At 43.0% G+C, this 72,089-nt stretch overlaps 1 protein-coding gene and 1 pseudogene across 1 annotated transcript; one reads left to right on the top strand and one right to left on the bottom strand.

The window, feature by feature from the left end:
- Window positions 1–32,780: 32,780 nt before the first annotated feature.
- Mal2 (mal, T cell differentiation protein 2) lies at window positions 32,781–58,431 on the bottom strand. Its single transcript, XM_004850210.3, has 4 exons — window positions 58,217–58,431; window positions 46,784–46,954; window positions 38,091–38,246; window positions 32,781–35,091 (listed from the first exon to the last, which is right to left on the bottom strand). The coding sequence occupies exons 1-4, from the start codon at window positions 58,343–58,345 to the stop codon at window positions 35,020–35,022; spliced, it is 528 nt and encodes a 175-aa protein (XP_004850267.1). The 5' UTR covers window positions 58,346–58,431; the 3' UTR covers window positions 32,781–35,019.
- Window positions 40,183–44,999, top strand: LOC106009842 (zinc finger CCCH domain-containing protein 8 pseudogene; annotated as a pseudogene).
- Window positions 58,432–72,089: the final 13,658 nt, after the last annotated feature.

The raw sequence follows: 72,089 nt of genomic DNA, 5'->3' as shown, positions 1-72,089 counted from the left end.
TAGCTTTGGTAAGCCCATAAGCTAAACCTAGCCAGAATAAGTAAAAAAACAAATGTCACTGGAGAGCTTCTTCAAAAAGAGGCAAGATCCAATGATCCAATGATGAGACAGCAGAAGACTGTAAGACTTCAAAGAAAAGCATTTAAAAGAAAATACCAAGTCTTACTTAAATTATGGGTTCACTGCAAGTGGTGATTTGTACTCTTTGAGTCTCTTTTGTGTAATATGTGGCAACTGGCTGTGCAAAGAAACCAGAAAACCTTTAAAGTCACTTTTGCACATGGAGACCAGCACCCTGCATTAAAAGAAACACCTTCACAAAAGAAAAAAATGTAAACACAAAGAGTAGAAGCAAGTATTTAGGGCCACACTTTCATTAAATGTGTCTGCACTGAAAGCATCATCAAATTTGAGAAGTTTTCCAAACTTGGAAAGTTGTTAGTTCTTTTTTTCTAATCTATTTCTATATTTCTCTTGAGACCCTTGTGTGTGTGTTTGCTTGATGATATTCTATAATTCCTGTAGGCTTTATTCAATCTTTGCCATACATATATTTCTGTTCCTTTAATTGGGTAATTACCAAATAATTAGTCTTCAAGATCACTGGTTTTTTTTTCTTCTACTTGACTGAGTCTGTTGTTGATGCTGTCCATGGGATTCTTCAGTTCAGTCCTGGTGTCTTTTCACTCCAGAATTTCTGTTGGGTCTTTTTAATGCTATTTATTTCACTGTAGTACTTCTAATTTTATTGTGTACTATTTTCATGATTTCATTTAGGTGTCTATATGTATGTTCATGTAGACAACTTAGCTTCTTTCAGGTATTGTAAAATCTTTGTTAGGTAGCTCATATATTTTCATTTCTTGAGAGTCAGATACTAGTGTTTTACTTCTTTTGGTAGTTGGAACTCAGTGGAGTATTGGTTAACATTGTGGATTTGGCAGTCACCAGAAAGGAGATGGCATTTTAAACTATCATCCTAGGTGGTATAACTGAAAGATATATATAGGAAAGAGATTAGCAATTACTGAGCCTTAAGTCATTTTCTTGAGGAATCTTTTCTCTAAGAAGCCTAAAAATATTCCTATGAGGATCTTGGCAGGAGACAGAAATCCTAAGATATTTGAACAGAGAAAATGTAATATAAATAATTATTAACTAGTAAAGATACTCAGCTACTAAAAGTAGTGAACATAAATTTTAAATGTGCAGAAGAAGCATGTGCAAATTTCAACCTCTAGACTAAAGGGAAGAATTCAGCAATAGAAGAAGGTTCTTCCTCCAGTGCTGATGTTTAAGTTGCTCCCAAGAGACTGTGGCTGCTATACAAAAATGCAGCCTGGAATAGAAGTAGAAAAATATGGGTATGGGAGGATACTGTAGTGGGTACTATAGGGGATACTAGGATACTATAGGGGAGGAGGTTAATGGCTCACGCAGCTATAGTGAAGCTCTGGTGGGAAGTGGGTAGCCTAAGAGCATAGCCAGAGCTACCAAAGCTGCCAGCTTCAGTTACTCTGAAATGTTTGCCACTGGGAAAATGTGGTTTGAAAGCACAGGTATAAAGAAATAAAGAAGTAGATGGTGGGGAAAGGAGAGTAGGCACAGAGAGTACTCTGGTGGGAGACGAGAGTGAAAGAGCCTCTTTCTTATGACGTCACCTCCTGTTAGTCTTGTTCCTGCTTCTCTAACACCCATTTCAGTCACAGTTGCTGCCCATCTTCCCTTTCCTGTTATTTGCACATGGAGCTCCTGCAGGTCTCTGTCACTGGCCTCTTTTACTCTCAACCTACACTCACATGATAGGCAGCCCCACCTCTCCTGTTTTTTGAAAGAGTATTTGTGCACTTCTAACACCTACACTCACATCTTCAGAATCAGTTTTTCCTGAACTGCAGATATAAAATCCAATTCCCCATTTGACAATTACACTTGCTTCATCCCAAATTAATTATCTCCAAACTAAAGTCATGAGCTTCCCTTGCAAAGGTCTTCCTCTTCCACTTCCTCTAGTGAATGCTTCCATGTGTGCTCAGTTGTCCAAACCAGAGCTTTGGAAATGACCCTTTACAAATCTGTCTTTCTCAACTTCCACCTCTAGTTGATTACCAGGCCTGGGTTCATCCTATCATCTACATCTCCTGAACCACTCCATTTCTCTACATTTCTACTATCATTAGCCCCAAATCTAAAATATTTTCATTTCTTGCTAGTTTTGTCACAGCAGTCTTCTATATTTATTTCCTCTACTGCCCTAGCTGTAATCCAATCTGCAAGTGGATGGCCAATGATTTGTAATTTAAAAATTTTAAATATGAATTCATTACACCTCTGTTAAAAGCCCTGCAGTAACTTTGTTGCTCCTCTGATCAATAGTAGCATCTCTAACATGTCCCAAACGTGTCTGTTAAGATCTCCTCTGCTACTCTTTCTGGCCTGCCAGGCCCTAATTCCGTGCACTCCTTATCTGTCTCTACATATTAACATCCTTCCAGATATTTCAGCTTTTTCTTTCTTGATATATCCTTCTAGGTTGGGCCAGCAACCCAATCCAGACTAGTTGTTCCTTTTATTCATTTACAGTGAATACTTATGAACCTGGCACCATTTAGTGAGCAGCACTATCGTTTGCCCTGTCTGCCACACAGAAATCCCCACCAAGGCCAAAAGCCTGCCCGTTTGAGCCCTCCCTTATCTAGAGCTTAGTGTAGCACCGAGCACTGAACATGGAGGAAAAGACTAATGGATGAATCATTAAACAAACAAGGACCCCAAAATAGTAATGATTTAAATTTCATCATCAAGTTGCTATTTCAGAATGTGAGGCCTATGTCCACTCAAGTAAATAAAAACTCCATTTATCTCCACAGTGGACATGGAGAATTCTATTTATACTAAGTAATGGGAGAGCTGGAAAACATTCTCTCTGTGAAAAGAACACATTCACTGGTGGGAAGCTTCCTTCTGTGGGGCTGGGGAAAAAAAGCTTTAATTCAAAAGTATAAGTTTTTTGTCTTATAAAGTTATTTCATTAATATTTCCCAAAATAATTTATCCATGTGTATACAAAATAAATAGATTAAGAAATAAAAAATATAGAGACAGACTTTGTGGTGGGGAGGAAAGAATATCTTTATCATTCCACAAAAAGTGTTCCCAACTCCTTCCTGGCTTCGTTCTCATCATGGGTGTGGACTCTGTCCAATCGCAGCCCACGAGCTCATGTTTGCTCTCATGTCCGACATTCACACAAAGGAACAGGGAAATTAGCATTTATTGATTTGTATGTGCCAGGCATGTACTGGCTCTTGCCATTCATAATCTCATTTTAATCCTCACGATGAGAATGATAATGAATGATAAGGAAGATTATCACAACTATTTCTTTTTTTTAGTTGTTGACGCTTCTTTGTGTTGTCAGGAAGGGAAAGCAAATTTCAGTTTCCCATTGGATTTGGATGACCAGGGGTGCAAACAGTGAAGAGTGTGCTGGCCCATTGTCTTAGTTACTTTTCCCCCATTGCTGAGCAAAAAACATCCAACACCCATAGTTAAAGTTAAAGCTAAAGTTATTTAGCTCCCAGTGTGCAGAGGTTTCAGTCCATGGGCGGCTGGCTCCAGTGTAGACTAGCATGGCAGATGGGCATCTGCAGAGGAGAAACAGTTCACGGCACCCACATGGTAATGAAAGCAACAAGGGACCTTAACAGGGTCTTCCTGCCCCTTCCATCTTATTTGGACTACTTAACTATCTTATTCAGCACTCACACTTAACTCTAGTGCCTTTGAGCCTGGCATTGTACCATGAATCAATTCCAGCATCACACTCTAGATCCAGCCACCTCTGGAAAAGCCCTTGACCATGTGAGGCTTTGCGATGACATCTAGACACAAACCATAACACCCATTGTATGGTTTGGGTTAAAGCAGAAGCAAAGAAAATGTCCTCGGGATAAGGCCTAGGTTGGTGTCAAAAGACAGCCCAAGAAGAAGGGAAGGACAGCTTGAATTTCAAGTGACTATGATATGTATTAATATTACTAAATCACATTTGAAGATAAACAGAGCCCTGAGCATTTTCATTCAGAAATGAGAACTAGGACTTCTTACATTTTACCCAAGGTTGGCAGAGAGATCTTAAAGGCGCTAAATCTATTGAGGCAGAATTTAAATAATTTGCTCAAAGCCATGCAACTAGTGAAGGATGAACCTAGAATTTGAACCCAGGTCTCTTGCATCAAAACTCATTCAATGCTGCAAGTCTGAGTGTCATTTATAGTCGCTGAGTGGAGCCATTTGAAGGTGTTCCATCTTCCTGGTGCTTATTTCAAAATAGTGGAACCTTAAGCCCTTAATGGTTTCCTTATTGTGTTTGCATTATCGTTCATGTTTTACAAACATCCTCCTTGTGGTGACACTGAGAAGAAACCTAACAGGGCAAAGTACTGGAGCCAGATCAGACTGCCAACCACCTGACCAAGGATCCAGAGGCTGGATAACACAGGAGAAGAGAAGATCTTTACTGCATAACGGAGACGCAGGATGGTCAGGGCTCTTACCAGGTGAAGGTGCTGTCTCCTGGAGCTCGCCACTGTTTATTGAACACACAGCTTCTTGAAAGGGTAAAGGACAGTATACAGGGAGCAGTGGCGAGGACAGCACTGACCCGAGCAGGGTCCTCGCCCCAAGGGAACGAGACGTCCTAGCAGGAGCAGATCACTGATTAATGGGAAATCTATCTTTCCCATAGATTAAATTTTGCTTTTATAGAGGTTTTATCTATAGCTGTAATATTGTCTTGCCATTCAAGCCTCACAGCGTCAGGGATCACAGAGGCCTCCACTGTGACCAGCGGTATGGGGAGTTGTTCCTTTCCCATATGGACTGCTGGTCTTCAGGCCCCATGTGGACTAAAAGGCAGACTCAGACTTTTAATATGAAAAGCCAGTTTGTGAGTTTGCAGCTCGCTCAGGGTGGGCTCCATCAGCAAAGCATAACAGCAAGGAGACCAGTCTATGGGCTAGGAGGTGGTACAAGTTAGAGTGGTGTTGCCAAGGTTAGAAAAGGTGGGAAGGAGGAGCCTCACTCAAAAGGGGTTCTGAAGGGAGTGCAGTGGGTTCAGCATTGTCCGTAAGAGCAAGAAAGAGCCAGATACAACTCCAGGGACTTTGGCTTGCACGACTAGAAAGACGGAATTACTGTGCATTGCTGCACCTTCCTCTGGAAAGGCTTCCCACAGCTGTCATGGGGCTTTTCATTCTGAATTGTAATTTTTAGTTTCTTTGTCTATCACACCACTCGGTTTTTTTTTGTTTGTTTTGTTTTTTATTAAATTCTTTTATTGGTACATTGTAGGTATACAACACAATTACATTTCTCATTGGGAATTGTGCCTTTACATAATGCATCTGGGTTCTTATTTTTTCCCCCATTCCTAGCCCTCTCTTCACACCCTCCACCCTTCCCTATTTACAAAGACTTCTATTTCCATTTTTTCCATTTCTCAGCATTTTTCCTTTCCTTTCTCTCCTTTCCCCTGCCCTCCCACTTCCCCTACCCCCTTGCACATTTTCTTCCTATTTTGCATTATCGATTATTCATTCTAATCATTGGTACATTTTAGGTGTACAATATAATGACATTCATCACTGGAAATTTGCACCTTTACATAGTCTCTCTTGGTTCTTATTTTTCACCCTTGCCCAGCCCTCCCTTCAACCCCTCCATTCCTCCCTATTTACAAAGATTTTGTTCCTATTTTTCCATTTTCTCATATTAATCCCATTCCCTTCTATCCTTTCCCCTAGCCCTCCCACTTCCTTCCCCTTTGCCCCTTTTCTTCCTATTTCACATTACCTATTATACATTTAGTTCTTATTTACACTTTCAGTTTCTCACACCAGAGAAATTATTCGGTATTTACACATGTGTGTCCTATTTATTTCACTTAAGAGTATCGCCTCAATATGCATCCACTTAGCTATAAATGTCTCTAATTTCTCATTTTTTATAGCTGAGTAGTACTCCATTTTATTAAAAAACCATATTTTCTTTATCCAGTCTCCAGTTGATGGGCATTTGGGCTGTTTCCAAGTTTTAGCTATCACAAACTGTGCTGCTATGAACATGGGCGCACATATATCACTGTGGTATGATTCTTTTAATTCTTTGGGGAAGATCCCCAGTAGTGGAAGAGCCGGGTCAAATGGGACTTCCAGTCCTAGTTCTTTGAGGTATCTCCATACTGATTTCCACAGTGGTTGCACCAGTCTACACTCCCACCAGCAACCACTGGGTTTAATGTATGTGAAGGCAGCCCTTGGTCCTATTTACCTCTATATTTCTAACATCTGACATGTCTTGCAAAAGTATATTGCAAAAATAGAGTAAAATAAATGGTTTAATTGGATTAAAAATCCATAGAATAAATAAATATCTAAATCTTATGTAAACAATTTAATAAAGAAATGGTTGAAAGGAGCTATTTTCCAATGTATAATACCAATTAATTAGTGCAGAAAAATAAAAAATATGAAAGTTACCATAAGGCTAAAATGATAACTTTGCAAGCAAGGACCATGGTTAAAGCTAAAATTAGTGAGCAAGATGATGTATAAGAAAGGAGAACTTGCGCCGGGGATTTAGCTCAGTGATTCTGCCTCCTGCCTTGCACGTGCAAGGTCCCAAGTTCCATCCCTGGTACGAAAAAAGAAAAAGAAAAAGGAGAACTTGCTCCACTCATTTTGCAACTGTTCCATAAGTCTAAAATTATTTTAAAACAAAACAGTAAAACTTATTTGCCCAGTAATTCTTTTTTTGGCATTGGGGATTGAACCCAGGGCCTCTGCACTGAGCTACATTTCTAGGCCTTTTGTTTTATTTTTAATTTTAAGACCGGGTCTCACAAAATCACTAGGTTGTCCAGGCTGGACTTAAACTTGTGATCCTCCTGCCTGAACCTCCCAGAGTGCTGGGATCGCAGGTGTCTATTTTAACTGGAGTGACAAGATTTTTTTAAATTTTTGCCTGACATTTTTGAATACCCACAATCTCTTTCAGATTATTAACATTGGAGTTTTCCCTTTTTCTGGTCTAGATTTTCCACTTAACTACACCCATCTTCTTTTTATTTTTACTTTTCAGTCACGCTCCTTCCAACTCCGATGTAAAGTTGCTCATTTTTCACTGCCTTCTAATGTATCCACGACAGACAGGCCCTCCTGACGTATCTGCAACCAGTTTCTGGCTACATGGTGACATAAAGCCGAATATTAGTCTTATCTGTGGTGCACCCAAGTGCCTATAGGTTAAACCATGAGAGCCTTCAGTACTTATCTGTCTTTAGCTTTGTATAAGAGGTTTTAAAATAATAAAGCTAACATTTTAAATGCTACAGTTAAGCTCCCAAGAACAAATATGTCTAGGCTGGTTTCCTGACCTTTTCGATGGCAACTTTCACCAAGGAATGCAGAACATTTTATGGTGATGAATTGTGGTAATTAGGCTTGGCACTGGGGCAAATACTGTCTGGCTTATTTTTATGAAGGGATAAAATACTGAGGCCTGCACTTGGGTATTTCATCTGACACTTACAGTAAATTGGCATCAAGAGAGGAGGTGGAGTTTGTCTTCTGACTTCTATTTTCCTGCTTTCATGAAGAGTCCAAGCCACTCTTTTTATTGAGATTTAAAAAAATCTGCAGTTTGATTGTCCAGCGGTGAATGAATCTGAGAAGACAGCAGAGAGAGGTGTTAGCCCTGTCTAGCCTTCCAGGTAGAGCTGAATGGGAGGCACAGGTAGGTCAGGAATTTGTTGGTCATTCACGATGAGCAGCTCAGTTCTTTTACCCAGACAGTGGCTTACAATTCAAGTTTGCAGTCCTTTCTTCTTCTTGTCCAGGAGACAGGCTATTTTTCTTTTCTGTCCTTTGGTGAAGTGCTTTATATTGGAGGCACCACTTCAAAGGGAAGAGTTGGATCAGCCTACAGTGCAAAGTCCCCAGTAACCCGCCATAAATTAAAAACTCTTCTCTACCATCAATAGTTTTCAAATGCTAACGATAGGAAACGTGGCAATTTTTAAAAAATTCAGCAAATGAATTCCCTAAGAAAGACTCTTGCTTTCTTTCCACCCCCACCCTGGCTTATGCTAAGGAATTCTTGTCTTAAAAATGTTGACCATAGGAGTGAGCCAGTGCACGCCAGCTCCAGATAGAAGAAATGGATCCCATTTCTTGCTTACATATCTGGGTACACCTACCTTTGGCATCTTACGTCAATTGGGCATTCTGAATCTCAGAGCTTAGTGTACCAAGGGCTCTGTTTTTGTTTTGTTTTTATGGGCCTGGAGGTATTTCAACCTAATTCTTCCCAAGCAAATCCTCTCTTACTTTAGATAGAAAGTTAACCTACCTTTCCACTAGAGCAAAGTATATAGTAATAAAGGAAATCTATAAGATGATCACTACAGAGGTGAAGTTTCTTAAATCCAGTCCAAGCAGGCTGAAGCTACATAAAAATCAACTAGTAATCTGGCTAAAAATACAGATTCTGTGGCTCCAATAGCTGATATTACAAGTCAGTGATTCTGATACATAGCCCAGAAAGGAAATTGCTATCCTGAAGGATATGAAGACTGAATTGTCCTTGTGGTTTTGACCTTGAAAAATATATTTTGTTTAATCTTCCTTTCCTCTCTCTTCACTTGTCTGTTTATTCAATGTATGTGGTAACAGTGTTTAGTTTTGTAAGAAGTTGCCAAATTGTCTTTCAAGGAGGATGTAATATTTTGCATTCCCACCAGGAATAAAGGAGATTTCCTGTGGTGTTTTGTTTTGGATTTTCACCATTTTAACAGGCATGTGGTGAAATCGTATGCTTGTTTTAACTTGCATTTCCCTGATGATGTAAGATTTGGACCATTATTTCTTATGCTTATTTGCAATCTCTGTCTTCGTTGGTAAGGTGCATCCTAAGATCTTGTCTCTTTTTAAAATCTAGCTTGTTTTTCTTGTTGTTAGGTTTTAAGACTTCCTCATTCATTTGGACAGCTCTCCATTAGAGGTATCTTTTGCAAACATTGCTCCTGTTGTATGGTTTATTTCTTATTCACTTGACGTTATTGCACACAGAGAAGATGTGTTTAATTTTCATGAGGCCTCGCTCACCAATTATTTCTCTCATGGATCGTGCCTCTGGCGATGTATCTAAAGGGTCTTTGCCCAACCCAGTGTCAGCTAGGCTTTCTCCTGTGATACCTTTTTGGAGTCTTAGAGTTGTACATTTCACAGTTAGGTTAGGTCTTGCTCTGGTTGGGGAGTGGTTTGTCTCCCAGGGGTTCATGTGTTTGAGGTATGGTCCTCAGGGTGGTGGGAGAGCTCTGGGACTGTTAGAGGGAGATCATGGCACCCCCTCTTTGTTCCCTGCCATTGTAGTACCATTGGCCAACGGGTCCTCGTTATGGCTAATGCTACACCTTTTGGGCTTTCAGATACCAAAGGTGTGAGCTCAATAAATCTCTTTCCTTTATAAGAACCTAGCCTCAGGAATTTCAGTACAGTAACACAAATGAACTAATACTGGTCTGTTACCCATTTTGTGTTAATTTTTGTTTAAAGTATAAGGTCAGTGCCCAGATCGTTACTATTATTATTGTTTATTATTATTGCATGTGAATACTCAGTTGTTCCAGCACCATTTATTGAAAAGATTATCATTTCTCCATTTTGTTGCCTTTGGCCCTTTGTCAAAGATCAGTTGACTACACTTATGTGTATCTATTCCTGGGTTCTGTCTTCTCTTCTATTGATCTGCTGGTCTGCTTTTTCTACCATCCACACTTTCTTGATCACTGTCCCCTACAGCAGGTCTTGAGGTTGGTGATGGGAGTTTTCCAACTCCAATACTGAGTTAGGTGTTCTGGGCTTTGTTTCTTCTCCATATAAACTTGAATTTATTGATATTCATAAAGTACATGTCTGTGATTTTGGCTGAGATTACATTGAATTTTTAAGTCAGGTTGAGAAGAACTGACATTTTTACAACATTGAGACTCCCTACATGAACACAGACTATCTCTTCCTTTAGGTAATTCTTCTTTATTGCATCTGAGCTTTATAACTTTCGTCATATTGATATATACACGTATATCATTATATTTAGCATTTGGGGGTGCTAGCTCAAACGGTATTATGTTTATTTCCAAATCAAATTTTCATTGTTGGTGTATGGGCAAGCAGGTGACTTTTGTATATTAATCCTTGCATCTTCAACATTGGGATAAGCATTTATTAATTCTAAAAGTGTTTCTATTGATTCTTTCTGATTTTTTACATAGGTAGACATCTGTCAACAAAAGTACATTTGCATAACCTTACTTCCTGTCTTGTTTTATTTCATTATCTAAAACTTCTCAAATGATGAGGAAAGGGGTAGTGAAAAATGACACCCTTACTTTGTTCCTGACCTTAATGAAGCTTCTGGTTCATTCCCAACGTGCTGCTTTTCTCAATACAAATGATGAAAGATACACCAATGAAGTATGACCCTCTTCTACTATAGCTAGGGCAGCTGATATATAAGGACATTAACCTTCTTTTTATGTGATCTTTTGATATGAAATATGAAATATGAAATAAAATATGAAATAAAATCTTGGTAAGCATGATGGAAAAGGAGCATATTTGTGTGTCTACAAGAGGCTGGATGAAGAAGGAAAGTCTCTCAGAGTACCACATTGACAAATTCGCAGAGCCATCAGAAGAGCTTTCTAGGCAGTGAGAATGCTTTGCGTAGACTCCAAAGCAAAAACATCTTGACAAGAGCAGGGTACACAAGGGGGTCACTGTTGAGGTGTCTGAGCAACCCCTGTCCCTCTTTCCTGAATGGAAGGAAACTGCATGGTCTTTGTTTGGCCTCAACTGTGCAGGGCAAATGAGCCGACATCAGACTTTCCTCCGCTTATCTAACACAGGTCAACTCCAATTTGGAGGCCATGGGGAGGCACTTCCTGTAAGCAAATCAGGTAATTATACAACAAAAGCAATCTAATTTAGTGTCGACAAACATGTTAAATATTATCCATTGTCCTTTGGGTTTTCTTTACAGATCAAAATCTTCCCCTTTGGTTTATAAACCCATGTGGATTTGAAGGTTTTATAAACACTCTGGTTGGTTCTGATTTACTCGCATTTAACTCATTACCATCACTCTTTTACAGTGGTTTGAAGTTTAAGAAGCCTCTTGAGGCTTACTTGCTTAAGAAAACAACTATTTAACTTTAAAAGGCCTTTTTAACTTTTTCATCTGAAGGACAGGAAATTATGATTTCATAAATATAAATAAATGAAAATTCTCATTACAGTTCAATTTGCAACATAAAAATTCGTAATGCTTGTGTAAGTTTCAAATTAGCCAAATAGATTCACACATCCATAATGCAGGAAAATCGAACTTTGGCAACATGACCAGTGGTGTCATTTACGTAGTCCAGACAGCTGTGGGGGAGGAAAGTGCACTTGCTGATTTCTTCACTTTGCCTCCGTCCAGGAAGTTACTGTCAGAGACTAGAAATATCAGACCTTTACAAAAATCATCCAATCATAAGGGTACAATTGGATACACTTTACAAAGGCCACTTTAGGGGTTGAGGTACTTTGTATTGAAGTAATAGGTAATCCGTCCAGGCTGGGCTTACCCAAAGAAGAAATTGGTTTATATGACTGAAAAAGTCCGAGGCCTGAGGGCACCCAGATGAGATAGGACACAGAGACTGAAATCTAGAGTCTCGCGCAGTCATCAGAGCTCTTGTCTTTCCACCCCTAGCTTTGGCTGCCTTTCTCGCCTCATCTCATGGCCAAAAGGTTCTAAGTAAGTTGAGGCCCAGGGTCTCCAGGTCCCGCTGAAGTCCAGTGAGGGGTCAGCTTCCTCTCTCCTGAGCCTGGACCACCAGGACCGAGAATGAGAAATGACATTCCTTTTCTTTTCTGTAGATTTCCCTCACATTTTTTCTTTTTTTTTTTTGGCACCGGGGATTGAACTCTGAACCTTGAGCTTATGAGGCAGGCGGCGGAACCGCTGAGCTAAATCCCTGGCCCATCCCTCACAATTTTTATCAGTGTGCGTCGGCTATTCAGATCGGTGGGTTTCATTTTGGCAAATCTGCATATGCATCTAACATGCTTCAGTCTCTGTCCCTGCCTGTTTCACATTTTGGGGGATTTCAATGTGCATACATATGCTGACCATATTCCTATACACATGTCCTCTCTTACCCTCCCTTACACTCCCTTCCTTCCCGTACTTCCTTCTTATCTAGTAAGAGTCCCCCTTCTACTTTCTTGTCATCTTTTTTAGATAGCACATTTTGGGGAGAACATGTGACATTTGTCTTTCTGAGTCTGGTTTATTTTGCTCACCTTAGTGATCTTCAGATCCCTCCACTTTTCTGCAAGTAACAACGCTTTGTTCTTTCTTACGTCTAAATAATTCTCCATTGTGCATATATGCTACATTTTCTTTATCTGTCCATCTGCTGGTGGACACACAAGGCTGGTTCCATGTCTCGCTGCTGTACATTGTGCCACAGTGAGCATTGGTGTGTGGATGTCCTCATGGTATGCTGTCTTAACTCCTATGGGTATACACTGAGGAGTGATGCAGCTCTATTTTTAGTCTTTTGAGAGCCTCCATATTGATTTCCATAGTGGCTGTACTAATTTAAATTCTCACCAGCAGTATCAAAGATTCCTTTCTTCTTGCATCCTTGCTACCATTTATTCTTTTGTGTTCTCGGTGATAGCCATTCTGACTGAGGTAAAAGGAAATCTCGGTGTAGTTTTGATTTGCATTTCCCTAATGGCTAAAGATGTTGAACATTTTTTCATATACTCATTGGCCATTTGTACTTCCTCCTTGAGAACCGTCTACTCAGTTCTTTTGCCCATTTGTTGTAGGGCTGTTTAAGCTTTTGGTGTTAAGTTTTTTTAGATCTTTGTGTTTTCTGGCTATTCTATAGGAAAGGAGGCATTTTTCTTAGCAAACGATAGATATTGGATGGTGAAATAAAGAATGCAACAAAGCCAAATGACAATGTCCATACTTAAATGTTCATAAATAAATAAATACCCATACAGCACCATCCATGTGATGTTGAATCTTTTACTGGGAAAAATCACAGCCTGGATAGAAGTTGTAGCTTTGTCATAAATTACCTAGCTGATGTGGCCAAATCCCTCTACTTCTACACCTCAGTATCCTCGTTTCTAAAGGAAGGGATTGAACTCAGTGTTCTCTCCAAGTTTCTTTTCTAGCTCTGCAATGGTAATGATCCTGAACTTGCCAAGTGAGAATGGGAAGATTCTCCTGGCCTAGGATTTCTTCGGGAAAAAACCGAAAGCAGGCCCAGGTGCAGAACAGAAAAAGAAGCCAGCAGACCCTGAACCATAGTGCAAAGGAAGCCAAGAAAATCCTCAGGGGAGGTAGGTTGAGTCCAGGACAGGACGGCTCCCTGCAGGCTGAGCACCCTCCGGCCTCCCATCCTGCTGCGGAGTCAGCACGCTGGAGCGGGGGTGACAGTTACCATAGAGAAGGATAAACAGACTGTTGTTTGGTGCAATTACTTGGTTTCTGCAAGAAAGTTTCACACTCAAAATAAATATTATATATGGCTCCCATCAGCAGTACCTAATCCAGAAATAAAAACATATACAGCATATTTTCTGAGGTGTTAGGAGTGTTATAGTTATGCGTGTCCATAATCTCTCATCTAGAATACTTGAAGTCATATGGAGTTTGGAATTTTATTCTTTTTGGACTTTAAAAAACAGATACAAGACATATACCATATATCATATTACCTAAAGAGAGGTACAATGTAGCACACGGTAATCATATATATTTATCAATATTTCTGCACTAAAATGTATGAGTGTTTCGTTGAGACATAAAGAACAAATAGGCTCTCTTCAGCACTGATAAGGTCAGATTTCTGGATTTTGCAGTGGTGAATGATGGACCAGTTAGTACCAGAGTTAACTGAGATTATACCATCTTGGATAAGGGAGGGAAACAGAGAGAGAGAGAGAGAGGGAGAGAGAGAGAGAGAGAGAGAGGGAGAGAGAGAGAGGGAGAGAGAGAGAGAGACCTGACCATCTGGATGTCATTGAATAAGTTGAACTGGTTCCACTTATTAAAGTCATGATAAAGTTCATCTTCTTTTTGCTCTGTGTAAGTTTACAGTAGATATTTCATAACTGTTTGTGAAATGAATATATTCATTCCATTTTGGGCACAATGGCTGTGTTTTCACTCCTTGTCCCATCTTTCTAACTGAATGGCTCACATCGGCTCATGAATGGCTCTGTAGTATTTGATGGCCTGTGCACTCTCTGAATCTCCTTTTTACTGATTTTCATCAAGCCACATTGATTATAAATCTCAGGAGGACCCTTGTTGATTTCTTCTTTGGGCTACTTTCTTCCACTTGTCATTTTTGTGTTGGTATTTCTCTTCTTTTGCTCTTCTGCATATTTATCACTGGCTGGCCAGCTTATAGACCACTTACTGTGTTAGTCAGCTTTCCATCACTGTAACAAAATACCTGAGGCAATTAGCTTAAAGAGTGAAGGTTTATCTTGGCTCACAGTGTTAGAAGCTTTAGTCCGTGGTCGGTTGACTTACTGCTTTTGGGCCTGTGGCAAGACAGTGATTCATGGCAGCAGGGCTTGGCCAGAGAAGCTTCTCACATCATGGCAGTTGGGAAGCAAAGAGAGAGAGCAGGGCCAGGGCTTCCAATAACCTCTTCAAGGACATATCCCCAGGGATTTTCCACCGAGCCTCACCAGCTAAAGTTTCCATTGCCTCCTAGGGGCTGCAGGCTGGGGACCATGCCTTCTTCAACACATGGGCCTTCGAGGACACTCACAATCCAAACTGAGCACCTACCTGGGTATCACCTTCCACCTCGTACTCTGTGCTCACATCACCCCACCTGTATCTCTGGCTGATAGGATTTTCTAATCAAGGTCTATGTTTGGAAGACATTTCTCAAACCAAGTGCGATAACGAATTTCAAATCAGATATATCACCTTCCCTCCTCCTACCTCATATACACCCACCCACACACCCACCCATCCCCACCCACACACGCACACACACACACACACAGACACACGGAGCCTACTTTAGTAAAAGGAACCAGCATCCATTCAGATACCTAAGCGAGGCTCTGAGTCATTAAGTTCTATTGGTTACACCTAGCATTTATCTTCCGTATACATTTCTCCATTATTTACTTTGTCACTGTCTTACTTTGAGACTTCGTTATCCTTGGTGAGATCACACACTCCTAGCTCCCTTCCCTTTATGATTCTGTTATCCATTCTCCCCATGCTGTTAAGAAGACTTTCTTAAAAAGTCTGATCAAGTCAGGACTCAACTTTAATAAAACTATAGTTTTCCTCACCCTCGAGATTGTGACCAAACTCCTTAGATAGACACTGAACTCCAGGGTACCTGGACCCTAATTTGTAGGATAAATTTTGGTTCCTGCCCTGCCCCCCAAATCATAGGAGATTATTTATAGTACTCCCAAAATGCTCAAACCATATTTGCCTTGTTCTCTGCACCTGGAAGACTCATTTTCTAAAGTTACACATCCCTTCAAATACCTAATTAATTTATATTTATGATTCAAATTCACCTTAGCATCTGTTCCTCCAGGAAGTTTTTTTGGCCGTGCCCAGCTGGAATCAGTATCCTCTCTGCATGCCTATGGGGGTGAGTTTATAATCTTATCAGAGCATACTTTATAATGTCTACTTTCTTTTGTAGGATGCTAGCTCTCTATGAGCAGAGACCAGGAAGTTCATATTCTCATCATCCAAAATGATGCTTAACCCATAATATCTCTCAGCAAACTTTCTTTGAATGAAGGAATGAATGAACACCCTTCCCTCATCTCCCACATATTAAGGCTCCTATAAAGCATTCAGTATGTTTTTACTTTCCTAAAGTGCAGCTATTGCCCCAATAACCCTAGAAAATGCTGTTCGGATCTTTCACCATTCCTACTACTAATTGTCATTCTGGATTAGTGAGGTTATGCTACAGTAACAAAAAATCCCTGCTCTAAGAGTTCGTGTGGTCTGAACTTATTGCAGGTCTCAGGCAACAGAAGCTATCTTAGTCACTTTGTTTCCCCTGAGATATAATACCAGATGCTGGCACCCTAAAGGAAGAGAGGTTTTTCTTGGCTAAAGTTTCAGTCCATAGTTGGCTGGCTCCAAGGCAGAATGGCACAGCACAGGGCCTGGTGGAGGAAAACTGCTCATGGCATGGAGAACAGGAAGACAGAGAGAGAGAAGGGAGGACCGGAAGGGAGATAAACCTTTCCAGGCCATGCCCACAGTGACCCTTCTTCCGGCCCAACCCCACCTAATAGCAAGTCAGCTGTGAGCCCCTGTGATTCAGTCACCTTCCAAACACAGGAAGGTTTAGGGACATTTGAAATACAGACCATGACACAAGCCTACCAGGTGCTTAGTTATGGAATTTGTAGCATTTGACAACCAGTGGAATTTCTTTTTTTTTGATACCAGGGATCGAGCACAGGATTTTTTTTTGGTACCGGGGATCAAACTTGGGTCCTAGTGCTTGCGCAGCAGGTGGCAAAACCACAAGCCAAATCCCTGGCTGAGTGGAATTTTAGATGTGAAGGCTTTCAGCTTGTTTTTCTACATTTAGAGCTTCCTATTTATGAGAAAAAGCATACAGTTTAACAACACGAGTTGATTTAAAAAAGCAACTTCTAGATCAGTATCATTTATTTTAGTTTTCAACTTCTACATCAGCATCTGAAGCCTTAATTCTTTGAGCCTCTAATTTTTAAAAAAATTGTTATTACTTAGCTATATGCATTTATGGGTTGGAATATGATAATTCCATCCATGTGTACAATGTGTAAAGACCAAAGCAGGGTAGTATTTCCATCTCTTTCACCATTTTAAAAAGCTGATTAACTAATGTAATTATATGTATTTATGGGGTACAGTGCAACATTTCCACATATGTATATGATACTCACTGATCAAATTGGGAAAGTTAATGTTCCTACCTCCTTATCATTCCTTTGTGCTTGGAGATGCCAAGATATTCATAAAGTATGTGACGGCTTATCGTGCCCTAGTCACCCACTCTTTTGTAAACACCAGAACCTCTTCCTTCTGGGCTTGGTGCCTGTTATCCAACCTCCACTCTCCCTCCCTTGTCCCTTCCCAGCCTTGGAGCCTCCAAGCCTTGAACAATCTCCCCGAAAACCATCATACTCCACCATCAAAGGAATCCACCCCTCTCTCCCCTGCTTCCTTCATTCCTTCCAGTCCCTGACCACCTCTTATGTCTGGATTGTCCCGCTAGCTCCATGCTGTCTTCAGTCTCTCCTTTCATTCATCTGACACAGAGCTTCTGGAATAATCCTATGAAAATAGTCCTTTGGATTACAGTGTCTCTCCAGAGTTTACAGAGTAAAACATTAAACCTGTAGCTTCTCATCCAAGGCCTGTTACAATGTATTTCCCCCTCTAGTCTGACCTCACTTTCTCAGTGTCTTCCAGTGAAAGCCTTTGGCTGGAGCAACAGCCCCTCCTCGAGCCTCCTCTATCCCCTCTGTGCTGGCTTCGTAATGACAGCTCCCATCTCCTGGGGTTGTTTTGAAGATTAAATGAAACAATACAGGATGAGCCCTCATCACACATCCCGATCTACAGTCAGCTCTTGATGTTATTGTGGCAAATTACTGAAAATGGGTACTACACCTTTAGATACTCAGCACTTCCGTGTTAATCTCAGTGCATATGTGATAGTCAGTATCATCCTCCACTGTTCAGGACTTGCTGAGACTAAAGAGTTTACTAACACACACAGATGCCAATCATTCATCTTGAAAAATTAGATGTGTGGCTCTAATTCAGTTCTTTGCAACGAATAACTCCAGTTCGATAGTTAAGCAGTGGCTCAAAGGTGTTAGTAGCTTGAAGATGGAAAGGTTCTGCCTTTTTAGCTGCCAGCCCCTCCTCATGGGCTAACTCCGTTCCTTCTTTGACATTAGAATTTGCAGTGGTTCCCTCTGGGTGGAGCAGTGTATTATAAATCCAATGTATTTGCAATATTAAAGTGGTCAAAGGATATTACACCATTCACTGGCACGCTTGCTGCGAACAAGGGTGGTGCACTGCTCTATCCTTTATAAATTCATTTTTGTTTAAATTGTTGAAAATGGGGCTATAAAGATGATGTTATACTGCATAAAGAGTACTGGATCCAGGCGAGGTGGCACACCCCTGTAATCCCAGCACTCGGAAGGCTGAGCCAGGAGGATGGCAGTGGGTGTGGCCAGCCTGGGCTACACAGTGAGTGCAAGGCCAGCCTGAGCTACATGGCAAGACCCTGTCTAAAAAGGCCCATCAGCCTGAAAATCTAGCTTCTCTGAGATTAATTTGGAGCAAATGGTGTGATGCATGAGCTTCAGTTTCCTTCTCAGTCATATGTGAATGTTTGCCTTCTTGGGGGATTGTGGTAAATAACAAATTGTGGAAGTTCTAGTTTCAATTGACAGTTTTATCTCTGTGTATAATTTATACACACAAAATATGAGATATGCAAATGACCTAGAAAGGACTTTTATTATATTGCTGTATCTGCTGAAAATATTGTTTAAGAATCAAAGTGGGTCCCTAAGAGATAATTATTATGCGTACTCAGACTCAGCTGCAGCCAAAGTTATAAAAACATGTTCTGGTATTGTTAATTTTGGTGTTGCCATTCCTGAAGAGAAGAAGGAAGGCATATCTTTCATATAAAAAAGGAAATTTGCAGAATATGGCAATGTCAAGGGTGAACGATACTAACAATTCTTTTACCTTTAATATTGAAAGCTCGGACGAAAGGCAGAATTATCTGCTAATATGTGTACGACCAGGGCCAAGGGGAGGCTCAGCCACCCGTGGGAGGAAGGCCTGGTTAGAATCCTGGCTGGTGTGGTCAAAATAAGGAAGCAGAAAGCCCCAGGGGCACCTCTTGCTTTAATTCTCACTGCGCAGTGAGATCACAAGGTTCAGTCTTCAGATTGCAGAAGAAAACTGACCCCAAAACGAGGGACACCCTGCACCGCAGCACCTTGCCAAAGTGGGAAACCAGCCCCCCTCCCAGCCCTGTGTTCCCATCCCCGAACCACCTTCAAGTAGGAAGGCAGAGACGGAGAGAAAGGCGACTCCCAAGGGCTGGTTTTCTTTTTCTTTCCGCCTGGAATGAATGAGGGCCTCGCGGATGTATTTTTACGGACGACTCAATCGCTGTGAAGAATCCCAGTGACAGTGAAAGGGCATTGTCCAACTCCAGTAGAGGGCGAAACGAAATTTTGTAAATGGGTCCCAGTTTATATGCTCCAAAATTCTATTTTGATTAACAATGGAAAATACTGAAAGATGTTGAAAATATGACTCTTGGTTGTAGCATAGTGAGCATCTCAAGAACGTGAGAGACGCCAGTGTTTTCAGTCTTCCCCCTTCCATCACCCCCTGTGCAAATAGGCATTCTGATTACGTTTATTGTTCTCCATTGCTTTTAATGATTAATTTTTGGCTGGTGCCTTCAAAGGGGCCATAGTCCTCAGTGCATACTTAGAGCAGCATGTTGCATATAGCCTTACAATATGGGAAAGGGACTCAAGAATGCATCATATTATAATGGAAAATATTTCTGGAGTTTCCCACCCTTGAGCGGCCGCCTGTAAAATCTCTACAATGTACTCCGAGCGCCCTCTCCTGGTTAGATGTAAGAACAGCTAAAAGAACAGTTTTGGACAAAACGTGTTAGTATTGCTAATCTTTGACTAATCTGAATTTAATACAAATGGGAATTACCCAGTGATCAAAAGAGAAAAGCAATGAGGCAGATGAAGAATAATCACATGTGACTTTGCGATGAACTATAAACCCTGACTAAATGGATTCCATGAAAAAGCATCCTAGTGCTGAACTGAAGGGCCTGTGGCTATTTGATGAGCAAGTTTGATCAATTGCTGTCTATTGGGAGTCACCAGAGCTGGGTTTGGCTTGGAACACATAAATTAAGACAGAACTGGGGAGAACACACTGATGGTGTGTTTTTCATTCATTTTTACACTTTATAGCCTGGAGTCCTTTGTGGTACCCAGAGGAGGGTGAGAAGACTGGCATCAGGCTGAATGCAAGAACAGAAGGAACTGCAGATCCAGTCAAAATGTTCTTTTTCACTGTAAAAAGCTGCAGTGTCAATTGACCAAATTTATGGCTGTGATGAAGCCTCAAAATTATGGATCTGCCTCAGTTTCAGAATGAGACCTTTAAAAACACTTTGGATCCTGACCCGGAAAGAAGCTCCCCTGCCACCATTCCAAGATCATAGGGCAGATAAGCCGAGCCAGTCCCAGCACCTGGAAGGAAGCTCCCCTGCCATCCCAAGCTCCTAGGGCAGAGAAGGTGAGCCGCATGGGTGCCAGAAGCACCCCCCTCCCCGTGGAAATGAGAAGACATGTAAACAAGCCTCAAAAACAGACTTCTGGATCACCTAGAGCAACTCCAAAGGGAAATGAGATGGAAAAATCTGATGCTCAACCACCTGGACTCTGTGAACTGGCAACAAAAGAGGATCTGGGAAAAATGAAATCAGAAATAATTATTCAGATAACAGCAAAGACTTTGCTCATGGTGCAAGACATGATTAATAAATCTAGAGAGGACACAGATAAAAAATAGACGATCTGAGGAACATGATGGAATTCCAACGTAGGAAAAAATGGAATCCATAAAGCCGATGCAAACAGATTTCCAGGAGATTAAAAACTCCATCCAAAGTCTGCGCAGCAGAATGAACCAATGTGAGGATAAAATTTCACGTATAGAAGATAAGATTGCAGTTAGTGAGAAGGAAAAGAAAAATTGCTTTAAAATTGTAGGGGAACACAAGAAATCAATCCAGCAGCAGCTAGACGATGCAAAGAAGAATAACATAAGACTGACTGGAGTCAATGAAGAAAGACGAGACAGTGCAGATGACATAAAAAAACTGTTCAGAGAAGTGATGGCAGAAAACTTCCCAAGGAGGGGAAAAGAACTTGACATACAGATAAGTGAGGCATATAGGACTCTAAATAGCCTTGATGAAAAAAAATCTACACATAGGCATATAATAGTTAGGATTCCAGAAATCCAACAGAAGAACAAAATTCTACAAGCAGTGAGAGAAAAGAAACAAATCACATACAAAGGAAAGCCCATGAGAATCACAGCAGACTTCTCAATGCAAACCCTCAAGGCAAGAAGAGCTTGGAGTGATGTATCTCAAGCCCTAAAGGAAAACAGCCTCCAACCCAGATTGATGTACCCTGCAAAACTATCTTTCAAAATTGATGGAGAAATAAGATACTTTCATGATGAAGAACACCTCAGGAAGTTCATGAATATCAAACAGGCACTTCAAAAACTTTTAGACAATACCCTAGGAAAAGACAATGAGAATCACAACCCCAGGAAACCCAGCAGAATGAATCCACTGGGCGTGACAAATTAAACACAAAGGGGGAGAATCCAACAAAAAGAAAAAGTCATGACAAGGCTTTTAAAACTTTTAACTTCATCTCCCTAATGAGTGTATAATTCAATCTTATTATTGTACTGATTAGTATTTTTCTGATTCTAGAGTTGCACACCTTGCCTTGTGCTGTACTGGGTATTTATCATCTTCTTATGTCTACTTTTTAATTGGGTTGTCTATTAATGAGCTGTAAGGGTTCTTTATATATTCTGGTCATAGATTATATGCATTGTAAATATGGTCTGTTTAAGGACTACTTTTCATTTTAATGATGTCATTTAAAGTTCCAAATTTTGATGGAATCTCATTTATCAATTTTTTTCTTTTACACATCATGTCTTTTGTATACTATGTAGTTCTTGCCTACCCTAAATTCATGAACATTTTCCCTTATAATTTCTTCTTAAAGTTTTATACTTTTAGAATTTCATATTTAGGTTCATAGATCCCTTCAAGTTATTTTTATGCATGGAAATAAAGGGTTGAGGTTAATTTTTTATATATGGATACCAGGTGTTCTAGTGCCATTTGCTGAAAACACTATCTCTTCCTTGGCTCTTGAATTGAGTTTATATTCTATAAAATGCTAATGTTAAATAATCTTTCAAAACTCAGTGGACCATATATGTGTGGTTCTATTTCTAGATTCTCTGTTTTATTCCAATGATCTATATGTCTTTCCTTACACCAACACTGCCTTGATTACTGTAGCTTTAGAAGAAGTCTTAAAATTAGGTACTAAACATCTTCCAACACTGTTTTTTTTTTTTAACTTTTCTTGGTCCTTTGTACTCCTACATAACTTTTAAATTTCAATATCCAATTCTTCATTTATAGCAAGTATACACAGATCTGAATTTTTATATATACCTTGTGTTTTCTAATCCTGCTAAATTCAAATACAATTTCTAGGGCCTCCTAGAGATTTCTTAGTATTTTCTCTGTAGGTGATCGTTTCATTTCCACATAAAGATTTTGCTTCTACCTTGCCAATCCTATCCTAGTTGTGCCATTTTATTGCCAGACTATTTTGGAGGGGCCTAGCTTTCAAAGTTTAATGGACAGATGAAGAGTAAGCCTATCTGCCCTTGTTCCCCACCTTAAGAAGAAAGCATTGTATCTTCTCCATTCATATAAGGTGTTCTTGCTGGAAGTACATGGAGTACATGTCTTTAATCTCTTGAGAAGGTTCTGTTCTACTTCTAGTCTCCTGATAACTTTTACCATGAACAGCTGTAGAATTTAGTCCAATACTTTTTTTCCAACTAGTGACAGGATCATATGGCTTTTTCCTTTCCTCTGTTAAAATGATGACTTTTGGGGGCTGATCTTCCAATGCTGAACTAACACTGCCATCCCTATAACAAAACTGCTTTCTACATACTGCCAGATCTGACTTCTAATAGTTTATTTTGTTAAACAAATTTCTATCTATGTTCATACTTTTTTCTTCTATTATCTTTATCCAATTTTAGGATTAGCACAATGTTGAGTTCCTAAAATGAGGGGAGAAGTGTTCCTTCTTTTTTCTGCTTTAATTGTTTGATATAATTTATCAGTTAAAATGTTTATGAGCCTGCTGTTGTCATATAGGTAGGTTTTCAAGCTAGGAATATACTTTTTTTAAATAGGTGCTATTCAAATTTTATATTTCCTCCAGAGTTAGTTTCATTAATTTGTCTTCCAAGGTACTTCTTAGAAGTTCTCAAATTTATTTCAAAACAGATTTTTGAAATATGCTTTCTATATCCTTTTAAATTCTGTAAAATCTGTGGTAATGTCTCCTAGATCTTGATATTGTAATTTTAAAAATGTATAATTGATATTGTGTAACAGGAAGTAAAGGTCTAAAGGTGCAGGGGAAGTGAGAAGGGTAGGGGAAAGGAAAAAAGGGAAAAGAAAAAAATATGAGAAGAGGAAAAAAATGGAAACAAAGTCTTTGTAAATAGGGAGGGGTGGAGGCAGTGAAGGGAGGGAAAGGGAAGGGGAAAAAAATAAGAACCAAGATACTCATGTAATGGTAGAAGATCCCAAAGATGAATGTAACTGTATTTTATACCTCAGATGTACCATAAACTTAATGGAAAAAAACCCCACTTTGGATCCTGTGATAGTTAACTGATTGTGTTAGCTTGAGTAAGAAACACCCAACTAACCTGGATCAGCACAGTTCTGGGTGTGGCTGAAGGGATTTACTGAGGACAGAAGACCCACCCTGGGTGTGAGTGACAGAAATCAAGGGGGTTGCTGCCTGCATGGAATAAAAGGGAATGAAGAAGGAAGGCTCATTTCTGTTTCTTCAGAGGAGCTCCAAGCCAAGGAGCTCACCTTGGATGTTGGCTTCTGGCTTCCAGCTCCTGGCAGACCCTTGAGCCTCCTGAGATGACCTCACATGGGACACTACAGTGGGCTCCAGGCCTTCCACGGGGTCCTTCATGTCTCCAGGACACAGACAGTCCTTCTGCACTCATCCACACCGGGCTCTATGGGTGGCCATTGTAATCCAACCTTGAAAATTCTTACACAGTGGTACTTCACTTCATGAGCTGATTCTTTCCATGATTCTGGTTGCAGACCAAGTTGGAAGAGAACTGAAGCAAATTCAATGGCTTGGTTCAATGTTGACCTTATGGGGAAATTTGATTGGGTTCTTGTCCAGTTTGGTTTGTGACCAGAACTGTGGAGAGAATTGAGCTTGTGAAATGAGGTATCATTGTATTTTTGTGTATCTTGCGTTAAATCTGCTTCTCCAGTAAGCAGTGACTGATACAGTTCCCAAATTCCTCGCCTCTTGGACCAAACTGCTTGGGCTTGAAAGGTGACTGTGTCAGCTGCACAAGGCCCCTTCCCTTTGACTGCAGTCTCCACATCTGTAGAAAGGCCATCCCAAGACTGTGCCTTGGGTCACTGTGAAGATTAGGTAGGACTCCTGTGAAATTCTAGGCTAATGACTAACATGTAATAAATGCTCAATAAATGCTGGCTTCTAATGTTAATCTGTAATCAAAAGGGGAGGGATCAGTCATTTGTTAGAAGTTCATTCATCACAGGGACAATAAAATCATTTCATGGCATCAGTGGGTCTAATATTCAGACGGTGGAATTGTATTGATTTCAAAGGACCCTGTAGATCTTTGTTGCTGTCTCCTGAATTGCTTTATACATTCTTTCCTGACTGAGATTCATACAATACACAAATGGGGTTTTGTATTGCTGCTGTTTTGAACTATTCTTTTTAAGTTTTATTTTTAATTGTCACATGATAGTTGCATAAATTTATGTGGTACAGTGTGACATTTCCACATATGCATAAAATGTGTGATGATCAAATCAGGTAATGAGCATATCTTGTGGCCTGTGTTCTCCCGAAGCCTCATGTGGTCATAGCTGGGGCCTTTTGGAGGTGGCTGGATTGAAAGTGTCTGATGATTGGATTAAGGATGTGATACTGGAATAGATTCACAGTACAGTGCTAGGATTACGGGTGCCCCACCCTGGGTTTGAGTGCTACCCTAAGAGTGGGTTTCGTGGATGGAATACAAGGGACAGAAAGAGGGCTGCTATTGTCACTTGCTGCATCTTTGCTACTTTACTGCTTTGCTGCCTTCTGCCTGTCGTGAATTTTCTCTCTTCTGCGATTCTCCTCTGCCAGGCCACCCTGCCTTGGAGTCAGCTGACTATGGACTGAAACCTCTACAAACTGTGAGCTACAATAAACCTTTCCTCCTTTACCTTTGGGTGTTGTCTCAGCAAGAAGAAAAGTAACTGAGACAATATATATCACCTCAAATTTGTATCATATCTCTATGATAGCATGTTTAAAATCCTCTTTTCTAGTTCTTTTGAAATACATTATACATTACTTGTAACTCTAATGCTATTGTGCACTACAGCACCAGAGCTTATTCCTCCTATCTAGCTGTTACTTGTACCTATTGACCAGCCTCTCCTAAACTTCTCTTCTTACCCTCTCCTACTCTGGTAATAATCATTTTACACTCCGAAGTAAATTCTACATTTTAAAGTGTTCAGGGTAAGTGTCTGATGAATAGCTTACGTATCAGAAGTGATTTGAATTTTATAGGTCAATGGGAAATTTTATGAGAGATAGTGTATAGCTACTCATTTTAGCCTATGATGGATAGGAATAGAAAGCTTCATGATCCAGACTGAAGGAAAACATGCCCTTAAATGGCCAGGCAAGGATAGGTACCCTCAAATGCTTCCTTACTACTGAGCCCCCACGTTAGTGTCCATATTTACCTTCCCTTCATCTAGCATCCATCTGGGAGTTCTTACTACAGAAGGCTGACACATGAACACACTGTGGATCAGGGGGTCTTTTGCTAATCTCTTAGCAAGCATTAAAGGGAGAGGCACTTCTGGACATTCTTCACTTCAGAAATAAAGAAGAGATTGTTGCTAGAATCATGTTGGACTACCAGGTCTCAGAGCACCTTGGAAGTTGGCCAGAAAATTGTAAGAGTCCGCTGGTAGAAAGAGAAAGAATAGTTATCTTAAAAACAGGACCTGCTACCTCTGCATGCTTGCAAATGAACTATTCCATGCTCTACTCCCAAAGTAAGCATATAAGTTCTCAGATGCAAGTGATATAGCCAAGGTAATTGGACAGATTCTTCCAGGAAAACTGGGAAACCCGTGTTCATAGTCGCTGATTGAGCCAGAATAGTAACAATGACAAAGTCTAGAGGTGAAAAAAATTATGAGAAGACCACTAGGGGGTGCACCTTGGTTTGGAGGTGGCTTGCGTCTCTTAGAACAACACTGCGCTGTCCTCAGCAGGACACAGAGGGGTCTTCATCCTGGGCCCTGCTGACACCTGCAGCACCAGCCCTACTTCTCGTCCTCCACCACATGAGACCGCTGCGCAGAGCCGCCTTGCTTCCTGAACGCATCGCTTTTCCTTTTGAGCTCTGACCACAAGTGAGTCCTGCCTTGGATGCTGCTCTCTGTTTCTTGAGTGACTCAAATTCATTCTTCAGATTCCTGTGTCACAGCCACCAAGATCTCTGATGCTTTCCTTCCAGACCACAGGAGTTAGCAGTGCCTTCATAGCATCCTGGGACATCAACCCCTCCTATGTTACCTACATGTTTACTTTAAATCTCTCTCCTAAGGACAGTCGCTATGCTGTTTTTGCCGTTCTACTCCCATGTCTTGTGCAGTGCCTGATCTAAAGTAGATTCTCAATATATCTTTTGAGTCATTGCAAAGACTCTGGAAGTTTTTCTAGGAGTTATGCAGCACTTCCACTGGCATCTAGAGTTGTGATTTCCCCTTCCTGGTGAGGTTACCCTTTGGGCATTAAAGAAATTCCAAGACTCTGAAAGACTTCAAGTCAACATGGAACTCTACTATTCTTTCTAAAAAAATTTCTGCCAACATCTTATTTATCATTATTTGTATATATCGGCTGCCCCAAAGCAAAGCTGATATGAGTTTAAGTGTAAGGCAGTGATATACTAAAACATGAGGTATTCCAGAAATAGTTGCACCAAATACATGACTGTGGACTTCAGGGTAGTAGGCAACATGAAGAACATGAAGAGCTTTGACTGGCAGAGTTCTTCAAACTTCTTAGACAGCTTTCATATTCATTGTGCTATTAGACTTTCATAAGGGTCCCTTCCAGCAGGGATTATGTTTTCCCATCTTATAAAGAAAGAAATAATAATTTCTTTGTGGTTTTCTTAGGTTTATTCAGAAGTTAAGTAGACGCCTAATTTAACCCTAAACACTTTCAATTTGGATCTTTCACCTGAACTCAAACTTGATATCCAATACCTTTACAACATGGATGTCTAAAGAACCGCAAACTTCCATACAAACTTATGACTATTACAGTTTGAATTGTGTCCTCCAAAATGTTTTGTTAAGTGCCTACCCTCCCTCAAGCTGGTAAATGTGACCTTGTTTGGAAATAGACTCCTCGTAGATGCAATCAAGTTTAGATGAGGTCCTGAGGATGGATCCTAATGCCATTCAACTGGTGTCTTATAAGAAGAGACAGGGACACGCAGGTAGAATGCCACACAACTAGAGGCAGAGACAGGGCCATAGCACTGCAAGCCAAGGGGGAAGCAGTCTGCTGACCAACACCGGAAGCTCAGAAGAGTCACGGAAGGGTTCAAAGTCTCCACGTGGGCCTAATCCTGCTGACACCTTGACTTCAGATTTCTTTTCTCTACAACCCTGAGAGAATGGATTTGTTATTTTAAACCACCAGTGTGTGCTGTGTTCTTACAGCAGCCCTGGAAAACTGACACAGCATTGAAGATGTAACTCCTCCTTCCCTTCCAACCATCTCCTCCTGTAGAGCAGTGAATACAGGAGCAGCTTTGGGCTGCATCTTGATCTGCATTCCTCTCTTTTGTTTGCACTCCACACCCGATCCAGAAGTGTGTTCTGTTGGCTTCACCTTCACCACCTGCTTTGACTCCAACCCTTGCCACCTCCCCCAGTGGGGCCGCTGCGGGGGACCACCTGGTTTATTTCAGTAGCTTCTGTTTGAGTGTCCCTGCTTCTGCCCTGCTCTGCTCTGTGGCAGCCTGCTTCCAACCCCGTGTCCAGCATTCCCTATTAAACTGTAAGTCAGGTCACAGTCTCCACCCCAAACCCCTCCAGGGCTTCGTGGCCACCTCAGACAAAGGCCAGTCCTTCTGTTGGATGAGGAGGCTCCGTGGGAGCTGCACCCCCAGCCCTACCTCCTACCTGGTTTCAACCCATTCCTCTTCCCCAAGTCTCTCTGGATACACTGCTCTCCTGGGTCAGCCTCTGTTACAAGACAAGTGTTCTAAGGAGAATCCTTTTAAGGTTGTTCCTTCTGTCGGAAGGGCTTTTCCTACACTCTTCCATGGCCCCTTCCCTGAACTGCAGGATTCTACTCCTTACCTCTAAGTTAGGCTTTCCCTCCCCAGCTTATGAAATATTGTAACCCTTCTTCCCCTCTGCTGTGCTTTTCCCTCGGCCCTCGTGAGTTCCTAACTTTTCGTGCATGTACAGTCACCCTCTGTACCCAGGATGTTCCATGAAACCAAAACCCGTGGCTGCTCAAGCCTCTTATGAAAATGCCACAGCATCTGCATATAACCTATGCACACGATCCCGTATACTTTATGATAGATTATTTATAATGCCTAATAGAATATACATGCTATTCAAGAAGTTTTATATTGTTTATTTAGGTGATAAAGACAAGAAACAGTCTGTAAATGCTGGGCACAGATGTGATTTATTTTCCCTAATATTTCCATCTGTGGTTGGTTGAACCCCCAGATGCGGCACCCAGGGTACAGAGGGATGAGTGTTATTTGCGCTTGTTTTTTGTCTCTCTTTACACCAGAGTGGAAGACCTGTAGGACAGGAGTATAGTTTTCATTTCTGTCTGTCCCTGGAGCATCTAGAACACATAAGACGTACAAAATCAGTAAGTATTTGATGAATAAGTGGATGAAGGCAAGATCTCCTAGCTCATAGTCTTATTTTTTCCATTAGACACAAATAAGAAAATTAAAAAGAAATGATTAAACTATGCAGCTTTTAAAAAGGGAGCAAGCACACTCGATACTGTAACAACTTATTTCCACTCCTCCACATTACCTAGCTGTAAAGGTTTCAGCAATTTAAAGACCCGCGCCGCGTCCAATTTTCCTGAATGTCCAATATATTCAAAGGTAGAGAGTTTAAAAGAAGGAAGGAGTAGGACTTTTGTGATATGTCAAGATAGAATGCTCACCATTAAAGCATAAACTGACCAAATACTGTAAATATACTCAAGGCTGAATGGTCTCAAACGTCACGCTCTAGCTTGAAGAAGATCTGCTTTAACCCGAGGGAGTTCCTCCCATGACTCTTCTACTCTGTTCTAGCAAGGTGTCTTGGTTCCTTTTCTATATTTTGAAGTCAAATCTCTTTGGACTAAAAACATTGCCATGATTAGTTATTGGAACCTTACAAAATTTTACAAGGGTAGCTTTTGGGTTACTAGTAAACAAATTGATTAAGTTTTGCAATAGCCAAATGAACCAATTAAAGTTTTAAAAAGTACAAATATCTGACTGGGTAAATATGATCACTCTAACAGGAAAATGTTAATGCAGAGGTGAATACTCTGGCACATGTGATGACAGAGACTTTTGAAATACAGAGGGAACACATGAAAGGATAACCAGGCAGCAAAAGCAGTTGGGAGTTTTATCGGTGCCCTACCGAAAGACAGTGAGAAACGGGGCTGTTAATCAGCAACCCAAGCTGCCTGGTATCTATGAAGATGTTTTTTCTGTAGTCCAACAGCGACACAGCCAAAGAACACCTGGAGACCCGGCAGGTCTCCCGAGCGTCCCTGAACTTCTAAGATATCCCAACGTTCTGCCGCAGCAAACCTGTAACGCTGCATTCAGGGCCCTGCTGAGACAGGTGGGCACATTTGAATGAACACCCATCTACAAAATGCATTTGGGACTCTCTTTACCAGCCAAACTCTTTCCAGGGATTGCCAAACTATTTTCCATAGCAGGCTCCCCATTTTACACTGAATTTAGCTATTTTCCCCCAAAATGTCGTAGCCATCCATCCTACTCGGTAGGAAGTGCTATTTCACTGTGGTTTTCACGTGGATTTCCCTGATGGCTAAGGATGCTGGGCATCTGGTCATGTGCTGTGGCCATTTCTATATTTCCTTTGGAGAAATAAGCCTGTGAGTCCTTTGCCAATTTTTAGTTTTTGACCTATAAATGTTTTTATACTCCGCGTCTGGTTGCAGAGCTGTCCCCACGGCTGTGACCGCTGGTTCTGTCACACGGACCATGCAAAAGCAGCTGCCCAAGAAGAGTGTGGAGGAGCTGACAGCACTGTCTTGGCCCCAGCAGAGGGACCACTCTGGAGCCTGGCTCACCTTCTCCCCGATGCCATGCACACTGGAGCTCAGACTCTGCGGGCCAATGTTTCCTCCAAAGGAAGAATTCTCAGGGCTGGAAAGAGAGACAGAGACAGGAGCTGCTGGCATGTCCCATCTTCTCTCCCCTACTCCAGGCTCCTCTTGCTGCCTCTCCCGTGCATGGCTCTTGCAGACATCTTGTGTGTCTCACTCCACCTTGGCCTCTTCTTCCTGAAGGACCTACTCCTTGGGCTTGTGTGGTCACCATGGACACCCGAGAATACAGGCAGGTTAACTAGATGACTTCCCTCCCGTCACACAGCTGTGAGAGAAATACTTTCCCTGGCTGAAATGCTTACTTAGCATCATACTGAATATATCCAGGAAGCCATGTCTTTGGGTGTGTTACACTTTCCTAATCCATACTGAAAGTATAGGAGGTGTACACAGAAAATACAGTAGAATGTCTTAAGATTTTACTACAGGAAAGACGCATTGCCATTAATTCCCCTCAAAATACTACCTCTTGCTGCCAACACACTTATCCCATGTGCTTGCCATTTTCTGAAGCCATTCTGGAAGTCCTGTTTTGTGAGTGTCTTGAGCTGCGCTTCCCCAGCTGCCTCCATGTCCTGAATGGATCTAAAACGTTTCCTTTTCGTGGTCGTTTTGACTTGGGGAAGACCCGGAAGTCACATGGTGCCAGAGCCTGTGAATAAGATGGATGAGGACACAGGGTGATGTTTTTTTGTGACCGGAATTGCTGTAAACAGTTGATCAATGAGGTGTGATCATAAAAATACTGTGAATTTTTAAATGAAAAAAATTATTACAGTAAAAGACATTGCCATTAACCACCCCCTCGGCATACTTCACTTCGAACATACCTCATCATTGGCAATGTGTCTTTTACTGCAACATATTATTGCTTAAATACTCACCACATCTTTCAGCCTCTCTTTGCGTATACTGTACATACACTGTACATAATTATGGGTCATAAGTGCTTTGGAAGAGAATGCAGGAAGAGAGAGCAGAGACTGCAAGTGTGAGATTCAGGGTTGAACGTGGTTCACAGGTTCACTGCAGTGGTTACGGCCAAGGTGCAGGGAGGCTGAGGCAGCAGGCACTGGAGAGAAACTCATCATCTGACCATTTCCGAGGGGTGCAGCCTCACAGAAGCTTAAGCAGCCAGACTTGGAGAGCATCACCCAGTACATGTATTCTGAAGGTGCTCGCCCCTCCCCAGACTCCGCTCCTCCCTTCCACAAGCAGAGGATTACCTTGCCACACAAGCCAGGGGTTCAGAGAGGAAAGATATGAAAGCACGAGTTAAGGAGAGAAGTTTTCTGACATGACCTACAACTCTGGATTCTGGGATGTGGAGAGGTGGAAATCCATAGCCCATGCATGAGGTCTGACTGGCTCTCAGACTAGAGAGTGCTCTGACGTCAGTTCTGTGCATGCCTAGGAAGCCAGGACACTGCAGAGAAAGGCTGACAAGATGGCAGGTAGTGGAACAGTCCGAAGCCCCTGTCCATCTGGGGAGCAGCTTGGAGCTCGAGCCTCAGGGACCGTGGCAGACAAGAGGTGCCCTGCCTCTCCCTATCACGCAGGCTTGGCCCAAGTTCTTAAGAGCTAAAATCACGATCTGTGGTTAGGACAAAAACGTTCCAAAAGCTGAGCACTAAACAATCACCTTGTAAACATTCTGCTAAAAGTCTTCTTTGGGGGGAAAAAGGGCAATGTTTGGATAAAGTGTAAAATTCAGGGGAACTGAGGCAAACATAGAAACTGAGCCTGGATGCTGGAGTCCACCTGCAGGGGTTTGGGTCCCAGCCCCTCCCTGGGCAGACAGATGGCAGCCGGGCGTGTAAGGAGCGTTTTGGTCTCCTGATCTCTAAGACGAAACAGTATGTTCCTCTTTGGGTTGCTAGGATGGAAAGTGAGCTAATATGTATTTTTTAAATACTTAGAATATTTCCTGGCAGGTATGAAATACCATACAAGTGCTTGTCAAAATAAAATAGAGTATACTTCTCATTTGAACTTCCTTTAAAAAGTTACTTCCAAAAACTTACCTCATCATCTGCACCAATAGGAAAGAGATTTACTGGCAGTTTTTGAGAGTCTCTTTCCACAGACACGGTTGAAACAGAACTCTTTTATGAGTCTAGAAGCTCTGTCAATTTTATATCAAACTGCTAGCTGAATTTCAAAGTGAATGGCATAAAAAATAGATGACCAAAAGGATTATCAAATGAATACTTTATTAGAGTCATAACACTTATAAAATAAATTTCTTTTCATCATGAAGGTACCAGATTTTAAGACCAACCAATACTTTTTCATTTTTACAGTGAAGAAATGTAAATAAATTCTTAAATACCATAATTTTGTTCAAGTGCTTTGTTACTCACAAATCTAGAATGCAATTTATCGATAAACTAAGTATTCACAGTTAGGAGAGTTTTAGGTTTGGTTCTTAATCTAAAAGTAGCCCATTTACAAAAGTGCCACCAAATACATTTTTTTTTTTTGGTACTGGGGATCGAACTCAGGACCTTGATCTTGCGAGGCAGGTGCCGGAACCACTGAGCTAAATCCCCGGCCCTCCACCAGTACATTTTAATAAAATCATTTAATTTAATGCCACCAAGCATGGCCTATAACATCTTAGGAAAAAAAAATCTCACAACTAAGTTCTAGCAGCCTACCTTTAAATGATTCCAAGTAGAATGCACAACATATCTTTATGGCACATTTATGACTTTGTAATATATAATTATTAATACAGGCTTAGGTATGCAGTATGGAACTAGAAAAATCAAGGAAGTCAGCTTTATAGAAAAGATATGACATGATTATAAAGTCGTAAGACTGGTTTCCTCACACCACAGATGAAAACATGTCTCTGGTCTTTATAGTTAGTTCTATCACAAACCCAGATTCTTCATTCGAGGGCAATATGAGGCAAACGGCATAAGATCGGTGGGCACTGGCCATACTGCCATTTGTGCTCGTTCTCTGTCCCACGAAGTCCAACAGCCCCTCTGCACGGCACACTCAGGAGGCTGAACAGCCTGAAGGCAGAGGGCCAGAAGAACACCGCTCAGCAGCCCTCTCTTCCGAGGTGGCCCCTTTGTGGGGACAGGTGAGGACCTCGCGTGGAGAGTTAGGGTCACAGCTATGATCTAACACGAAGTCTGCCTTTTGAGCCTTTCTAGACCAGAGTCTCTACCGATGGGCAAAAATCATTCCCCCTTATCCAGAGACTGTTTTTATGCTATTGTTTAAAAACCGATTAGTCTATCCCCAACACAAAAAACAAGAGCGATATCTGGGTGTTTAGCATATCAAAACATGTAAGAATCTACAGCTTTATGTTATATTCCATAGTCGATTTGAATTTAACTCAGAAGATAATGTCAAATAATCAGAACTAAAAAGTTAACTCTCCAGAGAGCTCTATTTGGAAAAACGTCACATACATAAATATGTATATATTCATGCACAGGGCAAACAACTGTTTTCTAAGCATAAATAAACCAAACTAAGACGTAAGTGGAGGGACAGCAGCTCCAGTAGTGATAAATGGTCAAGGGAGATTCTGCTTCAAGAACTCTCAGAGGACAGCGCTGCTCAGCTGTTAGGAGATCATTAGTTTGATCAGACAACGTGGGTTCACTTCGTAAACTAGTTTTGCCTGTACCCAAGACTGCCGGAATTAGCTTGAGTAATTATATGCCCTCCCAAGGATATTTGACCCTTAGCAAAAGGCACTGTGATTAGTGCATGAGACTAAACTTGTGCCTTGTCTAATTGGGCTCACAAACTTTCAAGGTCATTCAATAAAATATGGAGCACGTAACTAAGGTTTTACAGTGGAGGCTAACACACCCTAACCTGCGGGCCAAATCCAGCCTGCCTCGTGTTTGTAAATAAAGCTTTCTTAGAACACTGATGTATCTGTTTATTTAGGTGTCATTCATAGCTGCGTTTGTGTTGCAGCAGCAGCAGCACTGAAGAGCTGGGGCCGAGATGGTGTGAGCCCCGAAGCCCAGATACGCACCACCTGGCACTCTAGCAGAAAAAGTGCCCCAATTCCTGTTTTACAACAAAGGCTGGAATTCCATGAAACGTGCAGCTTTCAGGGAATTCTAATTTCCTACTAAGGGTCAGGTGACTTTGTGACCACATAAAGGAACAGTACTTTTACATGAACAGTATCTGTGTATTTTATGGACTTAATGAAAGATTTTCTCAAAAAAAAAATAGATAAAACAATGAAAGGATACTTCTCTATTTAACATCATAATAAAATTAAAATTCCACTCATGAAATAAACAAAAACTGGCACTTGGATTTTTCTCTCCATACTAAACAGATTTCTTTGGGAATGTTGTTACATTCAGACAAAGTGCTATCCAGGGTGATCGGACACAGAGAGGAGACAAAGGGAACTAACACAGCCTCGTCAGTCCCGGGAGTGTTACGGCCGCCATCTCCGTAAGGCCAGACCCAAGCTGCAACCATAGCAAGCTGTCGTCATAAAGGCAAAAACCTAAGAGGAAAGAAAAAAGAACTGACATCGGATCCATAACACTGACTTTAAGAAAACGTGTTTCTAAGCGACAACTGTATGAACACTGATCACCCTAGCCCAAGATACTCTAACACTTACAGAAGTATTTTACATTGATCTCTTCTTTGATGGCTTACACACTGTTTTATCCCTTTCCACTATTATCTCTTCCTTTAAACATTCCAGACCCTAAAAGTGTTTTCATCTGTGAACAGTCTTATGTTGAACATCCACTTACATATTGGGTTCACTTATTAAGAATTTATGAAACCTCAGGCACTGTATTAAAAATTTTAGTGTGAGTTATCTTTTCAGATAGTAGTTTTAAAGCCAGCAAAGACAGTAACTATCAAAACCTGAGGATGTATCAAATCATTTCTATGACTCACAACACAGATAGTTGTCACAGTGGCTCTTTCTCGTAGGGAAGCAGTCCTCATTTGCTAATCTGCATTCTGTTTTAAATGACTCTCCTTAGGTTCAGTGAGGGTTTCTTTAGCACCAACTTCTATGTTCATCTCTGAGTTTGGTGCAGAGAAGCGCATGGTAGATAATGTCTTCACAGTTTGGGGTTTACGATTCTCATTTTCCTCTCTTTCTCTCTGTTTCCACCTCTCCGTCTCCCTTCCCCTCCCTTGCTCTCCCCCAGTGCTAGGCTCAAACCCTGAGCCTAGGCACGCTAGGCAAATGCTCTATTCTGAATTATACCCCAAGTCTTGGTGCAGGGATTCTTCATCAGGCAACTACAGCTCGGGAAAGAATCTGATTCATTTAGAGCACATTTCCACAGTTTAATTACCAGTCTATTATTCTCCGTACCCTCATGCCAGTTCTCTGATACATTTCTAATCATTTCGGATATATTTCTAATTTAGAGATTGTCCTCTGAATAAGATTGCTTTTGATTTCTATTACTAGTGAAATGGAATCCTCCTCTTTCTCAGGTATACTGAGAGAAAAAGAAAAGTGAAGGGATCAGTATAATGCCATCAATGAATGGCTGATACATTTTAGAGCTCTGAAAACTCAGAAACTAGAGCTCTGTCTAGACAAGTATGTGGGTGATTGGCACCTAATGCAGAAGGTAACGCACGGAGAGCTTTACCAGGCAGAGAGAGAAAGGGAAGGACAGGAGGGACAAGGTCACAGCAGAGGCACAGCCAGAACAGAATTGCACCAGGGAGAACTCTGAAAACCGGGCTCTTAGGGAGAGGGTGTGCTGGTGGGAAATTAAAGGCACCAGCACATCTTCACATACGCGGTCACCCGCCATTCCTGTGAAAGTCAGAACTTAGGATGGGGCTCCTCAGAGATCCAAGAGAGGTGGTAAAAATGCAGCCAGCACCATGGAAAAAGAGGGACTGAGAGAAAGAGAGGAAAGTCCAGTGGGAATCGATGACTAATAGGCAGAAAAAATCAACTCCAAGTCCCTGTTCTTTACTTTGTAAAACTGTTAAAACCAGTAGTTTTCTAATTGTGATCTTTGGATCACAAGGACTCCAAGAATTTAATTCCACTCACAGGGACGATGAGGTTCATACAGGTGGCTTTATGACAGCAGAGGAGAGGTGGCAATCAAAGCCCATCTCTGCCTTCAACCGGGGGATGCACACTTCCATCTTCTACATTTACTGGGTTTTAAGTAAGATTTCATTTTTTAATGAAAGAAACACCCTAAACTCTACATTTTCAACTCACACTAAAACAGCAGGGGTTCATTCATACCAGCTGATTCCAGCTGCTGGACTGGGTGGCCAGTGGCACAGCACAGGGCCAGAGGCCGCCATACTGTAGGATGGCGCTGGGCCAGGACAGGTCCAGACACATTTGGGTGACAACATGGGGAGCACGAGGCTATTTATGGGGTACTTGGGCAACACAGTGAGATATCAGGGTCAGCACGTTGCTATACAGTCTATTAAATATCAAGGCATTTCAGAGAGTCTTTGTGACCTGCGACAGTTCTATAAAAACACTGTGTGTGTGTGACTCTTAGGAAATTACCTAAGTCAATACAGAGTGACGGATTCATTCTGGTGCATGAATTAAAGAGGATAAACATTTTTGAAGGTTCCTCACAGAAAAAGAACGCAGTCACCTGCACACCTCCGAGGCAATGGCTGCAGATCTGCCTGTGGGCTCACCAGTACCTAACTCGGTGGTAGGACTGAGCTTATCCGCCCTATTGTAGGGTAGATTCGAAACGCCCTTCAAAAGCCTCCTGTGTGGGAGGGGATGGGGGCCTGGTGGTGCCACGGCTGACTGCTGTCAGGGTGTGGGGCCGCTCAGAGGTGGTCACTGGGGGCGTGGCCTGGAAGGGTGCATTCTGGTACCTGCTCGCTCCTCTCTCCTCTCTCCTCTCTCCCTCCCTCTCCCTCCTTCCGGGCTGCCAGGGGTTGAACACAGCTTTCCTCCACCAGGCCCTTCAGCCATGCCCTTTCCTGCCTTGGAGCCAGCTGATGATGGACCGAATCCTCTAAAACCATGAGCCCAAGAAAACCTCCCTCCTTTAAGTTGTGAGTATTGCGTATTTTGTGTCCCAGCAACTAGAAAGTGACTAAGACACACCTGAACCCCAGCCCTCAGCAAATTACCTGCCAAATGGCATGCATGGGGTAAATATTTATTCAGTTAAAAGGAATCAAAAATAGGTATAGAATATTAAAGAGCAAAGCTGGGAACAAATTTCTACTATGTCTGAACATTCATAGATGCCAACTGTACAGTTAATGTTTTCTCCAAAGTAGACTTTGTTGTACAAGGTTGAACAGCACTACGGTTGCCCTGTCATGGTGGGTGGTGTCAATCCGGTCACCCCAGCACTGGGGTGGTGACGGGGCTTTGCTCTTTGGGGTCGGCACAGATGCACAGCTGTGGCATGTTCGGTGCTAACTGCTATCAGCAAGGAGATGACAGACTGGAAGCTTCCAGGACACCGGGCAGGGAGGGATCTGGGGACGCTCTCTCCCAGTACTTACGGTGGCCGCTACGTTTATGCGGTACTGGTTGTCACTCAGGAGCGGCCGCTCCGACAGGGTGATGTTGCACTGCAGGTTATGTAGGGAGGTGGCTGCTGCTTCCAGGAGAAAGGCTCCGAAGTAGAAGACAAACACCACAAAGTGGTAGGCAAAATCCTGACAGGAGAGAGTAGACGTCTGTAGTCATATGGTAATTTTTTTTTTTTCCTGTTCCTTATTTTAAATGACCAAGTTTAGGTTCAGGATGATTGGAACATGTAACCTACAAACCTTAAGTCTATTCACTGTTTATTTTGGCTGCTTTAGCAATGTCAGGCTGTTAGAATCCAACTGAAAATCAATGAACCCATTCTATTTGATACAAGGGAAAACTTCTGATGCACTGAATTTTATAATAAAATGCATGGGTTCAGTTTTTGAATGAAGATGCATAGAGATTGATATTAGTGAATGGATAAAAAAGGAATAACATGCTGTTTTAAAAATTCAAGTAAAATAGCATTTAAATTACCACCTATTTTACAGGTATATGTATTTTCTAAATGTTTTATTTTTGAGCAATTACTTTTATCACTAGGTCATCCTATCCGATGAAAGATAAAACAGCCTTATTAAATCATAGAATTCAAAGATATATATCCCTATATCCCACTAAAAATAATATATATTTCCACAAAAAGTACAAAAACAGTGATTTATTAGGTTATTTTGAACATTGCTGGAATTAATACAAAACATAAGTATTAAAATTCACTCTGCCTTACCTGGATTACTATACCAGCCACACCCTGTATTTTTACAGCTCCTACAGACTATGTTTTTCAGGTACATTTCTGCTTATCTTTAGAACCATGATATATCACCTCCATTTCAGAATTTCCTTTCTTTTCAGTTACATATCCCCAAATCACATGAGGATTCTCTTTGGGAGGGACAGCTCAATCATATACCTACCTGGTTCCAAAGTTTATATTCTCTTCTAAAAAACTCATTGATGAATAGAGATTGCATGTGTTGTGTATTCTGAAACATGATACAGTGTGGAAGAGTCAATGTGAAGTACCTAACATATGTAGTGCCCCACATACTTACCTCGTGTGTGTGTATGTGTGTGTGGCGTTCAGCAATTTGCACAGATACACTGACAATACCTGTAGTTGCTGGGCTACAACAGATCTCTGGAACTTACATCTTGTATTATTTGACCCTCATGTTCCCAACCTCTCCTGCTCCTCCTCCACATCCCCCAGTAATGACCCTACTTTTCTCAGTTCAACCTTTTAGAGTCCCCTGTCAGTGCAATTGCCTGGTGTTGTCACTGGGTCCCTGTGTTCTTTCTTTCCTTAACATATCCTCCATACTCACCCACGTTTTTGCAAATAAAAGCATTTCTTTCATTTTAAAGGCTGTATAGCATTCCACTGTGTATACAGTGCTTATATTTGTTTCACATTTTATTTATCAATCCATCCATGGATGGAAACAGGTGGATTCCATGTCTTGGCTGTGGTCAGTCCCCCTGCAGGGAACATGAGGGTGCAGACAGCTCTTGGATATATGCTCAGTGGTGGAAATGCTGGATCATATGGTGGTTCTATTTTTAAGTTTTTGAGAAACCTTAGTGTTTTCCATAATAACTATATTAATCTACATTCCCAACAAGTGTTTGAGGGTTTCCATGAAAATCCACTCTCTTTCCTCTCCACTGTCAGACTGTCCCTATCTACCTAATACTACAAAAGAGAACACTGTGCTGTCTTTGTAAATGTCCACATAGCCAGCAACGTTGTCCATAGGACTGTTCTTATTACTCCAAGAGAAACCACTAGGCCAGACTTAACTCACCAGGGGTTAGAGTTACATGGGATAACATGAAAAATGTTTCTCTTAAACACCTCTCATTTGTAAAGTGACCCAGTGATGGCTTTGAAATATTAAAAAAAAAAACTGTCGAAGGGCCACACGTCATAAGAGGGATGCTCAAATACATGTGGTCATTCAGCTAAGTTAATCGATGAAGGTCAATATCCAGATTTAACACACTCATGGCAGGGGTGTCATTTGTGTGTCGTGCTGCAGGTGGCCCTGAACCATGGGGCACAAGCTGCTTGAGGGGACAATCAAGCACGGACCATTGGCAGGAACATGTTCAATGTCACTGCTTTCAGGGATGAAATGTAACAGAGCAGGGTATTAATTAGTAAAACCTCAGAAGGTATGTTTGCAACCCTTAGGCACTCATTTAACTCAGGATCCTCATTTCAGAGTCCTCAGAAGAGGTGTGTTGTTTTCAAAGGAGGAGTTTGGGGACAGGACTGGAACTCGTGGTGCGATTGTTTCCTCTCCTATTTCACTACCGTCTCGTGCCTCTCTGGACTTCAGCCACTCTGGCCTCAGTTTGGTTCTCCAGAAGCAAACCTGCACCCCAGGCCCCCGTGGACTTGGGGTGTGCTGCAGGCTTCAGCCAAGGCCACATCTTCCCGGGGCGGCCCCAGGTCACTGCAGGATGGGGACGGTGCGCGTGTCTGGCCCTCGTGCCCAGCACACGGTCTGGTCTTGAAGGACAGGTTGCTTTGGAGCTTCCCCCTGACTTGGCTAGGGCCTTGTCACAGTCAGACTTTCTGCCTTGTCTTCCTTCCTTCCACGTTATCTCTTACAGGTGTTGCCTCCTCCCCTCCGCCAAAAAAGGCAACGAATCCAAACAACTCCGAGATCCATTTTAGAGGCTGCTTCCACGTGGGCCCGAGAAGACTCGCACTGAGCAAGCCCGTGTGCTTTTCTCCCATCCTGCTCCTGTTAGTGAACGTGTTCACTTTGCAGCAGTTGCTTTGCAGCAGTTGCTTTACTGCCGTCGTCCACCACAGCACACTTTCCCAGAGCCACTGCCAGGCCAGGCCAGGCATTCAGGCAATATCCCGGATCGGGAGCACAGCTACACCCACACCGACGCCTGGCCACCCTGGATGCCACTCCCGTTCCTGTGCGCAACGTGGGCAAGGCCTTCGGAGCTCTCCTCGGGTCTGCTCAGCCTCCATCGCCTATGTGAAGCTGGACGCTCTGACTCTGCACAGAGCTCCTTCCAACACAGATGGCCCCACCCTGAGTGCCCTCTTAGCAGCCGGGGGAGCCTGCGGACTGCATTTCTAACACGTTTCCTGCTGCTGCTGATGCTGTGGTCAGGGACCACTGTCCCTGGCACCTGCTCACCAGGAGATGACCCAGCCCCTTTCCGAGTTGCCTTTACCCTCTTCCTGAGCTGAGATCACGCACCCCAGAGCGCTGCCCCGTCTTTTCTGCCGTTCCCATAGGCGACCTCAGCCTGTCACAGAGCTTGGACGTTCAAGCAACAAGCGACCACCTCCCACAGCCCATCCCGGGCCCTGCCTTCCTCCTGCTCTGGTCAATCTTTCACTGAGCCAGGGGACCCTGGCCACACACCAGCCGCGTGAAAAGGGATGCGGGCGCTCTGAGCCCAGTTTTCTCAGAGTGAAGACGAGAACACTGTCATCAGTAAAGAAGGGCCCAAAGGCCAAATGAGTAAATAGATGTGAGGCAGAAACTACAGCTCAGGACATCTAACTTGCTAAGCATGTCCTTAAGAGGAAAATAATCAACCTGCACCAGGCAGACTTCTGAGGAATAGAGGGAAACATGCTTAACTGGACAGGATTTTAAAAAGAGACATAGTAGGTATGCATACCAATTTCCCAAGAGGAATGTAATCATTACGTATCACAGCACACACTAATAAAATAGTACTTATTTTTCTAACATGTATCTTTCCTTAATGTATCTTCTCCGGAAAAGGGGTAATATAAATATGGAATCTCTTCTTTCAAGGAGGCAAAATGATATTATTTCCCTACACATACACACTATTTCAAGACTAAAATCTCCTTTTCCCCAGACTAGAATAGGGCAAGGTTTTAGCATTTAATATATTTTATTACATGCTGCATTTTTCTTTCACCAGCTCTACTAAAGCTAGATAGCTTGTGGAGAAATACTGAACATATATATCACTGTGTATGTAAATTTAACTGCATGACCAACAAAAATAAATACTATCATTAGTATCCTACACCAAATATTTGTAGAAGGTAAATTATTTATCCAAATGCATTCTTGCTTCCCTCGAGCATGGCACACAGGTAGCATTAATTATTATCAAAGGGGAAATCAACTAATTTTAAGCAGTTACTGTTTACTAGCTCCAGAATACAGAAATTAAAAATTGTTGCCATGTGGAGATGACTCCATGATAAGCATGGCTCACAAAACTTCCTGGATAAGAGTATACGAGAAATATCACAAAACCTAATGAAAGCTAGTCCTGAGCTCAAACACAAATGAATATGAAGGAAATCACATAATAAGAGAAGGGTGAAATGGAGCCATCCACAGAGGGACAGCATTTCATAAACTCTATAAAGGCAGGAATTGGCTCCTTAAAAGCATGCCCACAAATCCCGAGCTCTATGCTTTGACACCACACCATGTAGCATGTATTGCTCCTATAGGTAGAGCAGCCTTGATTTGGAAATCTAACATCTGAAATGCTCCAAAGTCCAAAACTCCTTGACAGTAAAGTCTATGCAAATATTCCAAAATCTGAAATACCTCTGGTCCTAAGTGTGTCCTGTACCATTTTTTTCCTAAGTGTGGACTATGCGAGCAGCAAATAACAAAACAAAAAACACAGGATAAGACAGATAGGCAGGTCTTTCCAATTTCAACTGTCACACAGTGGTGTGATTAGAACAAAAAATCTTACATTTTGTTTTCTAAACATCAGACATAATGCTATGAATGGGTGGGAAATGCAAATTTAGGAAAACTAATAAACAACTAAGGATATTAATGATTGTAATCAATATCAAAGATAAGACTCAATACAAGCAAAAGGGAAAATGTTGATATAGGAATATGTCTAATAAGACCAGGAATGATATCTGAAAGATATTTACACATTAGTAAGGCGGGTGCACCAAACCAGGTAGAAAGAATCCCAGACATTGCCGGATCCTGGATTCTGTGTGTGTGTCCAGGTCTTAGCCCTCTAGGGGTTGGGCTATCGGGCGGTCCAGGAAGGCCCAGGGGAAGGGCCAGGCTGGCTGTGGCACAACACCAGGAGAGGCTGGAAGTTGGGGCAGTGACTCCGGACAGCACCGAGGTACACGCAGGCTACAGTGGTACAAGGTGGCCCGATATCTCCGGGCCTGACACTAAAAGAACCCAGTTTCGCTCGTCAAGATTAGGGTTCAACTGAATCATTCTCATGCCTTATTGTGGAAAAGTCGAGCATTTAGAAAGAGATTAAACATCTGTGTGTAATCCAATTAGAGCCCTTCTATCTTCATCACATGACCATGTACTGTTTTCATCATTAATGAGAAATTAGGCCAAAAATGTAGCAGCCTGATATATTAGCAACCTAATAGAAATAGAAGGGCTTTCAGAGTCCCAAACTGTAAGCCTCAGTGTGTTTAAAGATCTAGAACGATTACGGTTTCCTTACTGTTTCTCAGGCACAAAGCAAAGCTAATTCATCATTCCTATTATTCCTTAATGACTTTTGGTAAGACAGGTCTTATGATTACCATTTTATAGAGGAAACAATTAAAATTTGGAGAGGTGGCAAGAGGGCAGCCCTGCGTACTACGTGGATTCCTCGGCACGCGCGGGGCCTCACCCTGAGGCTCCAGACTGGTGAGGGGAAGGCCACTTGCTTGGAGCATAGATTTTGAAAATCTTTTCTCAAAATCTCCCAACCCAGCCTTCAACAAAAGACCGGCCTGGAACCCTGACAAAAGAATCGATGATGAAGTAGATGATACAGAAGTTGAAGAGGCTCAAGAAGAAAAAATAAAATGGGAAGTTCAACTGGAGTGTGAGCAAATTCCCAAAAAAGTTAGGCACTTTGGAAATTCTACAACATTGCCAAAGAGTTTGCCACATAGAAAATCAGGAAGTAAAGACTATGAGTCATATGGTGATAATGATACCTGCAGTCAGGAACCAGAAAGTAATTCTGAGAAAGAACATATGAGCTAAAGAAATGGCAAACGGTGCCCAGCCCCTGCCATCTTCTAAAGAATCTGTGACAAAAGAGGGAGTAGAAGATACTCAACTGTCTGTAAATCAAAAAATAAAAATCTTAAACCTGGTCACAAGAATGGTAAACAAAAGAAAAAGAAACGAAAACGGCCTGGAGCTGGAAACAAAGGGCCAGACGCCTTATTGCAGAAGAGCGGTCTGCAGGAAGAGTGTTTTTGAAGGATGGTGAGCCTAAGGAGAAGCAGCAGCATGTGAGAATGAGTCAGGGATTCATCAACAAGCGAGCGTACAATGGAATGCAAGGGGAAGTAGGTTTGCATATACTTTCTTGAAAAGAAATGCATTAAGGGAGAGCAGTTTGATCATGATGCAGAGATGGAGAAGAAAAAGGAAATGTGTAAGTTTTACATACAAGGATATTGTACCAGAGGTGAAAACTGTGTGTACTTGCATAATGAATATCCTTGCAAGTTTTATCACACAGGAGCAAAGTGGTATCAGGGAGAGCACTGCAGGTTTTCACATGCTCCACTGACTGCTGAAACACAAGAACTGTTGACTAAAGTTTTGGATACTGAAAAGAAGTCATGGAAATAAAATAGTCTAAAAAAGCTTTCGTATAGATGAAGAGTGGTCACGCCTGTTGTCTGTTCCAGCCTGTCCCAGACTGGTGATTTGGAGTTGCTCTCAGGGTTCCTCACTTCAGGTGCCTTCTGGTGTCCTTTGCCGATGTGCAGCTCCTTAACAATGGCACAGAGGGATGGAGTGCCCTGCACAATGAAAGAAGGGGTTGGGCTTCACCCCGATGCTGCAGCTCTTGCGACAGGAGAGGGGCACAAAGGGCGAGATGCAGGCTTGTGGGTTCACGTGGCAGTAAACTGCAGTTGTGTTTTCTGCTTGACTGAGATTTCTCAATAAAATGAGAAGCAAGGTTAGTCTGAGAATGAGTGAAGAAGTAGAGGAAGTTAGGAAGACGGGATAATACAAGACTTAGATCTGCACATGTCATTGAATACTTCGACAACATATTTTTAATGATAGCTCACAATTCCATTTTATAGCTTAAAATTTATGATTCTGTGATTTTTAAAAATCAATCTTCTATTAGACGTTTGTTTCCAGTTTCTTACTATTATAAATAAAGTAGAGTAATATCTCTTGAAAAAAAAATTCTGAGAGGTTAACTATTTTGCCCAAGGCTATACAGCTCTTAAGCCACCCGACCTGAACCCCAAGCCTATGAAAGGCTGTGGCCACTCTAGCGCTTCTTAGATCTACGCTAAGCAGGGCCATTTGACCTCGGGTGGCTTGAAGAGCCATCACATTTGCTCGATTTCACTGTGGAAAACATTTGGGACTAAAGTTCTCCTTGTATTCTGTAAATAAAACAAGACTAGACACTTTCCTCCGACACCTATTCTACAGCAGCTGAACAAAACGCTGCTATACTCAGAGGAACATATCCAAGCCTGACTGAAGGTCTGCTTTAGGTTTCAAAACAGCAGAGTGTGATCAGAACCTAACGGGGCTCTTCGGGAACTTCATCATGGCCCTGTCCTCCGTGGTGTGGAATTCACGCTCCACTGAAGCCTTTCGGAACCAGTCCCTGAGGACCAATGATATAAGTAGGAGAGACTCCATATACTGCATGGGAAAGCAGGGAGTAAGGTGACCCAATTTCATAGTACCATGTTTAAAAAATTGTATTGATTGTAACTTTACTTTTCAAAACTCACCAACTCTTACTAATTCAGGAAAGGAGTAAATTATAAAACACTCTCTTAAGAATTCAGAGAGCAGGGCTGGGGATTTAGCTCAGTGGTTCCATTGCCTGCCCTGCAAGGGCAAGGACCTGAGTTCGATTTCTGGTACCAAAAAAAAAAAAAAAGAATTCCGAGAGCAAAATATCTAATTGTCTTCTGAGTGTACAATCTGTGCTCTGTTTCCCAGGATGTCCATCTATGGATTCAATCAATCATGCATTGAAAACTTCAGAAAATAACTGTGTCTACAATGAACTTGTACAGATTATTTTTGTGTTTATTTTCTACATATACAGTATAAAAACTATTTGCATTGCATTTATGTTGATTAGGTATTATAAGTAACCTACAGATGACTTGAAGTATATAGTAGGATGTGTGTCAGTTATATGCAAATACTATATTTATAGAAGGGACCTGAGAACTGACAGACGGGTATGCCAAGGTGAGTGCATCCCAGAACCAATGCCCTATAGATACCAACATCTGACTGTATAGACTTAAATCTCTGCAGCAGAAATTAATGGAAATTTTCAAGACATGCATGAGAACATTCAGCTTCCAAAGGTGGTTCCATTTTTTAGCAATTATAATGCAATGCATTTGTAGTATGAAATGAAACGGTTTTTGAATAAAAGTCATCTGAGTCATCAGGGAGTCACACAGTGATTTCTCAGCTCCATCAGTGTAGGAACTGCACAAACAGGGGCCCTGTTGTTCATGGAGGTGAGCACACAGCACAGCCTGCTGCGGTCTGGTCTTCTCGCCCATGGGAAGCAACAAACAGAGCATGGAGCTGGGCATCTCTGAGCAGGAGGAGACACTGACAAGTCTCTTACATTTTCTTGCAAAACACAAAACAGAATCTCTTACCAGGAAGTTCCAGTTGGCATTAATTTGAATCACCATGCCAGAGAGGAAGAGGCCCAGGAAGAGGAGGGAGAAGAAGAAAGCGGTCACGGACACGAACATGACCCATCCTTGTAGCAGAGGGAGAGGGACATTGGAGGCGGCAACCAGAATCCAGACGAGGCCTCCTAGTACCTGGAAATGAAAGAGCACAGGTTTGCTCAAAAGATACTTCTGCCCGTGACATTAGACACGCTTGCATCAACCTCACTACCCTAACCCTGCCCACACCACCCACTCGCCAACCTTTCTCTTCCACTTTTCGAGAACCCATCCTCCCCCAGGTGGGAACCAGCCCTGCGTGAGGCGGACCTGACTGTATCCCCCAGTCTCCACCCTGAGCTCTCTCCCTCCACCCGTGAATGTACCCAGCGGCCCTCATCTTCTGAAGCCTTCTCTTCCGCTGACCCCACCGCCTACCTCCGTGCCACGCCACTGATGTGTTTTCCCGCCCAGTCATCATTTCTACCAGCTGCTTGGCCACTGCTTCCTCTCCTTTTAGTCACTCTTTAAACTACTGTCAACCGATTCTGCACTCACCACTACTTCGAGTTCATTAGTAAACAACAGCTGTAGCTTTCTGATTCATCACGCCCAATGTTCATTTCTCTGTCTGTAACCTGGCCCATGTGTGTACGAGACATTATCAGCTATTTACACAGTAAGAGGTACAGCTGTTGCACAACGGGAAGCCATGAAAGACACTATTACCCATCACCTGCCTGTGCTGGACACTGGGACACGCACCTCAGGTGGCTGTAGGGGTCAGCAAATACCAACTATGTCAGGCTCCGTGCAGGATGTGGGGATAAATGTAAGCAAGCTGCCCACAGAGCTCAGCCCACTGCAGGAAAAGGCGGACTCAGCAAGTGATTGAAATTCGACTTTATAAGCGGCACAGCTGGGCCAGTACCAGCGCTTCAGGGCGCACAGCAAGGGCTCCGGGTCCCGAGGAGAAGTCAGGAGCGCTCTGGAGAAGCAGCTGTCCCAAGAACAAGGTGGGGAGAAGGTGTTCCGGGCAGGGCGTGGGGCTTGTGGTGAGGGTGGCTGAGGCCCTGGCATCGCAGAGGAAGGCTCGGCAGGACAGCAGTGCTGAGTGGGACCCACGGGAGCTGTGCCCGGAGATGCGGCAGAGCTGAGCGCCCCGAAGGGAGGCCCAGGACACGGAAGAGGCTGGGAAGGCTGAGAGCCAGGGCAGGCTTCCCCACCCGGAGCAGGAAGGGAGAAGCGCGTCCGAGGCAGGCCTGGAAAGTTTCCGGGCCAGAGTGTGCGGGCGGGCGGGGAGGATGCGACGCAGGCCTGGGGACAGCAGGTGACCAACAGGACAGCAGAGTGCGAGTCAGGATCCCGGCCGGAGGGAGGGCAGAAGCAGGAGCATGTCAGCCGTCGCTGGATAGAGGACGGGGCGGGAAGGAACGGTAAGGAAGGGAAATAGCAGATTTCGGAGGTGGGCACTCGGGACTGAGTGAGGGAGCGCGGGGGGACGGTGAAGACAGCGGCGTGGGACACCTCCCCATCCGTCCTTCTCTCCGCAGGCTGCGCCCTGGACGTGGGACCCGGACTCGTCCTACTCCACTCACTCTGGCCTGCACACCTTGTTTTACAGGCAAGAGGCGGCTCGACCCGGCCCAAAGACACAGCTCTTCACACCCAAGCCTGCCGCACGCTGGCGCTGAAGCTTCTCTCCCGGGGCGGGTTGAAGAAACTCCGCTCAGACCTCATCTTGGGCGCAGGATCTAAAACTTCTTTCCCGAGTTCCAGCTCATGCTTGACGACCCTTCCCTCGCCACTCGGAATCTGTTCACACTGAGGAGAGGAGATGTCACGGACCCCCCAGGTTCCCGCTGTCCGGTCAGCACGCTGCTTTCTATTCTCTACCAAGTGTTGATCTACATAATAACTAACCTACACCGCCACCCTTTGGCAACTATCAGCCACGTGCTAGGAAGGTTTGGGACACAAACAGCTCATACATCTGCCCCGAGGAATTTCAACCTCTCTCTCTCCCTCTCCGTCTCCGTCTCCCTCTCCCTCTCTCTCTCTCTCCCTCTCTCTCTTTCTCTCATGCACACACACAAAATGTTCCACATATTTACTTAGTGAACACACTAATGTTCAAATGAGAACAGTATGAGCTCCAGATGATAAAGACCAGAGACCAACAATCACATCTATTTTGCTTAAGTATCTAGATAATATCCAAAACTCAAATTGCACAAGTCACTGAAAGCTAAAAACATAACTTTTAATTCAGGTTAGAAAATGTGTTACTAGAATAACGATAATTAAAGCACCAGTCTAATACATGTATAGTTGGCATAGGACACCTCAAGTCCTACTTCCAAATAAATTAACAACCCAGAGTATTTTATAAAGTAAATCTAAGTAGTGAATCTTAGTGCAGATTAAAAATTTTAGCTGCTACCTTATCTATGATTATAAAAGGAATAAATTTACTCCTGGTAAAAATATTAGATAATATTTTATACCATTTTATACCATTTAAAAACATCTGAAGATGATATTGCTTTTAAATACAGCTTAAGAGATGTACATCATGTTTAAGTATCCATTCATTCAAGATTTACTGGGAACCTGCAAATGACCTGGATTATTAGAATGCGGTTCAATACATTCACATTATTAAATATCTATTGACTTGAGAATCATTTACTGAGAAATATGTGTAAGTCCACAAGAACAGTGGTCACTGTTTGGCAGGGGCAGGAGAACTAAACAGGTAAGCAGAGGCATGAAATCCACCTGGAAATAATCCTTCACAATTAATCAACTTTGAACAACATGGACTGGACCTCCAACCAACCAGTCCCAGACCTGCTGCTAGGCACTAGGACACTCAAGAAAAGATACACAAAAAAGCAAGGTTCCATCTCAGGAGCTCTAAATAAGGGAGAAATAGACACCATTAGCTCGGATTCAGGAGCAGATTGCGGTGAGGGCTATAAAAAGCTCAGCACAGGGCGCTCTGTGAGGCTGGGATGGACGAGGCTCGCCAGGGGAGGCCGCCAGATCCACTGCTGGGTCGCTTCCAATTCTTTCCCAGCAGGGACAGGAAGCTCAGTGCTCGCACGCTGAAACACGTGCGCCTGCCCCAGGCCAGAGTCTGTGACACGGCTCCACTCAGCCAGGAGCCCCGGCCGGCACTGTGCCGTTGCGGTGCACCTGACACCGTCATCTCTCCATCACTGGAGATTTCCTTTTCACAATTCTCCCTTTCCTTCCCACCTTCCTAACCCGCCTGCAACATGACAAAGGGAGCTTTCTCCTCGTTCTGGGCTGCAGCAAACCCAGAGTACTTAGCACAGTAGGCTTAACAGCACCTGTTTAATAGAGAGGCCTCTGGGAGGAGCCCAGATCTTCTGGGTAAAAAGCAGAGCATGAAAATGGTTAAAATCTGAGGGGGCACAGTTGATAAGGTATCCTAGCAACGGCAGAGCCTGTGCGCTGCATGGTGAGGAAAGGAATTTGGATGCCAAGTCCTGCTCTCCACGGCTGGGTCCAACTCTGAGGGTTCAAATTCGTGTGATTTCGGATGTATACTTCCCTGGTTTTCTTATGGGAGAGACTCAGACAAGTTATTACACTTCTCAGCTACTGTGGCCAAACTGAGGTGACAACTATTTGCTAAACCACAAAAAAGAAGGTTGTTTTAGGGATAGCTAATGACATAATAGCCGCAACTTGGAAGCTGTTGCATTCTGGTGTGTGCCGGGTACACCTGAAGTTGACCTTAGAAGACAAGGGGAAACCAAGTCACGGGGGAAACATACCTACTTCCAGGAGGATTTTACCTTTTTCTTTCCTCAAACAAGCCTTTTTGTTAGAGCTTGAGGTTCCCAATTGTGAGCTCTAGTTTAGTTCCTTTAAAAAATTGCCAATCGTAGTGTATTGGGCTGTTTCATGGGTAACCATCAGGCTCTTTGGGACACTAAAGGACACTAAAGAAGGAGGCAGTGGACGGGAGGTCAGAGTTGGAGTTAAAACGTGTTTTTGCTAGAAACTATGGACTGGCAATAATACAAAGCCCCATGGGAACAGTGGTATTGGGGAGGAAGCAACTCTTGCAATTCTGGCTGCAGTGGAAAATAAATTCCTCAGCTTGTCTCCTACTTGGAAGGGCTGTTTATGCTCCCAAGGGATTCCTTTTGCAAATATCCCTTTTTCTTTTCAAATGTAAATTATTCCCTAACAACCTGCTTTTTGACATAAGCCTGACATCTTAGCTAACAATTTTCAAACCATTTTGACACCTCCATTTCAATTTATCCTCTTTATTGTAATAAGTAAACAGGCTAATTCCTACTTTCACCCATTTTCAGGTATTGTTGGAATAAAAAGAGAGAAAAATAAATGAACCTGAAGGGATAAAATACCAAATTACTCTAAGTAAAAGTACTCCATTATGTAGATTTTCCTGTATGTAATGTATAAGCACTGTGATTCTCTCATTACCTACACTTTGGACATTTCACCACTCTGCTGCAGGGAGACCGAGAAGCCAGAAAGCCTAGAGGAAAAAGAAAATAAAACCTCACCTCCTCCTCTGGCAGACAGAGTTTGAGCAGGAGGCTGAGGCTGATGACAACAGAAATATTAGCTAACATGAGCTCTTGTGTTCCAAGCACTGTTCTAAAAGTTTTATTTGTGTCAATCGAACCCTCATAAACCCTGGGAGATAGGATTATTCCTACTATACTGATAAATTAATTGAGGCACACAGCCATGAGTAACTTTTCCTAACTATACAATTAATAAAGGTTAGAGCTGAGGTTTGAACCTATTGAGTGGCTTTCAAAGCTTCTGCTTGAAGGTTCTGTTCTGCTTCGTTCAAAGTTTAGTGCTCATTCCAGAGTAGGGATTTTACTCACTTCCCAGGTGGTTCCCTAAAATCATATAAAACTGGGCACATAAATACACATGCACATTTCTGAGGACACAGTCTCTAATTTCTATGGCAATGACAAAAGGGTGTGTAGCGCCCCCAAACATCAGAACACTTTCTCTACGTGTTCAGTCCCCTATTTTACTTTTGGGTACCTGCTCATGAAACTGTGGCTATGGAAGTGTTTAGTGTACTCAGACACTCATCGTGTAGAAAAAGGATGATCTACAATTAGTTCCATTTTGCACATAACTAGTATTTTTGAAAGATTTTTTTTTTAAATTGGATGCGTTTCAGTCAGTAGACCCAACAGAAGGATAAATTCACAGAAGTGTAAATTCACTGCCATGTAGCTCCAGGCCAGTGGGGACAGCATTGGAGACTCCTGCTGCTTCCCTGCCAAACTGAATGTAGAACCCTTTTCTCACTGCCCATTCTTTGCACTCCTGCCCTGCCCTTATCCCATCCCCTGCACAGAGAGAACTAGTCACCTTTGCCCACGTTTCTGCCTAGCATGTGACCACCAGTCTTTGCTGTCTAACTAGACTGCAGCACCATGTCTTCCAGAAGACTTACCTGGCTGGATGCTACCACTCAGTGTCCACAGTTGCTGACCCATGTGTATGCCTTAGTATCTACAATTGGATGGAAACCATGGATTCATGTGCTTTCCAACCACTGGGTTGTGAGGCTAAGGCCAGAGACATTGCCTTAAACATCTCTGGGAGGCCAGAATCCAGGATGGTGCTTTCTACATATGGTGCACTGCATCTTCCTTGAAATGAGCAGAAACCAATCAGCATGTGTATGGAATGGGTCTATAAGAAAACCCTCCCAAAGTGCAGCTTGAGACCTGAGGAGCTCACGCTTGTCTGCAGCTCAGCCTGATTCCTGGAATATGATGGGTGTCAGTGAAGCAGGAACACATACTTCTCCATTTTCAAGTTGCTATTAGCAACCACCACTGCCTACCACAGGCTCTTAGGAGGCTGGAGTGGAAAGTCACAGGAAAGTTGATATCTCCTGCAAGTCAACTGCATGACACCTAGTTTTAGTTTTCTTTTGGCTCCAAAGTTACCCCCGTGATTATTACTGCAATGACCACTGGAACTTCCTACCAGAACAAAGCCAGCTCCCTCGTGACCCCCTCCTTCTGTGCTCATCTGCGCTCTAACCAGGCTCTGTTCCATCCACACTAACCCTGAACTAACCCTGTACACACTGGGGTTGAGGGACAGGTCAGCAACTGGGGAAAGGAGAGATGGATTCTGGGAAGCGATGAGAGAAAAGACATCTATGAGAAGCCTACGAACAAAATAAAATATTTGAAAAGTTTCACTTTTCAAGGTTTACTGTGAAAAATGTTTGAAGGTGCTATATGGCGTTATATCTTTTCCCTCCCTCTCTGACCCAAACTTTCACTTCAGTTTCTTAAATACCCTGGATGCCAAGCCTGAAATGGAAAGCAAGCATTCGAGAGGAGACACATGCTTCGGCCCTGGACGATCTTGTGTATAATTTCCTTTGATTTTCAAAATCCTCTTTTCATGTTTGTAGGTAACCAGGTGTCAAGTAGGTTAAAAGCATTCCTGCATACCAATGCCCCAAGGTTGGCAAGAGCCCTACAAATACTGCCTCTTTTCTTTCTGCCTCCTTCCTCCTGAAAGTTATTCAACAAAAGTCAGAGCCACATAAGGGGATTATGAGGAGATTTGTTCCTCACATAAAACAGGATGCTCGGGAAATTCAGGTCAGTCTGTGGCTACCTGGAGAGAACGATAGCATTTTGAGTAGGACAAGATTTAAAGACCATATGCACACCAAGGCTTCCTTCTCCACGGCGGCAGTTCTCCCAGAGCAATGTCATATAAGGCAGGTTTGCACTTCCAAACAACTGCAGTATTTATAAAGTATGGCACATGTGGGGTCCTGGGTCAGCTGGTTCCTGTCCTTCCTCATTACTGGGTCTTCTCTATTCCATCAGCCAGCAGAGCCAGGCCCTGTCCACAGCTCTTACTCCAGGTAGCTTTCTCTTGCGCCAAACAAAGCAAATCTCTCCTTGATGTTTTCCGTTGTAGCTCAAAGTCACTCTTTTCAGCAACTTGGTTTGAAGTTTTACAAATTTCAGTTCTTTGTATTTTTTCACAGAGACAAATGACTGCTGACAGTAGGCTTTGGCAGGAGCCTTGGTTTATTTTCTCTTATGAAAATTAAAATGCTCTTTACAAGTGGCTAGAGATTTTTAACACACATACTTATAGGACTAAACTCCATTTAGAGAGACAAACCTGCCCCTAGTCTGTTAACCACTGCAAATAAACAATGTCCCTTTGTGATCAAAATCTATTTTCTGGTCGAGAAAACTTTGGACACCAGAACATTTATGTTTGTTTAGTCAAAGGTTTTGGTTGAAAATAACCTGAAACCCCTTCCATAGACTTGCCTGCATGAGAGCACCCGTGTCCTATACAGCTCCTCCCAACCCCCTCTGTCCTTCTTTAACATTCATTTTCTGCCATAATTCCTCTCAGTTGTATCTTACATTTAAATCTAATCTAGTATGATTTGGGAGCCCGTCAAGATCTGTATCCTTAGATGACCTCCTAATCCCTAGACCTCTCACTTTCTCTCTCCTTTCTTTGGTCCTATTTCAGGTTCTCCCTGCCTTACATCTTTTTTTTTTTCCTTCCAGCATTGGGGATTGAACCCAAGATCTTTGCACTGAGCCACACCCCAGTCCTTTTTGCTTTTTTGAGACTGGGTCTCAGTAATTTGTCCAGGCTGGGCTTGAACTTGTGACCCTCTTGGTCAGCTTCTCAGAGGGTTGGGATTACAGGCTTGAACCACCACACCTGGCTTCAATGTCCCTGTTTTACCACCAAATTTTACTGAAGACATCTAAGCTACAAACCTGATCGAGTTCATCCCATCCTTCAGAAGCTCCCCTTCACAGACAGAGTAAACTCAAACCCCTCACCTGGCATTTCTCCGTGAAGCAGGACTTGGTCCTGTCTGCCATTTTCCCTTCTGCCACCTTGGAATCGGTCGGTCGGTCAAGAACTCACAACTGCTCTTGTCTCTGAAGTTTCCACCAGGAATCTTCTATCCCGCTATTTCTGTCTACTGAGCGCCTGCTCCTGACGGCCAAACTCGCATGTTCCCACCTCGTTAACGCTGCCCGTCCCAGCCTCCCCGGGAGCCAGATGCTCTCTTCCTTGCTTTCCCACAAGACTTTCAGGAACCTATTTTACCGCTTCATATACAACACCATAATTCTTTCTTGTCTTTATAATTCACCCTGTGGCAAGCCCTTCTAAAGGCAAGAATAATGTTACTCATGCATAAAAGAAGGCCTGGATGCCTGTTAATTAAGTTATTATGCTAAATAAATGAAAACCACCCAAATGCTGCACTTAGAAGCAAGTGAAAAAGAGCCCAGCGATGTCTCTTACAGAGAGAGACCTGAGTAATGGAGACAGTTTCCTAAACACTGAAAATGCAAACTACACCGAATAATGAATTTTATATATTTTTTGGTGATGAATTCTGTGCTGCTTAAGTTTTTAATGCATTTTAGAAGATTATCTCATTGAGAATAGGAAGTCTGAATATCCTCCTTGGTAATAGCGCAGAAGGTCAATGTCATTTTCTTATAGAGCAGTCTGGAAAATACTCCAGCTTTAGTTGAGGTCCCACCTGTAACTCCTCCCCGAATGGTCACTCTTTCTGTGCCAGCCCTGTCGATGGTTATCAGGGCTCCCAGGTGAGGAAGGACCAAGCATCCTCATCCCCAGAAGCGCTTCTTGTGCACCGGGGCATTCAATGAACACTAAATTCTGAAAATCATAATTTTTGAAATGATGTTTTCCATCCTAAACTAAATCTCTTGGTCTTGGCTTTGCAATACTAACCTAGTGTTAAACTCTTAGCATGCACTGATGACTATAGCTAAGGCCAAAGGGCTAACAATTTTGGTATCTAGAGGTGAAACAAATCCCCCCAAAAGAGCCATGCAAGTGAAGATGAGGTAGTCCCCACCTGTTCAGAGTGCTACATACTGCTTTACCTGGCCCAGGTAGGCAGGCAGAATGTATGTCTTTTATATCTGTTCAACAAATGGCTTGGACCCGAGAGACTGAATGAAGTACAGTAAAGAGGGCCTGGGGTTCGTTTGGGGACGGAGCTCCAAGATCCTGGTCCCCTGTTGAGAGTCCAGTCCATCCTCGAGGGAACAGCCTCCTCATGTTAAATCTCAAGGGCATAAGTGAAGGCCATGGAGGATGGAACCTTGGAAACAGACAGATCTGAGTGGAAGGTCAAATTTAAGGAGGAGTGTAGATGTCCAAAAACACAGGCAGGAGCTGAAGTCTTCAGTCCCAGGCTGAAGGTCTGTGGGACCACACCCCGCAATTCTCACATTTAATTTATGAGGAGGAGAACTTCTGAAGAGGAGCCTTGGGAGGCTGTGACTCAGGAATTAGAAAACGAGGCAGAAGTGAGAGAGCTGGGAGCGAAGGCTTGGAAGGGGTCGCTTGGCTGCCGCCTGGGCACCCTCAGGCAGACCCTGGAGATGGAGAAGCAGGCAGCCTTGCTCTCCGCTTTCTCAAGCACAGAATCCAAGGTCTCTGACCATTCCAGAGGAGCGAGCAAGGAGCTGAGTCTGTGTCCCACGTGGCCTCTTGTCTCTCAAGGTCAATGGTTTCATTGGAACGTTTTGATCCTTTTTCTGGAGGAATGGTGGGAGCTTGGTAGGCAGGTGACAGAGGAATAGAGGCCTAGGATCTGAACTTACAAAGGTGTCTAGCCACAAGAAGAGGAAGCAAGCTGAATGGCACTTGAAGGTGACCCTGTGCTATGTCACTAAGAGTCAGAGACTTGTGTCAGGGGGAAGCAGCCAGAGGGAATGAAAAGATGACCAGATAGGACTGGATACTGCGCTGAGTGTGGCTTTCCTTCGGAAGTAAGTTCTAGCAAATCCAGAATTCTCATTTCCAAGAGAAGCCTTGCCTTCCCTACAGAGTCTGGGGGAAGGGCTCCCAGCCATGACTCTATCTTAAATCGCCAGGGTAACTTTAAAAAACCAACACGAAGTTAGCTGAGTCTGAGTACGCTCCCAGAGATTTTGATTTAATTAATCTAGGGTGGCAACAGTATTTTAAAAAGCTGCCAAGTTTTTGAGTGTAGAAGGGTTGAGAACCAGCCACTGGGCTACAGGAAGGGAAAAGGAGATAGGGGAGTAGGGGAGAGGAAAATGGAGTAATTCACCTCCACTTCCCCCACTCAGAATGAGGCAGTGTTTCCCAGGATGTGACTTGAGGTCGGTGGTTCGGGAGACAGCCTTTGATTCGGTAGCCTGGAGAAGCTTTCTTTGCAGATACAAAAATTTACATATGCACACAAATGTATCTCTACGTGCATACACACATAAACATATCTGAGTAGATGTTAGAGACATGACCATTCTATCAAACTGGGGCTTTCATGTGGATTATCGCTTAGGAGGAGGCTAGCCTGTGACTGAAGTTTAGAAAGTCCACCTGAGCAATCTGCAAATCCCAGAGGGGGTAGAATGCAGACAGGGACACAAGGAACACTTCTCAGAGGCAGGCAGACACCCGGCAGGCATGTGAAGACGAAAACTTTCTCTGCAGATGTTCCTGCCCTAAGGTGCCTGCCTCCCTCTGGAGCTCTTCTCCCTTGGGCGCCTGGGCCGACTCCGAGGCCGCAGGCTTCTGATCTGGGCTCCAGCTCAAACCTCCCTCTTCTGCGCTCACAGTCGGGTCTGATCACAGACCCCGAAGCCTGAAACCCGTGTCCTTTTCGATTCGAATCTGAGCAAAGCTTCGGCGAGGGAGCTTGGCCTGGGCCTGCCAGGAGGAGAAAGGCCATGCCCACAAGGTGCTCCGGCCTCAAAGGAACAGAAGCGAAACTCGAGTGACCCAAGTCCAGGTTATGCAAACTCGAAGCAGAGGTGTGTCCTGGGGGTGAAAACCCCAAGCCAGCAAACAGAGCCGCCCGCCCGCTCCGTGTTTGCCCTCCCCAGGGCGTGATGCAACCTCCCTTGCTCAATTTCTATTGCCTTTCTCCCTTGTCCACAAGCAGCTTCCAGAGCTTCTAAGTCCAAAAACTCCTTTGAACGAGTTCAGGCGCCCCTGCCCCGCAGGCTGCGCGGAGGGCGGCGACCCTGCCCAGCCTCCCCGCGCGGCGCAGCCGGGAAGCCGAGGCACCCCACTCCCCGCCTCGAACCCGCACCGCCCGCCCGATCCAAAGCGCAGAGGCCTCGGGGGGCGGCAGGCCAGGGGCGCGGCCTGCGGCTCCCCCCGCCCTCTCCTCCGCCGCTGCCGCCCGGCGCTGTCGCCACCCAAGATGGCAGCAAGGGTGAGCGCGGCCGGCGGCGGGTGCCGAGCAGGTGCAGGCGCGGAGGCGCGGAGGGCGCCCGCCCACCGGGACCAGGCTGCGCCCACCGCCCTGCGCCCGGCCCGCGGCGCACTTACGATCTCCAGGCAGACGAAGGCGCCCGAATAGGTCCGCAAGATGTCGGGGCCGGCGGGCAGGGTGACCCGGGGCGACGGGAAGGACACGGCGGGGTTCGGCGGCGGCACGGACGCCCCACCGGCCGACATGCTGCCGCTGCTGCGTCTGCGCGCCGCCGCCTCCTGCGGGCTCCGGGCTCCGGGTCCCGCAGCCGCCTCGGCCCCGTCCGGGCGTGCCGGGGGAGGGGCCGCCACCGTGGGGGTGGCCCGAGGCCCCGCCCCGTCACGTGGCCCAGGTGCGCGCCGGCCAGGTGCAGCCCCGCCCAGGGTCCCTCAGGCCGGCGCGCGCCCCGCCGCCCCGCATCCCTGCCCCTCACCCCCCACGTCCCCGGCCGCCGGGTCTCCGAGGTCGTCCTCCCGCTAGGCTATGCTCCGGGAAGCAGGGCCGCGCCGTTTGTTCTTTTATGATGGAAAGTGTCAAACAAGTGCGCGAGTAGGTGGAGGAGTGGAAGAATAAACACCTGCAAAACGCCGTGGGCCGCGCGGCGTCGCAGTCAGGGGACCGGGAGGGCGGGTAACCTGGGGCTGGGAGCTGGCGCCCACTGGCGGTTCTTCCGTGGACGGGCCCAGGCGGGTACCTGGCGCCGTGCGCGGGTTAGACCGCACGCCGTGAAGGGCGCATCGCGAGCTCGCGCTCTCAGCCGAGGACAGCTACTTTTCCAACGTTGCACACAGCCTATTGCTCTGCGGACACAAGATGTAGCGCGGGCGGTTCCATCTTCCACATACAACTCGAATTCTTTATGTCACCTGTCACACACTTCTTGCCCTTAAACACCTAAGATCTCTTTGTAAAAGGATTTAAGTGTGGTTTGAATCCTGTTCCTTAATTTATCATTTGTCCCCATTGTACCTTTGGTTTGAATGCAACCTTTTTGTCAGTGAAGTGAAGGAGATGAGATTAATTTTATCGGCCGGGGATTTAGCTCAGTGGTTCTGGCACCTGCCTCGTAGGCACAAGTCCCAAGTTTGATCCTGGTACCCCCCCCAAAAAGATTAATTTTATCAAAGATCAGCGGACGAAAAACTACACACAGGCAACATGTCAATCAAGTTAGCTAACGTCGTCAGACACCCTCCACATCGAATCCTGATCTTGCCTGTCAAGTTTAGCCTTTGAGAAGCTGTGTATCTCTATGCACTGGTCAGCAGTTTTAGTTGCCTGCGCCTATATTACTTTAATAAGCAAAACTCAGGTGTGGTGGTGACATCAGGGTAAGAACCACATAACAGGGTGTGGGTGAAACCTGTCGTGTATGCTTCCTATCATCTTCGCTTAATCATCACTTTCTGGCATTTCATTAATATGAAATTTCATGTTCTCTACATTTACTTGATCAATGAACTCTTTCTGGATTCAAACCCCAATTGGCAGACAATGATCTGTTTCATTTTCTGCTAAAGCGTTCTCCGTAAGCACTTAGAGAATGCTCAAAGAGCACTCTATGGCAATGCTCAGGGGCCACGATGTGTCCAGAGTATTCCAGGGAATGAACCTAAACGGCTTGGGGTTTCCAGATGTGCTAGTCACCCAGAAGAGCTTCAGTGAGCTTGTGTTAAAGATGGCGACCCAGGGGAAAGTTTTCACAATGTCCCTTCCAACACCTTCCTTGTTGCACACACTCCCCTGGCCAGGTTTGCTTTGTCTCTCCTGCCTGCTTCCACAAAGACCAGTACAATGAAGAAGATTGTTATCAAATCCTCTTCTATTGAGCATACCTGCTTGAAAGTGAACCTTTTTCTAGGATGCTTTCTCCCTCTCAAGATCCTTAAAACACTTGTTTTCTCTGGATAACTCTAGCTTCTTTCTAGTGAAGCTAGTAACTCTGGAATCAAAGGAAGCAAAGCACTCATGCTACCCAACACCACCGCTCTGCCCTGAACAGGGTCCCATTTCTGTTCTTCACGCATCCACTTCTGTGGTTCACTGAGCTCCAGCTCAGAGTTCCTTTATGCCCCTTTTACGGGGACGACAATTTCCTATTTAATGTGTCTTCAACAATCTCGCTTCACAACTGCTCACTGCCTTCCATGACATGAAATCACATCTGGGCCCACTTTGTTACTGGGAATTTTGTTCCTGCCGTTCTCTCTGACGATGATCGCCTATCCTTTATTTCTCTTTCACCAGGTCTTTGGACTCCAGCTGTTCACCTCTTCCCTATTCTCTCACTGGCCCATCCCAATTTTTCTGGCTTCCCTAGCCTGCTGGTGCTTACAGGAAGGCATTGTAGTGAGGCTTGTATTGGCCCCCAGTCTTGTTTTAGGCCTTATTCTTTACCATCAACGTGCTTCTGCTGCTCCATATTTCTCAGCTTGGGTTCTATCCACCATCTACATCTGCCCTCTGTGAGTCTACTGCCACACTTTCCAGGACTGCTTTAAGAACATCAGAATCAAGGCTCTGCTACTAGCCATGTTAGGAGCCTTGGTCGGGCTTTCAGGATTCTCAGTTGTGATTTTCTTCCATCTTCCCACCACTTGTTTTGTTTATTACTCCACTGATTCTTTCACTGTCCCTATCACTGAGCTTGGTGCAAGTGGACAAGATGTTGAAGAAAATAAATCTCGACTGTGCCAGTCTTCCCTTCTTTCGTTTTGCAAGACATTTTAGCACATCTAACCAGTAGTACCTGTTTCATTGAAAGCACTGCCGTTAATCCAGTTACCAAGACAAGCACCTGGGTGTGTCCTGCCTCGGTGCCTCCTCCTCATGCTACAGCTTTCGTCATTTGCAGATGCTGGCAGCTCTGCCTCTGCGTTCTGTGGCTGTGACCCTTCCCTCAGCCCTACCATTCTCATCCTGCATCTCAAGGCCCCTTCTGACAGGGAGTACTCTGGCCATCTGTGTTCCTCCCTCGTGTACTTCACCCTGCCAGCAGAATGAGTCACAAAACGTGTCCCGCTCACTTCCTGGAGGGATACCCTGGATCACCTCCTTTCCTCAGTGTTGGTTCCAAACACCATGGTCTGGAGTGTGGCTTCTGATGACTCATGGTTCCAGTAATTCCTGCTTCCGGTCTGTACGTTCTCTCTCTAGTGCAGTGGTGGTGAACCTATGGCACTCTTGGCTCAGCGGGCATGCACGTCGCTCCAGCATTGCTCGGCAGCTGAGCATCAGAATACAGTGCACACTTTTTGACAAAGAAGTGAATTTTGGGTTGCAGTTTGGACAGTAGGTCTACAGAAGGCTCACCATCACTGGTCCAGTGGAATGCATACCCTTTCTTTGAGCCAAACTTACTTCCTGGAGAATTTCTTTGGGTGCTAGGGACAGTTCTTTCTGGCAGCCTTTCAGGGCCCATTTGAGATTATACAGAGCCCCTCGGGCTGTGTGTTTCTGTAACCTGCTATGCTCACCCCAACACAGAACCATGATCTTACTGACTGGAAAGTGTGTTTTTGCTTGCCTCATATCTCTAAGCCCTGATCGTATAACAGGATATTAAATTGTAAGGTTCAGTAGAGGAATCAAGAAATGATGGCTATCAGATGCCAGTGTGACCTGGGAATCAGACCACTCGAAGTTTTCAAGGGAGCTGATTGGACAAGCTGTAAACCCCTCACTTACATCAAGAATATGAAAATCACAGGAATTAGAGAATTTGAAAAGGGAGTGGGGGCAAAGAAATTACACTTCACTGTCCCCCATTACCATCCTGTGTCCTCCCCAAAGGAGGGAGGAGGTAGCTGAACTTTATTCACATTATGTAATAGCAGCACAAGGAATATCAGCTTACCAAAGGAACATTTCTCTGACTTACCACCATTACTTTCTTCCTATTTCATTAAAATTTGATGTTTCTTTCCATACATAAAGTTGGGTCCCATCCCAGCTTTCTGTTATTTCCCCTTTAGGATATCCACCTACTAAGTTTCTCTTCTTTCTCTTCAGCTTTCAATTTGTGTTTCACACTTAGCCTTTCTCCTCCTATGAGCACGAACACATTTCACTTATCACTCAAAAAACCAGCCACACCTTATTTCTCCCCCAAATAGAATAACAAAAATTTGTTATTCTCAATTTACCTTCTTCGCATGAGGCAACCTAAACCCCAAGGAAATGTGTGAAACAATAACTTTCAGACACTGCACATTGGGCAGGGCAGAACAGCAATCTCCTGCAGATGGGAAAGAAATGGTAATGGTCTTGTGATTCCCAGCTTGGAGAGCGATTCCAGAGCACAGGGAGGGGAAACCCCGGGGGAAACCTGCAGCCTCCAGGAGTTGTGGTGAATCTGGGAATGTGAGTCAGCCACGGGCGCTAGAGTCCACAGAGAACCAGAGAGGAGGAAGCTACATGCAGACGGAGAGGGGGAGGCCCACACAAGGTCCCTGTGGATCTTCAGCTGAACACTGATCAGAATGTGTCAGTAAGTGACTTACCGGAAGCCAAGAGGCACCAGCCCAAAGGAGCAGAGGAACAATTCCAGGAGTTCATATGGGACCGAGACAGTGCAGGTCTCCACCTGACAGAGTGGAAGGTCTCCTGATGTTCAGGGAGATTTTGCCCCAGTTCTGAGGCAAAGTTGTGTTATGCAGGAGGCTGCTCTGGCCCCACCTTACAAAGCTTTATAAAAAGCATGAGAGGATCAAATAGCTCAAATGAGTCACAGAGAAATATTCAAGACTATGATGTCCAGTGATCAACAGATAAAGTCCACAACATCTAGCATCCAATTAAAAATTACTAGGCATACCAAGAAACTGGAACTGTGAAGCATAATGAAGATGTAATCAATCCCTATAAATAAACCCAGAAATAGCCCAGATGATTTTTTAGTAGGAAGAACATTAGGATAATTATTATAAATGTTATTTCATATGTTAAAGACTGAATGCATGTAGGAACACAGGAAAATGCTTTAAAAAATCCAGTTTGAATGTAGTAATCAGCTTCTACTTTCAGAATGAATTTTAGTTAACTGAGAAATTTATGCATAGCACAAATGTCTTTAAAAATTAAAGTATAGACTTCTCAGATATGGGAAGTAGTAAATAAAGTGGTAACAGCAGGAAATACATTATAGGAAATGGTAAAGTGTGTTTTTTGGGTGGAAAAAATGGCTTTCAGGGGTAAGCTACATCAACATGAAGAAAGAAAAGGGCCCAAAGGGATCAATGTAGGTGAATACAAGGTTCTTAAAATATAAAACTATATTTAGGTTACAAATATTTAAATAACAATTATAGCAATGAATTGTGAAATTTAAAGTTAAAATATGTGACTACAATATCATAAAGGTCTTAAAGTGGAAATACTTAAAGCGTTTTAAAATCTTTCTATTTTACTTGGAGTTATAAAATAGTACATGAAATTAGACTATTAAAAATTAAAGATGAATGATGCTATGACCTCTAAAGAAATCATAAAAAAACAAGTGTAACAGCTAATAAGCCAACAAAGGAGATAGACAGGAATCACAAAAGATACAGCTGATCCAAAAGACATGAAGCAAAGAAGAAAAGGGGAGCAAAGTATGTATGGAACAAAGAGAAAACACATAGATGCTAGAAATAAACTCAATAATTACATTAAATATAAATTGCCTAAAATCCTCAATTCTAAGGCAAGGGATTATCAGACTCAATAAAAATCACTACCCAACTATACACTGTCCACAAGAAACTTACTTTAAATATAAAGCACAAATACATTAAAAATGAAAAAATGCAAATATTTGTGCCATGAGAAGAATAAAAGAAAGCCTGAAAGGCTACATTAACATCAGACTAAGTACATAGATACATTGCTGAGAACGTTATCAAGAATAAAGAGCATCACTGTGTAATGATTTCAGTGTGTTTCCCACGAGGGCTGAAAATTCCCAAAATGTTTATCCATTTTATGCAAATAAATGGTGCAAAGATATCAGAATACCAAAATACAGAAATCCACAATTGGAATCAAAGATCTCATCATCCCCCTTTAATAAATGATAAAGTAGAATGAGCATCAACGCCACCAAACAACCCCGTCTTCAATTGGCCTTCCCAGTGGCAGACCCTGAGACAGATTCCTGCCTAAGTGACCACAAAGCACTGGTTGTACGGAGCCTGGGAGGCCAGTGAGTAAAGCAAGGTGGGGAAGGAGAGGAAGCCAAGCGAGGAAGGCTGTGATCTCAGGCGGAGGTCTGCCCAATCCTGCAGGACAGCGGGGGAAGCTCCAGCTCAGCTTGGTGCCATTGGAGCAAGGATTCCCAGGTCTTCTGTGACTGTCACTGGGAAAGGCCAGAGGGAAGGAGGACAAGGAGGGAGCATAAACTCCCAGCTCTTCCTGCTGTCTGCTCCGGGTTGTCACCTGCCTGTGAGCCACAGGCCAGAGGAGGGCCTCCCAGAGGTGGTGTGAAGGAATTTCAGTCGCCCAAGAGTGTGCTGACATCACCCGCTTCACTCCCCAATCCACACCCAGACTCTGCTTCCCCCTCAGAATTCACACTTATTTCTGTTTGTACCTTGAACTGCAGCTCTACTTGAAGCTCTATGTGTCCTACAAGAAACATTATCGTTCTCTATAAACCTCACTCTGTCTGGTGGTTTCCTTCTGTTCTTTGCTACTACCATATTCTCAGTCACTCAGTCTTTAAATTCACTTAAACTCCCTTTTTCCTAGTATATTTCCTATATCTGGTTTCTAAATCTTTGCAATCCTACCTCTTTGATAGCTCTTAGGTCTGTCCCTTTCATTCATTTTCACTACTTAATGCCCTAGGAATCATACTAAAGTTTCAAATATCTGCCTTTGTTGTGTTTATCCCATCTATTCTCTGGTAAATTTTAAACCATTCTGTGCCATCAGCTTTCTCAAAACACACACTTGACCTGTCATTATGTCATAATTAAATGGCAAACTGAACAATTTACTGTATCTCATAACTCTGCATGTTCCAAATATTTTGCCTTTATCTTTCCATTTGTCCTGAGAAATGCCCCCTTCAGGTTTTGAATATTCAAATTTGATCTATTTTTTTCCTTAAATTCTTTTGTTGGTACATTTTAGGTATACAATACATTTACATTTATCATTGGATGCTTGTACCTTTACATGATGTATCTTAGGTCTTATTTTTTCCCTATTTCCACCCCTCCCTTCACACCCTCCACCCTTCCTTATTTACAAAAACTTTGTTTCCATTTTTTCCTTTTCTCATAATTTTTCCATTCCCTTCTTTCCTTTCCCCTTCCCCTCCCACTTCACCTATCCCTTTGCACCTTTTCTTCCTATTTCAAATTATCAATTATTCATTTTAATTATTTTAATCCTTATTTACACTTTCAGTTTCTCATACCAGAGAAACAATTTGATATTTACACACATGTGTCCTATTTATTTCACTTAAGAGTATTGTCTCAATGTGCATCCATTTAGCTACAAATGTCTCTAGTTTCTCATTCGTTATGGCTGAGTAGTACTCCATTTTAATAAAAAAACACACATTTTCTTTATCCAGTCTCCAGTTGATGGGCATTTGGGCTGTTTCCAAGCTTTAGCTATTACAAACTGTGCTGCTATGAACATGGGTGCACATACATCACTGTGGTATGATTCTTTTAATTCTTTGGGGAAGATATCCAGCAGGGGAATAGCTGGGTCAAATGGGACCTCTAGCCCTAGTTCTCTGAGGTATCTCCACACTGATTTCCACAGTGGTTGCACCAGTCTACATTCCCACCAGCAGTGGAGAAGGGTTCCTTTCTCCCCACAGCCCCATCAGCATTTGTTATTGGTTGATTTCTTGATAGCAGCCATTCTTTCTGGGGTGAGGTGGAATCTCAGTGTTGTTTTCATTTGCATCTCTTGAATGACCAGTGATGTTGAACATTTTTTCATGTATTTATTTGCAATTTCTACTTCCTTGTCTGAGAAATATCTGTTCATTTCAGATGCCCATTTTTGAATTGGGTCTTTGAATTTGGGGGGGTCTGATTTTTTTCAGTTCTTTAGAGATTCAAGATAGTAGCCCTTTGTCTGAGGTACAGCTGCTAAGAATTTTTTCCTACATTGTAGGTTGTCTGTTAGCTCTGTTGGTGGCTTCTCTTGCAGTGCAGAAGCTTTTTAATAAGATGAGATCCCAGTTGTTGATCCTTTGTGCTAGTTCCCATGCTACGGAGGTTTTGTTCATGAAGTCTTTTCCTATGCCAATGTCTTCAAGAGTTCTACCTAACTTATCTTCCAGCAAGTTTAGTGTTTCTGTTTTAATATTTAGGTCTTTAATCCACTTCACTGATTAAGGCTATCTATGGAAAACCAACAGCCAACATCATACTAAATGGTCAAAAACTGAAAAGTTTCACGCTAAACTCAGGAACAAGATAAGGATGTGTACTATCACCACTCCTGTTCAATATAGTTCTGGAAACATTAGCCACAGCAATTAGAGAAGAGAAAGAAATAAAAGGAATAAAGATAGGAAAGGAAAAAGTTAAACTGTCATTATTTGCTGATGATATGATACTCTACATAGAAGACCCCCAAAAAACTCCACCAAAAGAATTCTAGACTTAATTGACAGATTCAGTAGAGTAGCTGGATACAAGGTCAACACTCAAAAACCAATAGCCTTCTTGTACACAAATAACAGACTCACTGAGAGAGAAATTAGGGAAACAATTCCTTTCACAATAGCATCGAAAAAATGAAATATCTAGGAATCAATCTAATGAAGGAAGCAAAAGACCTCTACACTGAAAACTAAGGCACTCTGAAAGAAGAGATCGAAGAGGATATAAGAAAATGGAAAGACATCCCCTGCTCCTGGGTAGGAAGGATCAATGTAGTGAAAATGGCCATACTTCCAAAACTGATATACAGATTCAATGCAATCCTGATTGAAATCCCAACAGTATATGTCACAGAACTAGAGAAAACAATCAAAAAATTCATTTGGAACCAGAAGAGACCTAGAATAGCAAAAGCAATTCTAAGCAAGAGAGACATGGCAGGGGCTATCACAATCTCCAACTTGAAACTATACTACAAAGCCACTGTGATAAAACAGCATGGTTCTGGCAAAGAAACAGACCCGAGCATCAGTGGAACAGATTAGAAGATGCAGAAGCAACTCCAGACATACTCAGCTACCTCATCTTTGACAAAGGAGCCAACCACCCTCATTGGAGAAAAGATAGCCTATTTAATAAATGGTGTTTGAAAAACTGGATTTCAACTGGCCAAAGATTAAAACTAGACCCATATCTATCATCATGCATGAAACTAAGATTGAAGTGTATTAATGATCTATTTTTAAGATACTACCTGGCAGCCACTTCTTTCTCAATGGCCTCTGTTCTTCATTTTAACTTTTCTATTTTCCAGCATTTTTCATATCCTTTCTTCATAATGGCCATTCATTAGTTCATATATATATATATATATATATATATATATATATATATATATATGATGTAGATATTTTTGGAAGGAAGAGACTGGCTTAGTTTGGACAAATCATTTAGCCTCCATAAAGCAGAAGCGATTTTCCTGTTTTTATCCACCTTTGAAATTATTGTGATGAAAGTGAAATAGAAGACAAGATTTTAACTTTAAAATACTTGCAAAGATAGTGTTGCAATAAGCATGTCTTTTTCTGTTGAGAATCATGATTGTGATTTTCCTTTCTGTGCCCTGTTGCCCCTCCCCCTCCCTCATTTTGTTACTGTGCTTTGCATTCTTTCATTTGGCAGACTTATTTTTTATTTATTATGTGACAAGTATGTCCTAGGCACCAGAGGTGTAGTGGCATGTACAATATAAGTGTCCCCTTCATCAAGCTTATAGCTTGGTGAGGAGAGCAGTCATCACTGAAATACATATTTATTTAAAATTGTGCTAAAATCTTATAAAGGATGGGAAAGTTTTATCAGTCAGAATTCTGAGTTTCAATAAACAAAATTGACTCTGGGTGACTTAAATAGAAATACATTTTATCAAGAAAACATGTAGTAGTTCATAGACTTGGTAGAAAGATTGGAAACCAAATTGAGAAAGTTGAACAACAGCAGGTGTATAGCCAAATTCATGCCCCTAATTAAGCTACAGAACTGGTCTGGTTAGGACACTACTTTTAACTTCTCTAAACCACAAATCCTTCATTTGCACTCCTTGCAGGGCAGAACTGAATTCAGGGTCCTCTGGTCAACACCAATGGCATTGTCACCTCCAAGATTCTTCAAAAGGGAATGTTGGCATGTTCTTGTCACTGTCTTGAGCATAGATCTTCTCCGCTGCAACTCTGTTGGTCGCTAGCTTCTTATTCAAAGGAGGAAGCAGGTGGATCCAGCATCCTAAACCTCGCTAACACACTTGGAGTCTAGCAGAGAGGAAAGCGGGAAACATAGGTATCTACTTTTAGACCTGCACAGTGAAAGGAGGACTCTATCGTTCACCATAACTTTCATTTAATGAAAATTGACCAAATAGGACTTAGTCAGTATTCTGGGCAGCTAAAAAAGAGCTTAACAAATAATCTTTTCATGTGTAGAGTATAAGAGTGAATAACAGAGATTCTTCCCCCAATATGGGGTGCTGGGGTGACTGAATCATAGCCTTGAAGGGTAGAAGGAAGCAGAGCTGAGGGAGGAAGACATGTTAGGAACACTGTGAAGAGTCCTCATTCCAGAGGCAGCCTGGTGCTGAGAAATAGAGCAAAACTGTCCTCTGAGATGAGATCAGGGAGTTAAGTGAAGGAAGACCTGGCTTCCAGCCTTGGTGTTCCTGCTTAAGACCACAAACTTTATCTTATTAACTCTGTGAGAACATTGCGAGGTGTGAGCAGTGGAGTGAACTTCAGGAGCAAGCACTGCAGGGAGAACTTGGGTGTTCTGTGAAGAGCAAATTGGAAGTTAAATGCTGAAACTCACAGGGAATGGAAAAGCGGTGGGATGAGGGGTAAATTTACAAACTTTGGAAGGCATAGACTTGCTTAGTTTGGACAAATCACTTAGCCTCCCCAAGATTCACTCTTCACCCATAATATGCGGGTTATTTTCTTTGAACCTTTGAAGTTACTATGAAGCAAAGTGAAATAAAGGACATGATTTTGTTCATAAAATATTCCCTAATATGGTGCTGCAATAAATATTTAGTGAGTGTTCAGTTATTTTGCTCAGCATGGTGTGTAGGAACCAGCCTAGGAGTTTATCCTGGACGTGGGGTGGTGGGGCGAATGAAGGTGAAAGACAAAAGACACCAAGATGACTTAGGATGAGGGGAATCAGACACTCTTGCCTCTAGTGGAGAGAAAGAGCCCCGAGTGTGTGGCTACCTCCCTTTTATTCACTTAGACACGGGAATGAGCAGTTAGGTTAATGGAAGATTCACCTGCCTCTCGTTATCTACAGCATGCACCCAGGTAAACATCCAGCTCTAGCTGTGTTGACTCTTCTCTGGAACTCCCAACGTTCTAGCATATCTGCATGTTTGTTGCCAAAGGAGGCACAGTCTGCTGCTTTTCTCTTTTGTGCTCGAAGAGAAGGTCAATCAGGCCTCAGTCTTCAGTATCTGGTCTCCTGCAATGGTGGAAGATTAAAAAACTGTACCAAGCTTGTTGGGAAATATTCTAGTTCCACATCTCACAGAAGCTGTTTATTCTCATGTGTCCTTATATTTTTAACCACACCCCTGTGGGAGGCAATGCTATTCTGGGTTCATTTTGATGGTTATTTAAATTTATCCAATAGAAAGTCACCTTAGAATCCAAAAGTAAAAAATTGACTTGGTCCTGACAAAGGCATCAGGGAACAGGCACTGCCATTCCTTTTGCAGAAGAAAATATATTTCAAATGAGCAATTTACCCTGAGCCTTTTGTCATACCAAAAGAGAGAAAAAAACATATTTCCTCCCAGAATTTTACTATCTCGATCCTTCTGATTTTAGACGCAACTAGATTTGACCTTACTAGAAAATTACCTAAGGAGAAATATGGCCCATTAAGCTAATTTTCTTCTAATTATCCATGAAGACATTGCCCTTGGAATGATTATAGCAGAGATCTATAGGTTGTGAGGAAATTTTAAAGACTATATGAGCAATTTTAGGTTCAAACAAAACTGAGTTGAAGGCACAAAGTTTTGTCATATTCCCAAGCCCCACACAGGACTGTCCTTTCCCACTGGTAATCCACCCCCCCCCCCAGCACAGTGCATTCCTTACACAAGATGAACGTATATCCACACTATCACCGAAGTCTGTAATTGGCACGGGGATTCATTCATAGTGTTATGTACTCTGTGGGTTTGGACAAATTACAGGATGACATACAGAGTAGTTTCATATTCCTAAAATTGCCCTGTGTTCTATCTAGTCATCCCTTCTTTCCCCCAGCCCCCCGAAACCACTGATACTTTTTGTATATCCATAGTTTTGCCTATTCCAAAAGTTACATGGTTGAAATCTTCACATAGTAATATGCATTTCGTTCATGCCTTAATAGTTCAGTTCTTTGTAGTGAGTGCTGAATAAAATTTCATTGTATAGTTTGTGGTTTTTAAGAGAAAAGTGGATGTCTAAATAATAGTTTTCAAAGTAGTGAGAATAAGTTACTGAAAAGTTAGGTAAAATAACAAATATATGCCACACATCATTCTGCGTTGTACCCCATGTCTATAATGGACATCAGTTATTATTCACAGTAGTTTTCCTTGCAGCAGGTGGTAGCTGGGAGAAAAAAATGTCTATTGTCCCTGTCCCAGGTCTTTGTACTGAGGATTGTAAGTTGCAAAAAACTGCCAGTTTAGTGGGGAATAAGATATTCAACAGATAGGAAAAGCAGAAGAAGACCTATTGGGTTAAAATAGAAAACTCCTCCTAAGTTGTCCAGCCAATGGAGACTAGTTAATCTGTGTTGGTTAGGCCATGGATTGCACTCCACGAATCTCTTGGAGAGTGCAGGCCGTGACAGTGAGAAAGAGGGATAAACCTGCCCCAGTCTGCAGACTGCCCCTCCTAGAAAAGAAGTGGAGCTTTATGCAAAATCCATGGTGACTGGCTGTGTCTCAGTTCTCTCTCTCTTTTTAGAGTGTGGATTCTGACACTAGACAGCCTGTGTTCAAACTTTAGGACTTCCACTTATCTGGTGTGTGACTTTGTTTTTTTAAATTTTATTGGTACATTTTAGGTATGCAATATAAGGACATTCATCATTGGAAATCTGCACCTTTACATAATCCTACTTGGTTCTTATTTTGGGTCTCAGTTCCTAGGATGAACTAATCCTAGGCAAAGGCCAGAGTTGGCTCCAGTCCATAATCATGCTCAGCACAGACTGATGATGTGTCCCAACCACACACCCTGATATTGCAGCTCCTGTGATATATCCCACAGCTGACACAACCAGGCATGGGCCCCAGTGCCCAGGGCATGACCTGTGTTTCCCACCCAGGAACACTCTCTTGGCAGGGTACCACTGGGGCCAAGCTTCTACCACATCTCAGCAGGGCTCACCAGGGAGGGGCCAGTGCTTCTCTAATCCTCAGCTCAAGGTTTTGGGTCCTTGGATCTTCTGCGTCATCCTTCTACAACAAATGAGCAAGTGGGAACCTAGAGGTCTGTTACCTGATGAATGCTGTTCCAGCCAACCTGTGTGTGTGTGAACATTCATTTTAGTATTCACTGATGTTAATTATACTTCATTGTAAATTGTTATAATCTGGTTTCTTTCCTTTTTACTGTGAGCTCAGATATAAAAGGGTGAAGAACTTTTTGTTTTAACAGTTTTTGGTACCAGGGATCAAACTCAGAACCTCATGCTTGCCGGGTAGGCACTATGCCACTGAGCTACATCCCCACCCCCAGGCTGAAGAACTTTGAATAGAAGAAAGGTAACTTCAGAAAAA

Source organism: Heterocephalus glaber, unplaced genomic scaffold (genome assembly GCF_053883595.1).
Source record: "Heterocephalus glaber isolate CG9 unplaced genomic scaffold, H.glaber_assembly_v1.0 deba00001555, whole genome shotgun sequence".
NCBI lineage: Eukaryota > Metazoa > Chordata > Mammalia > Rodentia > Bathyergidae > Heterocephalus > Heterocephalus glaber.
The sequence above is the reverse complement of the archived record's forward strand: the minus strand, read 5'-3'. Positions and strand labels throughout refer to the sequence as shown.

What these genes read in the sequence shown, in the direction of transcription:
- Mal2 (XM_004850210.3), bottom strand. Translation starts at nt 58,345, where the DNA reads ATGTCGGCCGGTGGGGCGTCCGTGCCGCCGCCGAACCCCGCCGTGTCC. An exon ending in CCTTCGTCTGCCTGGAGATC is followed by an intron (nt 46,955 to 58,216) that starts GTAAGTGCGCCG and finishes TTTCATTTCCAG; the next exon opens with GTACTAGGAGGCCTCGTCTG. An exon ending in ATGCCAACTGGAACTTCCTG is followed by an intron (nt 38,247 to 46,783) that starts GTAAGAGATTCT and finishes CTCTCCTGTCAG; the next exon opens with GATTTTGCCTACCACTTTGT.